This window comes from Pseudonaja textilis, chromosome 18, assembly GCF_049901715.1.
Source record: "Pseudonaja textilis isolate UNSWEBS1 chromosome 18, rPseTex1.2, whole genome shotgun sequence".
NCBI classification, from domain to species: Eukaryota; Metazoa; Chordata; class Lepidosauria; order Squamata; family Elapidae; genus Pseudonaja; species Pseudonaja textilis.
This window is the reverse complement of record NC_142007.1, coordinates 5,941,226-6,002,173: the sequence shown is the minus strand read 5'-3', so window position 1 is coordinate 6,002,173 and position 60,948 is coordinate 5,941,226. Positions and strand designations below refer to the sequence as shown.

Below are 60,948 nucleotides of genomic sequence, written 5' to 3'. Positions count from 1 at the left end.
CCAGAAACGACTAGCATGGATGTGGCAGGGGAATCTTTACCTTTACCCAACGTGACTCGACTATAAAGCCCAGATCATCCCTTGGCTGACTGGAGGAGGCTTCGGGAGGGAAAGGTGTTCCCAGCCTCTATTTGCCGCCACCTGCCCCGTGCACCTGGCACACAGAGCGAGGAAGACAGCAGAGGCTGGCTAGAAAGAAGAAAGGTGAGTTTACCAGATGGTTGGAGCCTCAGGATGCCCACCTAACGGAAGGTTTAGTGCCAGGATTTAGCCTGAGCCCGTGGAAAACTATTTTTAAGCTTCCGCGGGAGAGGAATTGCAGGGCAGTGGATCAAAGGGGCAGGATTTATCACCCTCCGAAGAGAAGCCGAAAGGACAGAGTTCAGACCATCTGGTTTCTTGAGCATCTGCGGCTTACTGCAGCGCCAGAATGCATCAGTGCTGTGTACAAGGAAATGGGCGTTTGCTAAGTTATCTAAACCGGGTGTTCTCAACGCGTGAGCTGTGTGGCTGAAGAGTCTATAAGTTATGCCAGGGTCACGTGATCAAAATTCAAACACTTGGCCACGGACTCATATTTATGACGGGCTGCAGTGTCCCCCAGGGTCATGGGATCCCTTTTGTGACCTTCTGACGAGCAGAGTCGAGGGGGAAAGCCAGATCCACTTAACAACCGAGTTATTAACCTAGCAGCTGCAGTGTTCACTTAACGACGGTAGCAAGAACGGTTGTGAAATGGTGGCAAATTTCATTTAGCAAACTTCTTTCACTTAGCAACAGATATTTGGGGTCTTGGTCTCCCATCGTAAGTTGAGGACTACCTATAAAGACGGTATGGATATTTGTCGATTTCCTCCGAGCCGATATATAAAAATACTCTGTTCCAGTGGTGGTATTCAGCCGGTTCGCTCCAGATGGGGCAAACCGGTAGCAACGATTTGGCGTGGGTTGCCAAACTGGTAGTAAGTTCTGGCTGGCCATGCCCCCGACCTGGTCGCCCTCCCGCCCGATGCTCGCTCACCCCGCCCGCCTGAGGTTTGCCTAAGGCCGCAATGGTGAACCTGTGGCACGCACGCAGAGCCATTTGTACTGGCATGCAAGCCGCAGGCAAACTTACCTCATTGCACATGCGCGCGCCTCACAGCTGATGGTTTTTTTCCGGCTGGTTTGAGGCCTTTTTTTGGCCTCCCAGAGGTTTGGGGAAAGCCTCTGCAAGGCTTTTCAGGACAAATTATAGGCCCGTTTTGTCACTTCCTGTAATACCGGAAATGACAAATGGGCCTATAACTCACCCTGAAAAAATTCCCAAGCCTCTGGGAGGCCAAAAAAGGCCTCAAACCAGCTGGGAAAAAAAAAAACAGCGGTGAGGCACAGTGCAGGTAAGGGCGTTTTGGGGGCGGGGGGTTGCGTGTGCATGCACAGGTGTGGGGAGGGCCACGCATTGCATTCTGGGTGGTGGCATATAAGCGTGTGTGCGCTGACGCATGCGCAATTTTTGACGCAGGAGCCCAGAAAGGTTAGCCAACACTGGCTAAGGTGTTTCTTATTTTTCCCCTCCCAACGATCAGCTGTACATAAGATCAGCTATGCCGGGATTCCCCTTGCTGAGGCCCAGGAAGGCAAAAAACGGCTCAGCCCCCCCCCCCTCCATTTTTTGCCTCATGGGAGCGAAAACACCCTCCCCAGAGGCTCTTCTGAGGCCAGGAAGCTCCCAAAATGGCGCACGGAGGGGTGTCGCGAGCCCCTCCCATGCTCTGTTCCTTTTCTTCCTCAGCCTCATAGGAGCCTTAGGGAAGCGAAAATGCCGCCCCCGCCTTTAGAGGCTCCTCGGAGGCCCAGAAGGACCAAAAAACGGGTGGTGGGGTGGCTGCAACCCCCCCCTCAAAAGCCACGCCCACCCAGTCACATGGCCATGCCCACCAAGCCATGCTCACAGAATCGGTAGTGAAAATGTTTTGAATCCCATCGCTGCTCAATTCATTCGGGGCACCATGTCCAAAGGGGTGGGTGAGGGAAACATGATTTCCATTTGTAATCGAGTTATGATTAGCAAGAGCTGTGCCCAACCGAAGAGAGCTTCTGCGGCAAGGAGCAGTCTACCTTGGGAAAACGCGAAGAAAGCTCTGGAGCAGGGCCCTGAATGCCAGAAACCGTTGAACCACCAGCAAGAACGGAATTGGAGGCGAGAAAGAAATGACGCCAGAGAGAGAGAGAGAGAGACACACACACACACACACACACACCACACGCACACGAGTGAATGTCAAAATCTGTGTTTTCTTTTCCAACAGTCTCAAAAAAAGAACGCGGACACGCAAATTCCACAACCGAGGACGGGTAACTCAGGAACGCGGGAGGGAACAGCCAACTCCAAAATAATTAATAACAATAATAATAATAATAATAATAATAATAATAATAATAATAATAATAATAATAATATAGGGACAGCAAAAAGGCATTGTGCTCTGTTAGTTGCTGAGACAAAGGATGACGAAGGCTAGACAAAACCAGATCCCAGTGTGCAGAAGTGTCTCCCGCCACCCCGCCCCAAACCCGTCTGGCTATTCTCAGCCAGGAGGTTTGCCAAGGGCCTTGTTCCGATCAAGCAAGGCATTTCAAGGTCCTCATTTGGCTAAGAGAGGAGCTGGCAACACGCCCGGCTACCAGCTACGGGAATCCCGAAGGCTCCTCTTGATCTGCAGAAGTTAATTTATGGATCCGGCAAGCAGGGGTGAAGCCTCTTTCTGTGTAAATCACCGCAACAGCCGCCTCGCACACCCAAGGATTCCTGTTAGCTACGGCGGTAAATCACCATCGGTTTATTGCCTTCCCGGGAGAAGCACTTCTCTTTGAAGGAAAAAAAAATCGAGAGGCTGAAAATGTTATATTCAAGGAAGGAAGGAAGGAAGGAAGGAAGGAAGGAAGGAAAAAAACAGGAAATTTAAGAGAAACTCAAGGCTGGACTTGAGACGCAAAGGGGAAAATTTCAATCTGCTTCTCATTTCCAGACTACATTCGAACACCCTTCTCAAGAACAAGAGATGTTTGGCCAGAGAAAGGCCTGGAGTGCTTCCCAGCCAGCCAGCCCTGGCCGTTTCTCATCTCCAAAAACCAAAACAAAACCCCACCATGGTTTGCCAATTCAAAACAGGAGACCGAAAATGCAACGAGCTGGGGAGGGAGCAAAGCAGTGGCAGGCTGTAACCGGTTTAACAACCGGTTCGGTGAGCGCGCGCTTTCCATCCTTCACGTGCCCAGCATTCAAAAACGGCCCCTTTTAAGCTTAAAAGTGAGCACCGGTGAGTAAAACAGCTGAGGCGCAGCAATCCATCGCGCCGCGTGAATCAGCTGAGCTAAAAAAAAATGGAAATATAGGCCAGGAAAGGGCAGGGCCAGCTGATCACCGGAACAACCAGTTCGCTAAAACCGGTGCGAACCGATAGCAGCCACCACTGGAGTAAAGGCTGGGAAAGATTTTCAGAGCGGGGACGGGGCAAACACCTTGAAGAAGCAACCGAAGAAGGCAGCCTCTGATTATTTTCCTTCGGCCAAAGGTGAGCAATTCTGTGCCTGTCCAGATCCACATCCTTTCTCCCACCCCACCCCTAATAAAACCCTACCTGGAAGCAAGCCGAGGGGGAGGTAGGAATTAAAGTGCAAGTGGAAACCGAAGGCGAGGAAGGGGAGAAGGGATGGGGAAGCGGATGGGGATCCTTTGAAAACCAGAGGCAGGATTTCTGGGAGCCGCTGGACCGCGTCTTTCTCCTCTGCCCTGGCTTCTCCCCATGGTGTGCCTGGGAAAAGACCCCAAACGCCAGCTTTGACTTCAACGGGAGACGGAGAATGGCTCCGGAGGGTCTCATTCTGCCGACGGGTGAGTGGTCCACGGGCCGAGAAGCTGCGTCCTCGGCAACTCCCATGGAACAGGGATCCCCTCCCCCAAAAGATCATGCACCCAAGAAGCCTCTTTTTTTGAGAGAGAGAGGGGGAAAATGGGCAGGAGGGTCTCTGGGGGCTATAAGCCGGCCCCGCTGAGGAGGGGCATCTCCAATCCGCTTCTCAGCAGCACCAGATAAAGGCCGAGGCCTCCCGCCCCGGCCAGCAGCACCCCCAGCAGCGCCTTGAAGAAGGAAGTCCGGCTGCGGGTGAACGAAGGCGGCCCCATGATGCTCAGCAGGGCTGTGCTGACCGTCAGGGTGTAGAGGATGGAGAGGCCCGTGTTGAGGGCCACGATCTTCCCGAACTTGGCGAAGGGCGCGATGATGCAGAAGAAGAGAGGAACGGTGGCGATGACGGTGGTGACGGCACTGGAGACAACCGCCACGCCCACGTGCCGCACCGACTCCACTGTCCTCCATTGGCGGCTGGAGCTGGGATCCTGCGGTCAGCAAGAAGATGGGTCAGCTCTGCTTCTCTCCACCATCATCATCACCAGGCCTTTAAGGCCGTTTGTTCCGTTTCAGGTTGACCCCCAAATCCCCACCCTTGAAGAACGAAGAAATCTAAGTTGCACCTGAAAGTTTGTACATGTATGGGGTTGTTGTTTCTTTACGCATGCACACTTTGGCAGGCACCTAGGCCCCTCCCCCCTTGGCAGGTTTCTAACCCACCTCCCCACCTCCTGCACCCAATGCATGCATTGAACCTTCCTGGTCCCACCCAAAAACCAGGATCCGCCTTGGATTCTCAGCTCCGGTCGCTGGAGCAAGTGGCCGATCGAATTTTGGACCCCATCTTTAGCTCCAGCAAGCATTTCAGAAGGTGACGTACACCAAGATAGCTTCTGAAATATTGCTCAGGGTCGGGCTGGGCTTTGAGGAACAGTTCGAGGAGAACGGGGTGCACTTAATATATCTGTCTATCCCTAGTCCAGAGCTGTTGCCCTGCGTGATTATGATGGTGATTATCATGGTGGCGCAGTGGTTAGAGTGTGGTACTGCAGGCTACTTCTGCTGACTGCCTGCAATTGGGCAGTTCGAATCTCACCAGTCTTGAGATTGACTCAGCCTTCCATCCTTCCAAGGTGGGTAAAATGAGGACCCAGATTGTTGGGAGGTAAGAGGCTGACTCTGTCAACCGCTTAGAGAGGTCTGTGAAGCACTGTGAAGTGGTATATCAGTGCTATTGCTATCTTCCTTCCTTCCTTCCCCCCCTTCTAGTGGGTAGAATGTAGTATTGCAGGCTGGCTCTGCCCATTGCCAGCAGTTCAATCCTGACCAACTGGCTCAAGATTAACTCAGCCTTCTGAAGTGGGTCAAATGAGGACCCAGATTTTTGGGGGGCGGGCAAGAGGCTGATTCTGTAAACTGCTTAGAGAGGGCTATAAAGCCCTGCGAAGCGGTATACAAGTCTAAGGGCTGTTGCTATTATCTCCTGGAGGCCGAAGTGGGGAAGAGGAAAAGAAGTGCCCCAGACAAAGCCTCACCTCTGCCAGGTGAGGAGGGAGGCTCTTCCCAGCCAGAAGGAAGCCCTCCACCAGATGCACGCAGTAGTCCACCGAGGAGCCCACCAGGATGGAGAGCGAGACGGCTTCCACGGCCCCAATCTCCCAGCCCAACCAGTACATGACAGTCACCACCAGACAGACCACGCCTGGCAAAAGAGACAGACAGCCATCAAAAGTCACGCTTCTCTTCCCAGGTTCAGGGCTCCGTTCCGGAGCGGAAACCAAAAGTTTCGTCCCTCCCAGACTGACACGGGTTTGTACCAGTGAAAGGAGCGAGGGGGACCGTTTCGGGAGGAGGGGGGGGAACTAAAACAGCGGTTCCCCCAAACTTTGCAGCTTAGTGGGCCCAGCGGGGAGCGGGAGAGGGGAAGATGATGAATGGCACATACATGCCCTTGCGCATCATGCCCCGTGTGCTCCGGCCCACGGTTTGCACGAGTTGAGCTGTGCACATGTGGCCACACTGGCTACACTGACCCAGTTTCAAGTAGGCCGTGGCTTGGTACTATGCCGTGTAGGGTTGGCTGCTTGCTCAGGTGAAATTTTTTTGGGGGGGCGGGGGGCACCCACCTCCCGGGGCCTTCTACGAATTCAGCCGGGACTCTTCCCTGCGTACGCAAGAACAGAGCGCCGGGATGGGTCAAGGCAGGGAAGGGTTTTTTTTTTCCTAGCTTGCTTGTACCTAAAATGGTGAGCAAGACAGGAAGGAGGAGGAGAAGGTGCGTGGTGAAGAGGGCAACAGCGGCAATGCAGATCACCAGGGAAAGGACGAGGCCGAAAAGGGCACTTTGCACACCTGGGACAGAGACGGAGAGGAGAGAAGAGAGAGCAAGAATCACTGTGCGGGATGGTCAATGAGCAGAAAGAGAAATTAAGATTTTTTTTATTTTTAAACGCAAGAGAATGACGAATTTTGTCAACCTGGCTCACCAAATGGAGAAGGAAGCACTACTGTCGTTATATGTTTATTATTAAACTAGCTCGATACCCGTGCTTCACTGTGAAACTCGGTGGTTGGGCTTAGATTTCTACAGCCACGATCAGGAGTAATGGGGTATGGTTACTCCAGCCATGTTGAGAAGAAAATGGAGGTGTCCTCCACCTGTGTGTAAGAGTTTGCCCTTCCTCTGTTAGCAGTGACACCTTGCCAGCTGCATGGAGCCACTGTATGTTAAGAGGCCCAAATACGTCCGTTTAATCAACGCATTTGCTAGTCACGCTAAATCACACTTATTTCTCTCGCTCACCTATGATTTCCATGAAGATCTGCTTCCAATGTTCACAGGTCTGGAAACCTCGGCGTAGCGTGGAGCCTTCCGGAAACTGCCGGAGCAAATCCTGAAGGAAGGTTTCCCATTTGTGATAATCGGAATAGGTCTGGAAGGACGATTTTCCCTTGTAGGTGGTCTGAAGGAAGGAAGGAAGGAAGGAAGGAAGGAAGGAAGGAAGGAAGGAAGGAAGGAAGGAGCGGGACGTTAGAGGAAAAGGACAAGGCAGAATAACAGCGACTCAAGCAGACTATTATATTCCAGACAAGGCAGCGTTTGTTCCTCTTCCTGATGGCCCAACAGAGTCATACAATTCCTCCTCATGTCTAGATTGAAGTTTGCACTCACTGGTTCTGTTCTCCGGAGCAAAAGAGTATCAGAATCGAGCTGGAAGGCACCCTGAAGGTCTTATAGTCCAGCCCCCTGCTTGAGCAGGAGACCCTATAACATCTCAGACCAATGACTGTCTACTCTCTTCTTAAAAACCTCCAGTGCTGGAGCCTCCACAACTTCTGGTGGCAAGCTGTTCCACTGGTTAATTGTTCTAACAGTCAGGAAATTTCTTCTTCATTTCAAGGTTGCTTCTCTCCTTGGTTAGTTTCCATCCATTGCTTCTTGTCCTGCCTTTTCAGGTGCTTTGGAGAATAGCTTGACTCCCTCTTCTTTGGGGCAGCCCCTCAAATATTGGAAGGCTGCTATCATGTCCCCGCTAGTCCTTCTTTTCATGAAACTAGACATACCCAGTTCCTGCCATCGTTCTTCGTACGTTTTAGCCTCCAGTCCCCTAATCACCTTGGTTGCTCTTCTCTGCACTCAGGTCAAAGTCTCAACGTTATTTTATAATACGGTGACCGAAAGTGGACGCAGTCCTGCCTCTCCTGGGCCAAGTGAGTGCGCTCTTCCTGCAAGTGGGAACGACCTTGGTGGGCAGAAGGGAAGCTGCAGACTGGACAATGGTTGGATAAGAGGCAGCTGAGCCCACAGGAGGAAAAGGGGTGTGGGAAGCATCGCCGAAATTTATTCAATTTTTCTTTCCCCTGAATACCCAAATCGCTCTTCAGATTAGATGTGGGATTCAAAACTCACTGCCCAGTTGCTGGGTGGGCGTGGCCATGGTGGGCGTGGCCATACTTTCAGGAGGGCCATTTTTCCCCCCTCCCAGAGCCTCCTGCACTTACCTGCATCGAAAATGGGCCACGTGGAGACTCCGGGGAAGGGAGGGGAGGGGTGAACGGGGCCAGATGGTCGGTTCGAATACCGGTATGGCGAACCAGATGCAAAATTAAACAACCGGTTCGGCCCAACCGGTCTGAACCGGCCGAATCCCACCCCTGTGTGTGACCCTATTGGGAAAAGTATCCAGGACACTAAGCACTTTTACTTTTTTTTTTCCCTGCAGGTTTCTTTAGAAGCCCTGACTCCTAAGGACTAGGATCTTGGTCCGTTTTTCAGTTCTGGAGATGAAAAGGGCGCGACGATCTCAGAAAGCCAGAACTGGAAAAATCAGGTGGGGGGGGGCTCTCACCGACTCAAAGGCCATGGAGATCCACTGGACCTTGCCGTCCTTCACCCCCACCATCCCATGGGAGAGCTGTCCGGGAAGCAGATTGGGCTCAGGGAGGTTCTTACACTCTGGGTGTAGCATCTGAAGGACAGAGGAGACACTGTAACCTAGAAAGGGATAGAAAATGGGGTGGTTTTTTTGCATTCTGCAAATCGGGGTCTGCAAAACTATCTATAGTCATAATGCGTTTATTTTATTTTATTTAGTTGTATGATTTGTACAGCCACCTATCTTGCTGGCCGTCTTGAAGGCCCATTCAGTGTTTCCTGAGGAACCTTTCATGATCTTGAAGGCCCATTTGGTGTTTCCTGAGGAACCTTCCATGGCCTTGAAGGCCCATTTGGTGTTTCCTGAGGAACCTTCCATGGCTTTGAAGGCCCATTTGGTGTTTCCTGAGGAACCTTCCATGGCTTTGAAGGCCCATTCGGTGTTTCCTCAGGAACCTTCCATGGCTTTGAAGGCCCATTCGGTGTTTCCTGAGGAACCTTCCATGGCCTTGAAGGCCCATTCGGTGTTTCCTCAGGAACCTTCCATGGCCTTGAAGGCCCATTTGGTGTTCCTGAGGAACCTTCCATGGCCTTGAAGGCCCATTCGGTGTTTCCTCAGGAACCTTCCATGGCCTTGAAGGCCCATTTGGTGTTTCCTGAGGAACCTTCCATGGCCTTGAAGGCCCATTCAGTGTTTCCTGAGGAACCTTCCATGATCTTGAAGGCCCATTCGGTGTTTCCTGAGGAACCTTCCATGGCCTTGAAGGCCCATTTGGTGTTTCCTCAGGATCTTTCCATGACCTTGAAGGCCCATTCGGTGTTCCTGAGGAACCTTCCATGATCTTGAAGGCCCATTCAGTGTTTCCTGAGGAACCTTCCATGGCCTTGAAGGCCCATTTAGTGTTTCCTGAAGAACCTTCAATGGCCTTGAAGGCCCATTCAGTGTTTCCTCAGGAACTTTCCATGATCTTGAAGGCCATCAGAGGCAATGGTGACATCAGCCCATATGCTCCCTCAAGACTGTCGATAGAGACCTTGGATTCCTGGTCAACACTGGAGAGGCCCACTAGAGAGCGTGGCTCACACAGTCGAAGCCTGAGAAGGGGAAGGGGAGATACCTGAAGGGAGGCACTGAGCTCCTCCTGGCTTGACCAGCTCGGCATTGCTGGCGATAGCCTTACAGATCCGGCACAGGTTGCCGATTTCTTTGAACAGGTCGAAGCTGCTGTCATAGATGACGCTACCCTTTCCAAAGGAGATACAAGCGGCGAAGAGGACATGTAAGCGAGACCCGACCTGGGGAGGCTCCTCCAGCCCCACAGACCCCAGGAAAGGACATGCACCATGTCTCCAATGACGTGGTTGTCGGTGTGCCGGGTACGGTTGACCCCAAGGATCCCAAACACCACGAAAACCATGGCGCCCGTGTCCACCAGCGGACGCACGGCAGGCTTCCCGCAGTTGCCATTCCGGCAAGGGTTGAATCCTGACGTGATGGAGAACCTGGATCTGGAAGAGGCTGGAGAAGGAGAGAGGACAGAGTAAGGAAGTGGTGTAGGTGTTAGGGTGGATGGGGTTGAGACTTTAGTCCAGGGGTCCCCAAACTTGGCAACTTTAAGACGCGTGGACTTCAACTCCCAGAATTCCTCAGCCAGCAAAGCTGAGTTCTAGGAGAGCTCATGCGCTGGCCTCAGCTCCTGCCAACCCAGCAGTTTGAAAGCATGAATGTGCAAGTAGATAAATAGGCATCGCTTCCATGGGAAGGAATTCTGGGAGTTGAAATCCACAAATCTTAAAGTTGCCAAGTGTCAGGATTCCAGCCATCGCCCTAATGAAATCATGATTCTCGAGCCAAACTTCAAAAAACTTCGAAGGATTTATTAGAGGCGACATACTGGCACTGCCCTGTATACGGCCAACTCTGGCATACGTCATTTAGAGTCCCCTGTGACCCTGTTTCCCCCGCTCCCCCACTTGGGTGTGTCATAAACCAGATGCTCCAATTGAGCACATTCACAGGCTGGGTGTCATCAATCATGTTCTCCAATTAAATATATTCATGGGCAAAAGCTCTGGCAGTTTAGTTACACTCTTTTAAAGAGAAGAGTTGGAATGTACTTTCACTTTCCCCCCCATTTTTTATGGCAACTACTAAAACAGGCATAGGAATGTTTTATGAGTCGACACCAAGTTTGGAGGCCTCTGCTTTAGATAGTCAATTGACTTATTTTGAGTTATTGGGAAATTCACGCTCTGGCCCAAAACCTAGAAATTATCTAAATACAGATAGTCCTCCACTTACAACAGTTCGTTTAGCGACCGTTCAAAGTTAAAATGGCGCTGAAAAAAGGGACATTGGACAGGGGGCGAGAAAGAGAAGTGGGAGGGGGTAGCTGGACTCATTTACCAGATTGTTGAGCGCTCTGCTTGCCAAGTTTGAGGCAGTTACTCCAAATTAGGTAAAAGATTGCTTGTTTTTCTTTAGGTAACAACACACAAACCCTTCACCGGTGGTTCTCGACTTACCACGGTTCAATTTGCAAACAAAGTTACGGCAGCACTGGAAAAAAGGGACTTAAAGACCTTTGCAGCATCCCTGCACTCACATGCAATTCACATTCGGATGCTTAACAACTGACTCGTATAACGAACGGCTCACTTAGCAACAGACAGTGTTTGGCTCAACTGTGGTCGTAAGTCGAGGACTACCTGTTGTCAACTCATAAAATATTTCTCTGGTCTTTTCAGAGTTGCCAACAGAAAGTGGAGGGGAGCAGTTTGGAAGTCGAAAGTGCATTCCATAAATGTTTTCAAAGATAGTAACTAGGTGACTGAAGTTTCTGCCATGCAAATATCTCATTGGAGAACATGATTGATGACTCTGGGCTATGGATGTGTCCCAATGGAGAATGTGAATTACGATACAGCCGGGGGGCAGGGAAACCAGGGTCAAGGGTGACAATGAATTACGGTTCTCAGAGTTGGCTACACCCAGGCAGTGCCGGACAGTTTAACTCCCAATAAATCCTGTTGAAGTTTTGGAAGTTTGGCTCGAGACTCATGATTTAATTGGGGGTCACTGCCGGAATCCTGACCCCTGTCTTATTCTCACATACGTGGCAATTCTTCCCTACATGGATCCTCACAACAACCCTGCATGTTGGTCAGACTAAGGAGGCTGCAGAAAGTTCCCTCACAGGGCCTTGAGCCTCCTCCCTCTGCTTCCTCTCCCAGCACCACAACTAGCTGTAAGTGTGCAAGAATGAAGAGAACACACACACACACTCCCCTCGTTTCATGGGTGGCTCACCTCTCTCACTTGGCACGAACAGGTATCCTTTGTTGGGTCCGTCTGGGCTGGAGCTGAGGAGGCAGCCCGGGGGTGCCAGGCAGACTCGGCTGTGGTACGGAGGCTTGTGTGACTGGGCGAAGTACAGCTTCCTGGGGAAGAGCCAGAGCAACAGCACTTACGCTTCACGGAGTTTCACAGCCCTCTCTGAGCGGTTGACAGAGTCAGCCTCTTGCCCCCCAAGCTCATTTGACCAAACTCAGGTGGCTGGAAGGCTGAGTCAACCTTGAGCTGGCCAGGATCAAACTCCTGGCAGTCGGCAGAGTTAGCCTGCAATACTGCATTCTAACCATTGGGAGGGAGGAGGGAGGGAGGGAGGGAGGAAGGAAGGAAGGAAGGAAGGAAGGAAGAGCACTTAGACTTCATAGTGCTTCACAGCCCTCTCTAAGCGGTTTACAGAGCCAGCCTCTTGCCCCCCAACAATCTGGGTCCTCATTTTACCGACCTCGGAAGGACAGAAGGCTAAGTCAACCTTGAGCCAGTTGGTCAGGATCGAACTCATGGCAGTGAGCAGAATTAGCCTGCAGTACTGCTTTCTAACCACTGCGCCATCAGGGAAAGAAGAAACCCACTGGTGTAACATACATACATACATACATACATACATACATACATATATATAAATGTTTTCTGAGGTTCTCGAGGGTATTAGTATGTGGATCTTTGGTTATTCGGGTTTTCTCCCGCGTAAGATTGGAAGTATCTAGGCAACGTTTCAATGAAGTCTCATTCATCATCTTCAGGCTTGTGTCTTCAGCTCTGTGCTTCTCGAAACGTTGCCTAGATACTTCCAATCTTACGCGGGAGAAAACCCGAATAACCAAAGATAGATAGATAGATAGATAGATAGATAGATAGATAGATAGATAGATAGATCTCCCCCTCTCTCCCTCCCTCCCTTTCTCTCTCTCTCTCTCTCTTTCACACACACACACAGAGCTACCCTCAATCGTGTTCTCTCCAAAATTTGAAGAAGGAAAAAAAAAGAAACCTTCCCTCCTAAAATGCAGAACAGCCCCCCAACTCCGTCTCCCTACTCTGCCCAATGATTAATTGCCAAGAACCTTCTGACGACCCGCCTGAGCTCTGTGCCCGGCCGCCTCTGCTCAGTATTACCGTGTGTGCTGTTGCTCCTGGGTGGCCACATAGAAGCTGAAGTCGGATTTCCACCCTCTCTTCGTGTCGCATGATAAGCTGGTCATCATCCACTTCTTGCTGGCCCCTGGCTGGACATGCCCTACTGTGGACATACAAGCGGTCAGCCTCTTGGTGAAGTTACCGTAAGGAACTTTATACACCTAAGCATGGATTAATGAAAACACAACACTTCACTATAGGTCTCTAGAGGCTGGCGGGAAGGGCGAAGGGGGCTAGCAGGGCACAAAAGACAAACTTAAGGGTGGCATGCCCCTCTCTGTTCAGCTCTGCCATGTGGCACAGGGGGTGAGCACGGAACAGGCTGTTGGCATCTGCCGCTCGACCGGCAGCTCAAAGAGCAGCTAGGAAAGACAAGTCCCACTGCCCGCAACCATCATGGAAGGATGAGTAGCCCTGCAATCCAACAGTCATCTAGACCAGGGGTCTAGAGTGACCCAACTCCCGGGTCACGGCCTATTTCCAACCAGGCTATGTGAGCAGCAGACTGGCGCAGCTGCGCACGGGTGGGCAGCTTAACATGCCCGCTCCTCACACAAGTTGAACTCTGTGTGTGTGTGTGTGTGCCAGCCTGTTAGTCGTACAGGTGAGTTCCCCTCCCCCCATGCTGCCAAGCCACAAAGGTTGGGGACCGCTGATCTAGACTCCGTGGAGACTTATCTCGTCGAAGTATCTCAAAAGATGGTGTTCTAGGCGATGCCACCTATGCAAAGGCTGCATGATGCGCTACTGAAGGGAGCTTAGCTGCCCGGTTGCCCCTCTGGGCTGATTTAGGAGTCACCTCTTCACCTGTCGGTGCTTACCTGGAAGGAGGGCACTTCTCCACCTTTTGCGGGCACGGTCTGCCATGGAGACGGCACGGTGGAGTTGAGAGAAAACCTGTAGGTCACCGGCCAGCTGTTGCCCTTGGATCTGAAGATGTAGACTGTTCCCTGGGGGTCTGGAGGAGACAGGACAGTCATCAGAGCGCCTGTTGTGGCGCGTCGGCCACTGGGCCCTCCAGCAACCGAATCAGATGAGGAGGCGGTGTGGGGTCCAGGGCCAGCATTAAGGCAACCTTGGAGCTCCGAGGGGGGAAGAGGGAACGGAACTGGCAGAGAGAGAGAGAGAGAGACAGAGGCGGAGCCTGGGCCATCCGTCAGCCCTCAGATGGAGAGTCAGCAACCCCCAGGTCTGGAGGTGGCTGACAAGGAATAAGAGGAACAGCTGGGTCCAGTGCCTGAAGCACGGATGTGCAGAAGGCAGAGGAGAGGAGAGCAGTGGAAATCTATGGGCCGGTCCTTGGGACAGAAGAGCCGAGAGAGAGAGAGAGAGAGAGAGAGATTCTTTGTCAGGGATGCTGGTGCTCCTAATAAAGGAATAATTGATTTAACTACAGAGGGGTTTGTCATTTTTGGAGGCCAGGTCAGAACATCGCCCCTCCTGCGTCAGACCCAAAGGGAAAAAGCTAATCGGATTGGGCAGCACCTGGATTCAGGGGTGAGTCCGAACACAGGCTGTGCCAACATCCAAGGTGGGTATTGAACTGGTGATATCGGATCCCATCCGATTCGGATACCCTGCGCTGGCTCTGTGCCTGCGTGGAAATGGCCTTTTTTCAGACCAGTTTCCAAAATCGGAATCAAATCAACCCAACTCACTCATTTAATCCAACGAACATGGTTTGCTGGTTTTCGGGTCGAATTTTCCCCGATCGAATCAATGATTCCAGTTAGATTCCTCGAGGCCTAACAGGGTAGCCAGCCATGGAGAGAAAGCCATAAGAAAAGATCTTGAGGGGAAGATGACACTCACCCTGCAGAGTTTTGTCATCTAGGGGGCTCCCTCGGCCGCTTCCTGGCGGGCCCGACCTCTTCTTCTTTTTCTCCAGAGAAGTGTGGATGTTATTCTGCAGATTACGGGGTTTTTCCTGAAACAAGCCTGTCGCACAAGGTTAGTCAGGGACAAAAGAGCATCTCCCATCAAAGGGGGCAGCACCGGGAAGGGGGCATGTTCACACGGAGGACTTCTTCATTCAAGGGACAGCCATATTTGCCACCCGAAGAGCCCCTTAGTGTGCAGGGCCTCAAAAGAGCAAGGACGAGTGATTTGAGAGGTGGAAATTCCCAAAGGATGAGTCTAACCAACGAGAATGGACCCCGAAAATTTTTAAAAACATTGCTTTTAGTTAGTCAAAAAGAGGGCTGGGAAAATATCTACAGACCCCTCACATCCTGGATGTAAATCGTTTTAACTTCTGCCCTCAAAACCAGCAGTCGCCAACCAATGGGCCGCTGGTGGGACGTGAGAAAATTTTGGTGGGCCGCAGAGAAATCTCACCCCCAGAGCACCCCCCAATCCAGGCGGCGCAGAAACACAAGGCTGTGCCGCCCACGTCGCCCGCGGGAACGCTCCCCGCCCACTCACTCCTTACCTGGCAAACTTGCCTGCTAAATTGCTATTTTTCCTTTTTCCGACCATCCTCTGTTCTGCTGTGCCGGGAGATTTAGATTAGGTAGGAAGCAGGAAACGGCTTCCTACCTAATGGATTTCTTGCTTTCTAGCTAGTCTTTAGATCTTCGGCTCTGCTTTTCAGCATAGCCGAACCTCCCTTAGGACTGAAGGTTCTATTTTCAATGCAGACTCACAGCAAGCAAATTTTATGTGACAGGCTCAGATAGCCGATAGATCACTGAATGATTCTGTGAGCAGCTTAATCTGCCTGCCTGCTTTGCCTGATTTGGGGTAAAAGTTGCTCTTTTTTTAATAAAAAAAATCAATATTTACATACATGGCGTGTTGTGAGTTAATTTTGTGAGTTTGCTTGCTAGCAAATTTTAGGAGTTTGCTTGCAAGCAAATTTTATGTGACAGACTGAGCTAGCCGATGGCAAATACATAGATCCTTGAGTCTGACACCCCTGTTCTAAAGCAAGGCTGTCTTAACCTTGGCAACTTTTAAGACCTGCAGACTTCAATTCCCAGCAAAATGCTGGCTGGGGAATTCTGGGAGTTGAAGCCCACAAGTCTTAAAGTTTGCCAAGATTGGACACCCCTGTTTCTAAGGGGAAAGGAAAGGTTCTGTCCTAGATCCGCCCTGGGTGAGAGGATTCCTCCTGCCTTCCAACGTTCCCAGAGATCCAGTTGAGACATCTTGAAGAAACACGGATCCACCTGAACACAACGTGGAAGCCACTGACACACCCATGCCTTTTCCTGCCCCTGGTAAACTCCTGGGCTCCGTCGAACTCACCTGAGCAGGTGACACAAGAGATGCCCTCAGCACTCAAGTTGTACTTGAGGTCCATCAACACCTGGATGTTGGTATCGGGCCTGAAGAGGAGTGGGGCACGGCTAGCTGGGCGAAGGCGGCTGGCGAAGAAGATGGAAAGGATAAGAACCAAGACAAAGAGCCCTGGAACGAGAAACACGGGGCAACCTGTGTGAATTGATACTCAGTGTGATGACCCAGGGCGTGACACAAAAATAAGAAAGTCACAAAATCAGGTAAATTCCCTTTAATGCCTCCAACTTGGCCCCCCAATGTCCAATTATCCTCGGCTGGAGAGCAAACTCTTCCAAAAAATAGGCTACGAAGGGCAGAAATGCAGCCCGAACCCAAAGTAGAGATAAATCAGAAATAAAAAAAAAACCAACACAAACCATGCTGAAGTAATTAACGTGACAGGCCAGGATGATAAATGGCAGACTTCCAAAAGATAACGCAGCACCCACAGATGGGAGGACGCCAAAACCCCAATAAGCCTCGGCCAAGATAATGCAGGCTTTGCTTCCAGCAAGGTGCTGTGTGCAAACGGCCTTCTTGTATCCTGTTCTCCCAGCTGCAACTCATGAAAGGGATCAGGGCCCTTTTCTCTCCCGTAAGCCATGTTGCTCCCTTCTCCATTCCTCCCTGCCCTAGAATGAAAAGGGGGCGGCCCTGGGGCTTCCTCTGAATGCCCAGCCGGACTGTGGCCTTCCTCCATTTCTTCCACAGTCACTGGAGCCACATTCCCACTCCCTGTCAGCTGCTCAATCTCCCCGTCAGAATCCGGGCATGACACTCAGGCTGTTCTTGTGCCAGGCCTTCCTAAGCTTCTTTTTAAATCAAGGAAGGGCCAATAGGTGTGCGGGTGACTTACCAACAATCACCCACTTGTTTTTGACTGCCGACCACAGCGCCCAGCACTGGAGGAGCTTCTGCAGGTGAGTGATCAGGTGTCCTGGGCTGTCGTTGTTGGTAGTGAGATGGTGGTTTTCAGGCAACACAGATAGCAGGGGGACGTCCCCCATTTCTAGAGCGACTGGCCAGAAAAGAGAAGGGAAGGTTGCGTTGAAGTGCATGACACAAACGCTTGCCACAGACCACATTAAAGCTCTCTAGATACCGAACGAAGCAAAGCAGTCCAATTGAGAAATCACCAATATTTATTCCAAAGGATACTTAAGTCACTACTATATGGGTTCATCGGAGCCAACAATGGCCTGAATTCTATTTTTCATAGAAGGGGTGAACCTAGAAGAATTGCTCTGATCTCAAACCCATCTAGATGCTCTTCAAGATCCTGAAAATCCCAACCTGATCCAGACCAATTGCACCACTTCAGCCAAGACCAAAAATCTATCTAGCCTTACTTTGCAAAAGACTCAGGTCTCAGACCTCAGAAGAGCAAAATAATTCTACCATCTTATTCTGGGCAAAGAGATGATTGGGGAGCGCGGGGCATTCAACAATAACTTAATTATTGCACAAGTTATTACACAATAACTTAATTAACCATCGTTTAAACATGAGCCAGCAGCGTGTGGTGGCAGCCAAAAAAAAAAAGCTAACGCAATCCTTGGTTGTACAGAGGCATGGAATCAAAATCCCGCGAAATATTAGCATCGCTTTAGAAATCCTTAGTAAGGCCGCCCCTGGAATACTGCCTCCAATTTTGATCACCATAAGCACAAAAAAGACGTCGAGACTTTGGGGAAAGTGCAAAGAAAAGCAACTAAGGTGATTAAGGGGCTGGAGACTGAAATATATGAAGAACGATTGCAGGAATTGGGTATGGCTCTTTTTTTTTAAGAAAGGGCTGGACAGCTACCTGCCTGAAATGATCTAGGGTCACCTGCTTGAGGAGGGGGCAGGACTAGAAGACCTCCAATGTCCCTTCCAGTTCTACTCTGATTGACTGAACTGAGACACCTCTAGGAAGGAGACACAGATATCTGGCTTGGCTTGGGAACCAAGTGGGTACTTGAAGTGTGCGGGCAGCAAGATTTGCAGCCCGTTTATCCATCACTTACCTGGCTCCTCCTCCACATTCAGCAGGGGGATGTCATCATCCAGGTAAGGCAGGGTGCCCAGGCCTGACCTGCCAGCCACTGCCAAGGAGACAAACAGGCCGTCCGAGCTTTGCAAAGCACTTTCCTTTGTGCATTTTTTACTGCACCTGCAGACCAGGGAGAAAGCAACACCAAATGAACCTGGACGGCGCTCTCTGTCCAGGTGAGACAGCTGCGCCCAGCTTTGTTGGCGGAGCGGAGCGGGTAGACCAGCCGAGCCGCGAAACAGCCACATACCAGGCAAGGATTAAGGATTTTCTACTTGAATTTTTTTACATACTTTCGAACCGCCAGGTTGGCAGAAGCTGGGACAAGGAACGGGAGCTCACTCGGTTACGCGGCAATGTTAGGGATTTGAACTGCCAAATGACCGATCTTTCTGATCAACAATCTCAGCGTCTTGGCCCCTGAGCCACATACAGTTTTGGGTAATGGAGAAAAATTGGGAAGCACTGGCTGGTTTTAACCTGGGCTGCTTTTCCTGCACTTTTCTCCTGGTTTTATATTCATCTTGAAGGAAGAATAGGCGACCAGCGCCTTCTAAAAGAGAACAGCATCTGAGTGAATTCTTTTGGGTGGACCCTGGTAATCTAGCTAAATCAATTCCTTTGGCTCGAGAGGCACAGCTGCTACTGCAGCCCTGCTTCGCAAAGCGGGCTTATTTTTTTCTTTAATTTAAAAGAGATTCGATTGAATCTTACCTGGCCTGGCAGGTGTTTTCCAGCGAGGACCAGTAGAGAGACCAAATCCCCAGGGCAGCGGGCATGGTGAAGAGGACTCCAACCCAACAGCAAGACACAATCAAGGACATGAAGAGACCAAAGTCGTGGACAGCTGGGATCTAGGAAAGAGACAGTGGGGAAGGGAAGAGGCGAATAATCACCTCCAGGAGGTCAAAGAAAGCCCCGCTTTAAGAGGTAAGTCTAGAATTGTTCTAATTGCTACGAAGAAGCTTTGGAAGCCTTTTAGAATGACTTTCAGCTGGGTGGACTTCAGCTCCCAGAATTCCCCAACCAGCCATGATGGCTGGGGAATTCTGGGAGTTGAAGTCCACCCATCTTAAAGTAGCCAAGTTTGGGAAGCATTGCTTCAAGAGAAAGAGGTACATCTGGAATTGTTCTTCTGATTGCTCACCTGGGAAAAGATGTTGGCGGCATATGCCGCGGCCGTGGTTAAGGAGGTGAAGAAGGTGGCCTTGCCAGCCGTCTGGATGGTGTAGATCATCCGAAGGTTGAGGTCCTTCAGGTGGGTGGCCTGCCGATAGGTGTTGATGAAGACAAAAACGTCGTCCACCCCTGGGAAACGGCACAGAGAAGGACACCGTTAGGAGGCCAGGTTTTGTGGGGATGGAGAACGGCTCCTGACCCGGTTGGATCGTCTCGTACCGATGCCCACGATGACAAAGGCCGCCACGCCATTCAAGATTCCCAGGTACTGGATTCCGAAGACAATGTGGTACAGGAAAAGGGCCACCAGGCAGCTGATCCCAATGCTAGCGATGCCAAAAAACGACAGGAAGACTGGAGGAGGAGGAGGAAAAGGGAGGAAGAAAGAACAGAACAGATCATCAGAGTTGGAAGGGACCTTGTAGGTCATCTAGTCCAACCTCCTGCCCAAGCGGGAGATCCTGCACCATTTCTGACAGATGGGAGTCCAATCTTTTATCGAAAGCTTCAGGGGTGAAGCTCCCACAACTTCCGATGGCAACTTCTGTTCCACGGGTTGATTGTTCTCACTTGTTCAGAAAATGTCTCCTTATTTCCAGGTTGAATCTCTCCTTGTTCAGTTTCCATCCATCCCACTTAAATCTTGGAAGGCTGCTATCCTGTCTCCCCTGGTCCTTCTCTTCCCTAGACTAGTCAGGACCAGTTCCTGCAACCATGTTTTAGCCTCCAGTCCCCTAATCATCCTGGTTGTTCTTCTCTGCACTCTTTCTAGAGCCTCTTCTTTATAGTGTGGTGACCGAAACTGGAGCGGTACGCTAGGTGTGATCTTACTAAGGCCTTATAAAGTGGTCCCAGGTGCGGGGGTGGTTGGTGTCCCAGGAGCTGTTCCAGGAGTGTCCCAGGAGAGGCTGTTCCTCTTACCTGAACACGATGCCAGCAGGTAGACCAACACCGCAATGCAGGAGCTGCTGATGAAGGCCAGCAACATGTCGTTCTTGAAAATCTTCCTCACTTCGTAATCAAACAGATCCGTCCCGCCATACAGAACCTCCACTTTGCTGCAGAAAAAAAAAAAGCACGGGAGGTTGGCCCGACACGTTTAACTCGGTTAAACTTGAAATATAGGCAGTCCCCGGACTTACAGTGGTTCGTTTAGTGACTGTTCAAAGTTGCAACAGGACTGATGACCCCTTTTTCACACTTAGTGACTGTTCGAAGTTGCAACAGGACTGATGACCCCCCTTTTTCACACTTACGACTGTTGCGGCGTCTGCCACGGGTCACGTGATTTACATTCGGGGGTTCGGCAAACCGACTTATGACCGTAGCCGTGTCCCGCGGTCCCCCTTTGCGACCTTTTGACAAACAGAATCCATCGGGAAGCCAGATTGGCTTAACAGCCGCGCTAAACTGATTTAACAATGAAAGGGATTCACTTAACAAACGTGGCGAGAAAAGTCGTCCAACGGGACGAAACTTGCTTAACAAATTTCTCACTTGGCGACCTACGTTGTGGGCTCAATTGCGGTAGTAAGTCGAGAAGTTACCTGTCATTCTTTTACTAGGTTGCATAACAGGCTGAAGGCTCAGTAGCCAAACCCTGATTTGTGTGATGACCCAGGGTGGGATACAAAAGCAACAGAGTCACACAAACAGGTGGAAATCGCTTTAATTCCTTCAACTTGGCTTCAAAGATCCAATTATCATTGACTGGAGGAAAAAAAACTCCCCCACAAACAGTTGTGAAAAGGAAGAAATTCCGTTCAAACTCAAAATACATATAAGTTATAAATAGAAAAAAAAACAAAACACAAGCCACACTGAAGCGATTAATGAGACAAGGCAGGAAAAGGGCTTGAAGACGTCCACAGATATCAAAATACACACACGGGGAAGGACGCCAGAACTCAGATAAAAACTGAGAGACTAGAGTTATTTCACGCTTTGCTTCCAGCACTGGGCCATGCACAGTTTGTCCTTTTTATCAGTCCTCACAGCTGCAGCCCATGAAGGGGATCAGGGCCCTTTCCTCCCCCGTAGACCATGCCATTCACGTTGCTCCCTTATCCGTTCTTCCCTGCGTGGCCTAGGATGAAGAGGGGATGGGCCTGGGTCTTCCTCTGAATGCCCAGCCGGTCTGTGCCCTTCCCCAGTTTCTTCCACAACCTCTGGAGCCACCTCCCCTACTCCCTCTCGGCTGTTCCTCCTCTCCCTCGGAGTCAGATTCTAACAGGGGCGTGACATCTCCCCCTAAAAATATGGGCTGAAACCCCGGGGTTTCAGGGTGGGTGGGGTTTACAAACTAGAGGCCCCTGAATTTGCAGGAGAAGCTGTGATTTCTGTAATAAATAAAGCCCGGGGGGAGGGGGGCTTGAAACCCCGGCGTGCGAAATAAAGGGCAACAGACTAAGCCACAGCTCACTGCTCCCAAACCACAGGAGTTAAATCCTTCCCGAAAAAGCAAAGGACTGTATGGCAACGGCACACGGTGCATGTCTTCCCCCTTCCCCAACCTGCCACGTAAGCCCTTGGCCGCCGTTCTCCGGGGAATCCTAAACTCCCGATTATTTGAAAGAAGAAAAGAAACGAGGGATAATCGCTCGGTATGTTTAGGAAACGCAGCAGGCCATGTCCAAAGCCGCATGAAATAGCCCAGCTCCTTAGGAGGGGGAAGAGGGAGGGTCTCAGAAAGTTAATTAAATGAGGGAAGCAATTAAGCCCTCGCAGCAGGGGAGGTGGGCTGAGGAGGGGGTGTTCCTGCGAGGTCTCTGTCTCTCTCTCTTTCTCTCTCTCTCTGCCCTCCCCTCTGCTTCCATCGCTCCTTTGAGAGGCTCACTGAGTGAGAGAGAGAGAGGGAGAGGAAGAGGGAGCGAGGGAGGAGGAAAAGAGAGAGGGAGGGAGAGGGTGAGAGGGAGAGGGAGGGGAAAGGGAGAGGAAGGGTGGGAGAGAGGGAGGGGGGAAAGGGAGAGGGAGGGAGAGGGAGGAGAGGGGGGGAAGAAGAGGGAGGGAGAGGGAGAGAGGGGGAACAGAGAGGGAGAGCAAGAGGGAGCGAGAGAGGGGGAAAAGAGAGAGGGAGGGAGAGGAGAGAGGGAGGGGAAAGGGAGAGGAAGGGAGAGAGAGGGATCGAGAGAGGGGAGGGGGAAGGAAAGAGAGGGAGGGAGAGGGAGTAGGAAAGAGGGGAAAGGGAGAGGGAGCGAGAGGGAGGGAGCCACCGACCTCAGCTCCCAAAGGCCGGAAACCCCACCTGGTCCTGAGAGGCTAACTTTCTACAGGAGAAGAGCCACAAAATGTCTCATCCATCCCCGCAGAGGGGAAGGATCCACTTCGACCCTTTGGACTGGAAACCCAGACGGGGACACGGAGCAGGGCAGCGGCTCTGTTGCTCACCTGGTGGACTCCTTGGCCAGTAAGGCCACGTAGGTGACCACAAAGTTTTGGAACTTCCGGCATTGTTCTTCCCAGCGGTCATCCATGGAATAGTAGCTGGGCAGGGGAGCGCCGAAGAGGACTTCACTCCGCAAGAGAGAGCTCTTCCTGTTCTCGGCCGAGAGACCCTCATCCACGTACCAGTAGAACTCTGGGTGGGTCATGGCCAACTCGAGAGACCCTGCGGGAAGCAACCGAGGAACAGAACGACAAGAGTTGGAAGGGACCTTGGAGGTCATCTAGTTCAGGAGTCGCCAACCTTTTGGACCTCAGGGACCGCCAAACTCATAATTTTAAATCCCACGGACCACTCATATGAATTTGGACTGACGCTGGCTTGCTGATGTTTTCCCAGGGTCTCTGCAGAAAGCAGCAGAGACCCTGGGAAAATCCCCCCAAAAAAGTCTGCAGGGAAAATTCCCCACCCCGTTTTCCTACTGATCGATCGTTTTTTATTTGGGATCGCAGGATACCGTCTCCAGTTCCATTCTCAGGGGGAGAGAAAGAGAGAGAGAGAGAGAGACTTTTGGCTTCATGCAAGGAAAGCAGCAGAAGCAGCAGAAGTCTTTCTTTTTCTCCCCCAAATGCTGCCAGAAATGAGTCTTTGCCGGCACAACTTCTTGGAGCAGGAGGCCTTGCAGGGTCCCCAAGGGTCATTTGGGGGCAATAGGCTGACATTGTAAACCATTCAGATAGTGCTGTAAAGCACTTTGAAGTGGTATATAAGTCTAAGTGCCGTTGCTATTTTCCTTCCTTCCTTCCTTCCTTCCTCCCTCCCTCCCTCCCTCCCTTCCTGTTAGAATGCAGTATTGCAGACTAACTCTGCCAACTGCCAGGAATTCAATCCTGACTGGCTCAAGGTTGACTCAGCCTTCCACCTTTTCAAAGTCTGTAAAGTGAGGACCCAGATTATTGGGGCAAGAAGCTGACATTTTAAACCATTCAGACAGTGCTGTAAAGCACTCTGAAGTGGTAGATAAGTCTAAGCGCTATTGCTATTTTCCTTCCTTCCTTCCTTCCTTCCTTCCTTCCTTCCTTCCTTCCTTCCTTCCTTCCTTCCTTCCTCCCTCCCTCCCTCCCTCCCTCCCTCCCTCCCTCCCTCCCCTCCCTTCCTGTTAGAATGCAGTATTGCAGACTAACTCTGCCCACTGCCAGGAGTTCGATCCTGACCGGCTCAAGGTTGACTCAGCCTTCTACCTTTCCGAAGTCGGTAAAATGAGAACCCAGATTGTTGGGGCAACAGGCGGACATTGTAAACCATTCAGACAGCGCGGTAAAGCACCGTGAAGCCTAAGCGCTATAGCTACTCCTTGTCCTAGTCCGTCCACCCAACCGTCAGAGCTCACCTTGGATGTCGGCAAGCTCTTGCCCGAGCCCGTACGTAGTATATTTTTCCACCCCCTCTCGGTGGGGAAGAAATAGGTCATGAGGGAGCTAGGAGGGGAACAGTAGGAGTAGGACCCCAAAGGGAGGTCTTTGAGGACCTCATGAGGCTTCCAGCAAAACTCTTGGAAGTGAGGATGGTCCATAATTTTCCGCTCCACCTCGTGGATCGTCAGCAGGCGCTCGGACGTGAAGATGTTCTTCTCGGCATCTCCCCGAGCGAGGAAGATGAGCTCGATGCGCCAGTGGGCGTGAGTCTGGGTGTTGGCGCTCACCGTGGCGCTCGGATACTCCCACCGAGGGAGGGGACTTCGGGGCTGGTGGGAGGAGCTGTGGTTGGATGGGCCGGCCTGATTCCGGCCCGCGTCCCTTCGCCGCCTCCGGGAGAGGTTTGGGGCGTCCGGCCGCGAGGTGTTGCGCTGGAGGTGCTGCAGTTTCTCAAAAATCAGCCTCCGCAAGGTCTCCGAGCTGAAGTCGGCCAGGTCACGGCGGCTGCGTCCCCACAGGCCGAACTGGGACTTGAGGGCCAGGGTGAGGGCGTCGAAGCGCTGCGAGGACTCGTGGTTGCGGATCTCAAAGGCGTTGTATGAGATGTCGATGTCCAGAGCAGGGTAGTGGAGGAACATGGTCAGGGCCAAGCCGGCCGGAATGGCGCATCCCAAGAAGAGGACGAGGCTGGCAGAATAAGGGTTGGTGAAAACCCAGCCCACCACAGCCCAAAAATCCGAGGAGGGGAGCGTCACAAAAGCGGCCCGGTGCCTGGGGTTCCACTGGCATTTCCCGCAGAGGCGGGACCCCCCAGTTTTCATGCCAGGGCCACCAGCCCCTTCCTCGTCTTCATTGGCACACGCATCTTGCAATAAAGCGTCGTCCTCCATGTCCATTCCTGGAAAGAAAAGAAGGGAATCAAGAAATCCGAACAGAATTTAGGAGGCAAATGGCCAGGCTGATAACTTCACACAAAGGAACCACTAAGAAACGGATTGGCCTTCCTGACACCAGCCAGGAATCACAAAATGGAGGGGTCCTTGGTGCTCTTGGAGGTTGGCTGTTTTCTGGCAGGCATTTCATTATCCAACTAGGTAACGTCATCAGTGCTAGTACTAAAGAGGGAGGACGGAAGGGAGGAATAAAAGAAGGAAGGAAGATAGAAGAACAGAGACAAAGAGAGTCAGGGAGGGAGGGAAGGAAAGAAAAAGAAAGAAAGAAAAAAATGAGGAAAGGAGGAAGGAAGGCAGGAAGACAAAGGCAGAGGAACAGAGACAAAGAGAGTCAGGGAGGGAGGAGAAAAAGAAGGGAGGGAAGGAAAGAAAAAGAAAGAAAGAAAAAAATGAGGAAAGGAGGAAGGAAGGCAGGTAGGAAAGAAGGCAGGCAAACAGGCACACAAGCTAGATTTTTATTATTTATCTTTCTTTAGATGTTCTAATGTTGGAGAAGGAGAAAGAAAAGAAAGCAAGGAAAAAGAAAGAAAGAAAGAGAGAGAGAGAAAGAAAGAAAGAAAGAAAGAAAGAAAGAAAGAAAGAAAGAAGAAAGAAAGAAAGAAAGAAAGAAGGAAGGAAGGAAGGAAGGAAGGAAGGAAGGAAGGACCTCAATCCATCTTCGTTGAGCGTCCTTCCTGCCTCTTCCGCTACTTGAACAAAGAGGTTGGACTATAAGACCCCCAAAGTCCCTTCCAACTCGGATATTCCTTGTTCTAAACTGACTCATCTAAAGGCATCTTTGAGTGGATCCCGTCTGGCCACGTTTTCCCAAAATGCAAGGTTTCTTTTCATTTCTGGCACAAGACGTAACCCTGAGAACTTCTGCTTCGTACTATTCGTTCATTCCAGATTTTTTTTAATGTGAGACGCTCCTCGTATTTCGTAGGCCTGCCTGCCTCCCTCGTTCAATAGACTAACGTACAGGTTTTATATTGATATCTCCTATGGTGGGCCAACTGAATCCATCAAAAAGATTCTGCCTCCTGAATCACCTCATTAAGAGCCTTTTTTTTTTCCTGAAGGGGGAAAAATAATCATCAATCGAGAGAAAATGGAGACAAGAGAGACGTGCCAAGAGCGACATGTTGTGTATAAATATAACCCTTTCTTACAATCATCCAACGTTTTCTTCTTTATTAAAAGCTTTCAAGATCTTTCCTGGCAAACCTCCCAGGATTAAAAGAGGCTTCACATCTGAAGTTGATGATGTTTCTAAGACGCCAAAAAGCATCCAGAAGGAGGGTTTTTTTCCCAACACGGACATCGCGCAAGGCAGAGAGAACGAACGGTGTATTTTCAGCCTTTCCACGGGGTGGGCTGGGTGGGAAATCTCTCGTTTGGCCCCGCAGGATTCTAACTTTTGCATCGTTTCGCGGCCGGCCTCCAGGGATCAAAAACTAACAGACCCCAAAGTTGGGAGCCGCCGAGAACGACAACAAATCGAATTTTCTTTTGCATATCTGGGGTATTGGCTAGTCTAGAGAAAAAAAGGGCGACTAGGAATGACATGATAGCAGCGTGTTCCAATATGTGAGGGGCTGCTACAAAGAAGAGGGGGGAGTCAATTTAATTCCCAAAACATCACAAGACAAGAAACAATGGGTGGAAATTAATCAAGGAGAATCAACCTGTCTCTGGCTTTTGAGCAGGGACGGTTAGACTAGAAGACTTCCAAAGTCCCTGCCAGCTCTATTCCAATTGATTAATACATCAAAAAAGAGTAAATTTCATCGTTAAAGTGGAATCTCTTCTCCTGGCCTTAATTCCACCAGATATATACCCTTAAACACACTTTCCATTAGCCTCACAGCTGGCGGCCGGGGATGATGGGATTTAATGCCCAATCTTCTCTGGAAGACCCACAAATATCTATCTATCTATCTATCTATCTATCTATCTATCTATCTATCTATCTATCCAACTCTCTATCTATTTATCTATCTAACATCTATCTATCTATCTATCTATCTATCTATCTATCTATCTAACATCTATCTATCTATCTATCATCTATCTATCTATCTATCTATCTATCTATCTATCTATCTATCATCTATCTATTTATCTATCTATCTATCTATCTATCTATCTATCTATCTATCTAACATCTATCTATCTATCTATCTACCTATCTATCTACTTATCTAACATCTATCTATCTATCTATCTATCTATCTATCTATCTATCTATCTATCATCTACCTATCTACTTACTTACTTATTTATTTGAATTATATTGCCGCTTATTCATCCATGGCGATTCAAGGCGGCTTACACAATGTAAAATCATATTTAAAACAAAAAATAAAAACAAGAACAATAAGAACTAACAAAAAGAATCAAATAAATCAGTCAAGAACAAAATTTGGGAAAACAAAAAGCAAAAATATGATGTTCTTTTGTTTGCCTTCTCAGAAATAAACTCAATTCCACAGGACGCACGCATCATGCCCAGGAAAAGAGAAAGAGAAAAATTACAGCTGAAATATTTCAGATCTTAACCATTCATGACGGCATGCTCTGGTATGAACCCTTGAAATCAAGCTCCCTGGGTTTAGCTATATCTATGCATGTTTTTGTGTGCCTTATGTGTCTCCAACTTAACAGAATAACAGAGATGGAAGGTACCTTAAAGGTCTTCCAGTCCAACCTCCCGCCCCCAGAGACCCCTATACTCGTGATGGAGAACCTATGGCACGCAGAGCCATTTGTGTGGGCACACAAGCCCCAAGCAAGCCTATCTCAGTGTGCATGCGTGCACACCTCCCAGCTGATTTTGGGGCCTTTTTCGGCCTGCCAGAAGCTTGAGGGATGCCTCTGCAAGCTTTGCAGGATGAAAAAAATAGGCCCGTTTTATCACTTCCTGTATTTCCAGAAATACCAGAAGTGACTAAAGGGGCCCATTTTTCGGCCTGCAAAGCCTGCAGAGGCATCCCTCAAGCCTCTGGCAGGCCAAAAAAGGCCTCAAACAGGCCGAAAATCAGCAAAGAGGCGCAGTGCAGATAAGGGTGGGGGAATCGCGCACATTGCACATATAGGGGGGCTGCGAGCATTGCCTTCTGGGTGCTGGCACACGAGAGCGCATTGCACAATTTTTGGCACAGAAGCCCCAAAAGGTTACCCACCAGTGCCCTATACCATTTCATACGAGTAGCTGTCCAGTCTCTTTTTAAAAGCCTCCAGTGAGAGAGCATTTGTTTTCTGCTTGAAATTCAGCTAGCGTTCGGTCATTTTTACGTGCTTTCTTTTGGGGCACAGGGGAAACGTTTGCTGGAAACAAGAGAGAGAGAGAGAGAAGGGACAGGGGGAAAAAAATATTCAGGAGACCTGCCAGGTCCCCTCCTTGAAAAGAGGAACTGTTTCTGTTTGCGTCACCCGTCGTAAATTGCCAGCAAAGGCTGGAAAGGTTTCATCAAGCATGCCCAATGGACTGCAAAGCCATAAATATCTGGGGTTTCCCAAAATACTACTGATAAGAATGAGGCGAAAGAAAAATTAGCTTTCTTTCTGCGTTCCAGAGCTCACTCGTTTTCCAGGGATGCATAAGAGGCTGGTGCAAAACACACAAAAGTGGTGCAAAGCACAACCAACGCCAACCCTTCTCTAAATTATAAAGTCAGCTGCTTGTCCGACTGGGCAAGATCAGCCTGGAGATTTCACCGCCAAGAGCCTCCACCCCACCCCTTCCCAGCACGCGGTTCCCTTCTACCTCAAATCTCGTTTCCACCCTTGCGCTGGCAACCCTTCTCCCTCGCATCCGAAGCTGCAGGTGAGCCAGCTGGCCTCTTCCCTCCCAGGCTCTCAAACTGCAGGCTGGCTGGAGACAGCCTTGAATGGGTTGAGGAAGGAGGAGGAGGAGAAGAGGAGGGGGGAGGAGGAGGAGGAGGAGAAGAAGAGGAGAGGAGGAGGAGAAGGAGGAGGAGGAGGAGGAGGAGAGGAGGAGAAGAAGAGGAAGAAGAAGAAGAGGAAGAAGGAAGAAGAAGAAGAAGAAGAAGAAGAAGAAGAAGAAGAAGAAGAAGAAGAAGAAGAAGAAGAAGAAGAAGAAGAAGAAGAAGAAGAAGAAGAAGTAGAAGTAGTAGTACTAGTAGTAGTAGTAGTGGTGGTATTGCAAACCACCCCCTCCAACAAAATGAACACATTCTGCATTCGGTCCGATCCTGGTGCCGGGAGGCATTTAATTTAGCGAGCTTGTCCTGGCTGTCGAAGGCGGAACACGTGATGCTTCCAGGATGAAATACGCCAAGGTTTCTAGGGCCCACTCAGTCCAGGGGGAAGTCGATCTTGTCCCCATCCTGGGGATTTACAACCCCAGGTTATTCATTCTCCTGGCCGGAGAATTAGCCACAGGGACAAGGTGACTGAGGCCTCCAAAGACAGCCAACTCCGCTATCCAAAACCTTGAAGGAAGGGAGGGGAAGAAATAGGGAGCCAAGCCATTTGTCCGAGAAGGCAGGTTGCTGGCGAAAGCAAAAAGCTGAGCGTGTGAAGACGATTTGCTTAACTTTGAAGAATTCGGAAGACAAAGCGGCTGCAGGCCTCGGAAATGGAGTACACCCCCCGCCACCCTCCGCCTCGAGAGAATGAGGCCTCGGTCCACACTTCCAGCAAAAAACCTGCAGGTTGCGTGCTGAACATCACTCTGATCCAAGCAACGTCTGCCGCTCGGACCACTACACCCTACTGTCTTTGGTCACCACAACATTTAAAAGATGTTGAGACTCCGGAAAGAGGGCAGAGGAGAGCGATAAAGTTGATTAGCAGGCTGGAGGCGAAAACGTACGAAGACCGGTTGCAGGAATTGGGTTTAATTCTAATTTAATTTCATTTAGTTTAATTTAAATCTAGCTTAATGAAAAGAAGGACCAGGGGTGACATGATAGCAGCCTTCCAATATCTGAAGGGCTGCCCCAAAGAAGAGGGAGTCAAGCTATTCTCCAAAGCAGGGTTTCTCCAACTTGGGCCACTTTAAGCCTGGAGGACTTCAACTCCCAGAAGTCCCCAGCCAGCTTTACTATCTGGGGACTTCTGGGAGTTGAAGTCCTCCGAGCTTAAAGTGGCCCAGGTTGGAGAACCCTGCTCCAAAGCACGTGGAGACAGGACAAGAGGGAACAGTAAATGTGGAAGCCCCATCACTGGAGGCTTTTAAGAAGAGACTGGGCAGGCGTTTGTCTGGAACAGTAAGGTTTCCTCCCTTGAGCAGGGGGGCGGACTAGAAGACCTCCAAGGTCCCTTCCAACTCTGTCATTCTGTCTTTGCATGCGTTCACCTTGTGAAGTAAAGGACTGCCCACCCCGGCTAAAGCCACCTCTCTCTCCTTGCAGACAGTCGAGGGGGAAACGGATTGGCAATGACAGCATGACGAAAAACGGTTTTTGTGGGCGTCATAATTTCAGGACCAAAACCAGAAACCAATCTGAGAATAATAATAATAATCTTCTTCTTCTTCTTCTTCTTCTTCTTCTTCTTCTTCTTCTTCTTCTTCTTCTTCTTCTTCTTCTTCTCCTTCTTCTCCTCCTCTTCCTTTTCCTTCCTTCTCCTTCCTTCTCCTCCTCCTCTTCTTCCTTCTTCTTCTTCTTCTTCTTCTTCTTCTTCTTCTTCTTCTTCTTCTTCTTCTTCTTCTTCTTCTTCTCTTCTTCTTCTTCTTCTTCTTCTTCTTCTTCCTCCTCCTCCTCCTCCTCCTTTCTCCTTCCTTCTCCTCCCTCTTCCTTCTTCTCCTCTTCCTCCTCTTCCATTTCCTCTTCTCCCCTTCTTCTTCTTCCTCTTCTTCTTCTTCTTCTTCTTCTTCCTGTTCCTCTTCCTCTCCTTCTCCTCCTCCTCCTCCTCCTTTTCCTTCCTTCTCCTTCCTTCTTCTCCTCCTCCTCCTCTTCCATTTCCTCTCCTCCCCCTCTTCTTCTTCTTCCTCTTCTTCCTCTTCCTCTTCTTCTCACAACCTACGCCAGATTTTTCCAAACGCGTTGGACTACAACTTCCATCTGCCTTTGCTAATATGGCACACCAGATAGGAAAGGCTGCATCAAGCCTTAGAAACATTTTTTTAAAAAATAACACCGGGGACTGGCGTAAATAGGCAGTGCAGTACAAAAAGGTAGGTTTTTGGTGTAAGAGCAAAAACCCCACCCACCTCCACCCCAAAAAACCAAAAAAAACCCTGTAAGGTCAGAGGGGAAAAAAAAGGAAGGGGAGGAAAATAGAGATCAGGCAAGGAATATCCAGCAGTTCCCGTGGAAAAAAATAAGGAGAGGTTTTTGTGCCATTAAGGAAAAAAAACAGATGCAACGAACCGGAACAAGATAGCTGGGGGAAGATGCTTTTATAATCTTGTGGGGTTTTTTTTGTAATCAAAGAGAGAAAACGAGTCAGGCAGAGAGGTGTGAGATGCAGAGAGGCAGGAATCCAGGAGGGAATACGTGTTCCCATCCAGTCAGAAGTCCCACAATCCATCCAGTAGCTCATCTAGGAGGAGGAAAATAAAATAAAATAAAATAACATAAAAGAAGCAACAAACCAATGTCCGCCTGGGATGCTTATTGCGGGATATTGGTGGCCGGCACCCGGCTTAAAAATAGGCGTCTTTGAAAAGGCGTTTGTCTTCGGAAGAGGCTCGTAACCTTTGCCGTGTGCTGCAAAGCCTCCAAGGGCAGAGGCAGTCTACCAGTGAACACACGCTTAGGGCTTGATCCGGAGGGGCCGTTTCAATTCCGGAGTCAGGCTGAGCGTGGCAGTCTGGTTCCCCTTCCCCTTCAGCCATGCAACACACACACACACACACACGGCAATTTCTTGGACATTTCTTGGACAATTTCTTCCTCCACAATAGCCACAAATTGACTCAGCCGTCATTGCTTTAAGCCTCCTTAGGATTTTTCAGGCTGATTCGAATAACAGCTTCATTAGCTGGTTTTAAACTTCTGCAGTGCCCGAGAGCGGGTGGGGGAAAAAAAAATCAGTCTCTCTCATCCCCAAAGAGGAGAAAATTATTTATCGGCTCGGGGAAGCAACGATGTTCTTCGACAAAGCCTTGTGTACAAAAACAGGACAGAAGAAACTCAACAAATCCTGCTACCCCTGCCTGAATTTCCCCCTTCCCTTTGGAAGGATCTTGTGGCTGAAAAAAATACAAGTTAAATAGAAGCCTCCCTGATGTTCTTCGCTCGCTCCAATCTTAAATCCAAGGGGATGGTGAAACTGGCCGGAGGGGAACACAGGTTAGATTTTAAGGGTGGGATTTCCCTTAAGGGTGGGGGGGATTCCCCAAGCCGGTCGGTTGTTCTGTTCTACCCTTGGCTGATTGAACACAAGCTAAAGGCAGCGCTGGCCCAGGGTGGACCTGAAAGGCAGCTTACCAACAAGACCAGAGGAGTGATTTATTGCTGCACAGATAAGCCTTGGAAGCTACAGCCTCCTTACCCAAAAAAATAAAAGAAGGGTTTTTTTTGGCCCTTGGTTTAAGCCATTTGCGGAGGCTTTTCCCAGGCTAGATCTGGGTGCTCACACTGTCTAAATGCCAGGTTCCCCTTAAGAGGCTGCTAGTGTGAGGGCGAGTGGATGAGTGTTTAGCAAATTTAGCTAATGGAGAGCCCTCGACAAAAAAAAATCCAATCAGCTCCCAGTGGCCTAATAAAGCTGTGGCTTTAATAGGGATTGCAAAGAGAAGGGCAAACAGGTTCCAGATGAGAGGCAGGCCTGCGGGAGGAGGAGGAGGGGGAAGAGGAGAAGAGAGGAGCAGGCAGGAAGAAAATGAGGAGGAAGAGGAGGGGAAGGGGGAAGAGAAGGAGGAGAAAGAAGAGGAGGAGGAGGAAGAGGAGAAAGACAAGGAGACGACGGGGAGGAGGAGATGTGGAGAAGCAGGAGGAGGAAGAGGAGGAGGAAGAGGACAAGGAGGAGACGAGGAGGAGGAAGGGAAAGAAGAAGAGGAGGAGGAGGAAGAGGAGAAAGACAAGGAGAGGATGGGGAGGAGGAGATGTGGAGGAGCAGGAGGAAGAGGGTGAGGAAGAAGAGGAGGAAGAGACAAGGAGGAGGAGGAAGAGCAGGAGCAGGAAGGTGCTGGCATCAGCAGATCTCGCAAACTTTACCAAATAGTGCAGAAAAAAATGTCCGGTGTTAGGAAAAACAAAAAACAGAACCAAAGAGCCAGGCAGGATGTGAGAAATCCTCCACTTCTCCTCTAAATGGGAATTCATTCGCTTGAATCCCCTCCAAATGGCACACAGAATTAAAAAGAAAACCCTCCTTTCTGAGCCCCTTTGGGACACTTAAAAACAGGAGAAGAAACTTGGGAGAGAAAAGAGAATTTAGACCTGAAAAATCAAAGCACAACCGGAAAGAAAGAAAAGAGAGACCCGAGGCCAGAGGCGTGATGCTGCTACGAGATTTGCTCATACGATCTTTGGGTAAGCGGCGCCATCTTTGGAAGAGCGTATCTGGGGCCTAGGATAGCTAGGCTATAAATCAAGGCTTACAAGGAGTGGTTTGAAAGAGTGAGGCAGTGTCGAGTTTAAATTGGGGAAGAGAACCTTCGTATTTTAAAGAGAGAAGCCAGTTGCCTTCCGTTTCTTTTCCGTCAAAGCTTAGCAGGGCCGTCCTGTCAGATTGTTCCTGAGATACTAAGCCAAAGCTTATCTAATCATAGCTTGCCTGAATACACAGCAGGTGGCTGGATTTGCTCACGGTGCCGATTCACACGACGGCTCAATGTTAAATCTGGCCATGATCGTGAAGTGAGCTCTGTCACTTTTAGACCCGGCGATCTTTCATTCCTCCTTTCTCCCCTTCTAGTTTTCCTCTGCTGACGGGCCTTTCGACCACAAAGGCAACGGACAGCCTTACCTTCCTTTGACCCAAAGGTGTTTGTTTTTTTTCCTTTCGCTTCTCCTCCTTCCTCAGTTCTGACTGGATGGTGGGGAATGGAAGGATTTATATTCCTTGCAGACATAAATCTTGCATATAAATCCTCCCATTCCTCACTATCTGGTCAGAGCTGAAGAAGCTTCTTGGATGAGGAACAAAATGTCTTAAAAAGAAAAGAAAAAAACAGAAAATCCAACTGCCTCCTGAAAAAAGCGTCTTTGGGACAACTACAACCTGGATGACTTAAGAATCTCTGCAGACTTTTAGCTGTACAATTTGGGATGAAACTCCCTTGGAACGGTGTGGGAGAAGGAATGGATTTCAAGAGGGGAAAAAAATTGCAGACTACAGGAACCAGAAGCCCCACCCGGGTGACTCTGAGGAGACAGATAAACCTCCAAGTGGCCTCAACGACCCTTTAAAAAGGACGCAAATGACCAGCTCTGTCCGCAAGGAATATCAGTCCTTCCATTTCCCCACCATCCAGTCAGAGTGGGAGAAGCTTCTTGGATGAAAAGCGAAATGTCTTCAAAAGAAAAAAAAGAAAAAAACAGAAAGTCCAGTTGCCTCTTTTTTTAAAAAAGGGTCAGCTAAAAAGACACTCCTTTGATCTTTTTAGCTGTCAAAAAAAGGGAGCGTGGGAAAACGAGGCATTCTTGAAATGCCTAGATAATCAACTTGGCAGCCTAAAGTTGTCGGAGCATAAGAAGGTGATTGGAGAGCGTGATGGATGACTCTTGGAGACGGATGTGTCCTATTGGAGAAGTCCCATCCAGGGTCAAAGACCAGGGTCAAAGGGGGAAATGTCTGATGTGATTTAGTACCGGCTGCACCCAGCCAAGCAGCCAACCTGGCAATTTCTATTAAACCAATTTACTTTTTCTGAGATGCGCTAAGCGACGTTTGCTTTGAACGAGGAGGGATTGTTGGAACCCTGACAAAAAAAGCACCCTTTGGAACAAGTACAACCCGGAGAATGGAGAATCTCCGCAGACTTAACCATCCTCAGGTTTCTGCAAGCCCGGGTATGGCGGGTGGGAAGAGAAGATTTTCAAATGCATTCGGTAAACAAACACCTTGTCGTACACTTAACGCCCACGCATCGTTTTTAACCACCATTCCACAGCCGAGAATTGACTTCACAACTCTTTGTCGCTTCGTCTCAGAGTGGGAATGAGGCATTTGCCTGCCAGGGACTCCTACGTGCCTTATCCTAGCTGCTTTTAAGGGGAAAGCAGATGCCAGGCCGGGGAGGCTGAGAATAAGGAAGGGATCGATCCTAACTAAGCCAAATCCCTTTAACTTTATAACGACACATTTCGTCCCTTGGGGTGATCTGCGGCACCCTGGAAACAAGGGTTTGAAAAACACCCTTATTTGAAAAGCCGCTGCTGCTGTGTTTGCAGCCAAAGCCTTCGGAAAAGGAGTCACCATTGTAGGGCCAGAAACGTTTCTACCTGCTGTTTATCGATAAGACTCCTACACACCTGGCTCCAAGGCTACAACAGCGAGGATCTTCCCTATGCTGGGCTGTATTGAGGAAATAGCACAAGGGACTTTGCTTGCTCCCTTTAGACAGAATTGAGGGCCGTAAAGGCAGCTGAGGTGAGTGATGCGAACTGACTTCAGGTAACCCAAGAGAAGGGGAACCACACCTGGATAAAGCAGAAAAGGCTTTGGCGTGGCTGCAGGGCTCCTTCGCGGAAGCCACTTCTTGTTTTAACAGAGTTGGAAGGGATCTTGTAGGTTATCTAGTCCAACCCACCCCTCTAGCCATGCAGGAGACCCTACACCATTTCTGACAGATGGCAGTCTCTCAAAAGCCTCCAAGGATGAAGCTGCCACAACTTCCGAAGGCAACTTCTGTTCCATGGGTTGATTGTTCTCCCAGGAAATTCTTCCTTGTTTCGACTTTGAATTATTTGTGGGGCTGAATCTGTCTTGTCTCATTTCCTCTGCGGAGTTTGGATCAAATTAAAAATTAAAGGAAGTCAAGAGTGGCAGATATTTTCCTCTCGTCTCTTCCCCTCTCCTTTTTCCTTTCCTTCCTTTCCTTTCCTTTCCTTTCCTTTCCTTTCCTTTCCTTTCCTTTCCTTTCCTTCCCTTCCCTTCCCTTCCTCCTTTCCTTTCCCAAACCTGAATTGTAGAATTCTAAAACACATTTTCTATCAGGAGGACCTCCAGTTTGGTACAGTCCACCCCCAAGTCAAGAGTCTTCAAGATTTCCCATGACATCTTCCAAAGCCGCCACTAAAAGCCCAGGATGCAGCCTTCAAATCAGCGCCATTCTCTTTTCGCCTCCTTCTGCCTCCTCCAGCAGCCAAACTTAGTTCCAAGTGTTACCACAATTACCACCTGCTACACAGGTCTCGGTCTCTCCACCCCCCCTTTTTCTGCCCCCCCACTCACACACACAGAGAGAGTAATGCCAGGATTTCACTGGACAACAGGGAAATCCTAAAGCCCTAAAACTGATCCTTGAGCTCTTATGCAAGGAAAAAGCATCCCTACTTTTCTCTGCTTGGCTAATTCCTTCTATCCAACTTCTGCCCTAAGATCTCCAGCTAGAGACTCAAGGATCTTGGCCAACCGCCTTGGTGATCCCGATGTCCAAATCCACCCTTGTCTGCTGGATGAAGCTGCTGCAAACTGGGAAGGTCCGAATTAGCCAGCCCCACCACGGAAGCCGAACAAAGAGGCGACAATCCCAGGTCATCCCACAACCCCACTTCACCTGGCTGGGCTTCCTTCCGCAGAATCTTTGCGTCGGGGATGCATGCAACCCTAATGCATTAAGAAGAGACCGGGACACGGGCACTGGTGTGAAGTGGTACAGGCGCTCCCTGCTTGAGCAAGGGGTTGGGCTAGATGACCTCCAGGGTTCCTTCCAGCCTCTGTTCCGACGGGAACAAGTTAGGAGGCCCCTTCCCTTGAAGCGTTCCAGGGTGAGAATTTGAATCGAGGGGCGCGAAGAAGGGCTCAAGGGTTGCTCTTCACGGTAAAGGCAGCCCCTTCCTCTTTCTTCAACCATTTCTCATTCCTTTTACCACCCCTTGTAAAAAAATACACAGGCGTCGGAGTCTGACCACGAAGACTTTTGGAATGGGAACTCTGCTGAACTGGGAGAATCGCTGGGCACCGTCTGAGCCTGGCAACCCTCACTTCCTCGGCGAAAATTGGCTAACCCTTTGGTTTGGAGCGGTGTAGAGATTCCTCCTTGAACCAGGGTGGCGGGGGTTGGACTATAAGACCTCCAAAGGTCCCTCCCGACTCTGTTCTTCTATAATATTCTTTTTTTAATAAATAAATAAATTTTATTGATTTTACAATTAAAACAAACCGACAACACATACACCAATGGGGAAAAAAAGAGAGAAAAAAAAGGGAGAAGAAAATAGAAAGAAAACATAGAAAACAATGAAAAACATTCTCATCTTCAACAGTTTGTACGACCTCTTTTTTTTTTTTAATCCTTAATTTATGCCATATACAGGCACCTAATCCTTACATATATCTGTGTATCACTACTATGGATTTATCCTATCCTCTTTGCCTTACAGCGTGAAGTCTATCTTTGGTCTATCCATTTGTACCAGCAGTTCCAGCTGTTGTAGTATATTGAGGTGTCTTTATTTTTAATGCCAAAGTTAATTTGTCCATTTCTGCCCAATTTTGAATTTCGTGCATATACACGAAGGTCAAAATGGATTTCTCCCGAGCAGACAAATTAGGAACAACTTAAGAATAGTAATATTCTAAAAAAATACCATTGATCCTGCTGGGACGGTCTCTCCAAAAGTGGTGCTTTGCCAGACACACACACACACACACACATAAAACCACTTTGAGGAATTCAGGAGCTACCACAAAGACCACAACTACCACCAAGTTGAGCTCTTTTATGCCCGCCACTCCTCCACCCCCACAACCAGTTTGAAGAGCACTTTCTCTTGGCTAGCAGCAAAAAAAAAGGAAGCATCAACGGTCTTCAGCCTGCATCTCCAAAACAGAGACCCCCATCCCACCCACCCACCCCAAAAAACCCCCTCCAGTCTGGCTCCTCTAGATAACCAAGCCTCTCTCCCACCCACCCACCCCCAAAAACCCCTAGGGGAAGACCTCTCACGCACGCACAGTGGTAACCAGGATACCCTCAACCTCTCCAAACCAACATTCACCCCCTGGGCACCATCAGGGGTCTCTCCCCGCTGCCGCCAACAAGGCAGCCCTTCTTCCAACAGTGCGCCATGCTTGGCAGCTGGCACCGAAAAGGCGCCCGCCACCTTCTCCCGCGTCTGCAAAAAGCAGCTCGGCGGGCAAGAGCGGCTACCTCTCCGGGAGAAAGTCGGTCGGAGGAAGCGGCTCCTCTTGCCGGGCAGGTGGCTGGCGGCGATCTTCCCCTTCCCCGGAGACACACCGCTGAAGCAGCGCTTGCCGAGCGTGCCAAGTCCCATCCGCGCCTCTGCCCGCCCTTTATACTCCGCCTGGGCAGCTTGGTGCTTGCGAAAGCCAGGCTGCTACCATCACTTGGTGGGGGGTGGGGGGGAAAACGGGGTAAGGAGAAGCAGCAGCAGCAATTTGGGGGGTTTTTGCCTCCCCTCCCCGCGCCCCCCCTCGCTTCTTCCCTACCTTGGACAGCGCCGGCACTCGCTTTGGGCGCGGATGTATGCAGGCTCCCCCTGCTCTTTCCCCCTTGGCAGGGAGGCAGGATGGTACAATCCGGTGCTGTACAGTATCGGAGGGGCGAGGGGAGGGCGAGACCACGCCAAGGGAAGGGGGGGGCAAAAAGGAGTTTTTAAAAAGGAGGGGGGGGGGGAGGGAGAGCAGCGAGACGGGAAAACCGGCTCTCCTTTTGCAACCGGGCGCCCGCCGGGTTGGGAGGACTCCGCTTCCCATCAGAGCCAACTATTTTGGAGAGTTGTAGTCCTGGAGGGTGCCCGGCAGGCTGGGACGGGAAAGATGCTTTGCCCCCCCTACCCCGCACCCCCAAGGCCAGAGTTGAGTTTGGAGGGGAGGAAGACCGGCCGTGGTCAAAACTTGCCCCAATTCCCCATCAGGTGTATTTGGAGAGAAACGGGAGGATCGTTTTTCCTCCCACCCCTTGCTTGTGGTGGGGGAAGACCCCCCCCACTCCCCAAACGGGTCCGGAAGGCAGGATTTCCCCCTCCCCTCTGCCCCAGCCCCCCCGGGGGATCCCTCCATTGGGATCCACTTCCCTCGGGATCGAAGGGAGCACTGAGCAAGGATAGCAACGCAGGCTGCCCACCCACCCTTGGGAGAACTCCACCCAACGTCCTCCTCCAGTAAGAGGGGAGGGGGAAATGCAGGGATTTGGGCTGCCCCGTTGCAACCACAAATTACCCCCCGATAGAGCAGGTCTCCCCCCACAATCCAGGGAATCCAGTCAGCCTGAAGGTGGGGGGGAATCACAGCTTCCCAAGCAGATATGCCAGGCCAGTAACCACACGCTCGGATGCATTGATATGGAGGGGAGGGGTTTGCGTAGAAAATATCTGGGTATTGCAACAGGGGCTGGGGAGACGGGAGCCACGATGTCCCCTAAACCCTCCCTCTCTCCCCCCCCATCCCACCCCAATCCAGCTTGGCTTGTGAGCAAAATTAGGGGCCTCTTTTGAATCACGTGCATGACAAGGCATTTCCTCCCAGATCGGCACCGCATCTCACCTGCGGGCGCTGGAGAAGGCAGGGCGGGGCATCCCAAGGGAGTTGAGACAGGTGGGACAGCACAGTATGTGGAGATCGGGGCCAAAAGGTAGCAGAGAGAGGTTATAAAGCAGCCAAGAGGAGATTAATAATAATAATAATAATAATAATAATAATAATAATAATAATAATAATAATAATAATAATAATAATAGTACAGCCCAGGGTCCTTGGTGCTGTAGGAGCTTGGTTGTTTTCTTGTAGAGGTTTCGTGATTCAAACTAGGTAACACAACCAGGGCTAGCACTGAGGGTGTTACCTAGTTGGGGCCATGAAACGTCTGCAAGGGAAACAGCCAAGCTCCTACAGCACCAAGGATGCCTCCTGTCAACCCTGAGCTACAAATAAAACAGCTGGCATAAATTCTATCCCCACTCACCCAGGATCCGGCAGTTCTCAGGACCGCAGGTTGTCCGTTTTTGAATTAGGGACAGAAGAAAGATCGGGGAAGAGGACACAGGCTAGCCAAGGAGGCACAGAGGGGGCTTCTCCCAATAACTCCAGAGTCCAGCCGCCCTCGGCACTCGACAGAGGGTGGCTCTGCGGGACGAAAAAAACAACAACGGTTCACAGCTTATAGTAGCCGCGATGGGGGAAGCATCTCCCTTCTGGTGGTCTCGTTCCTGCTGAAATGACCTCCCTGCAATTACACCCTCTTGGCCTGGTCCTTGGGCTACCCAGGACTAAGTGCTACTCATTCAGAGGTAGACTGTGGCTACAGCTGGAAGCTTCCTGCAACCCGGGACTCCAAAAGCCAAGGCAGAGCTTCTAAGCCAACGGGCGCAGGATTGTTTTGGGTCGGCTGGAGACAAAACATGAGGAGATGGGGCAGCCCCTGGTTGGCAGGATGATTGATCAGAGACATAATATTTGGGGGTGGGGGGGTGGGCAGCCCCTGGCTGGCAGAAGTTCCCAGCTGCAAAAAGGCAGTTTCAATCTAACGGCAATAGCACCTGATCCCTCGCATTTCCTGCACTTGTTTCTAATTCTCCTTCCGCTGCTTGGAACGCAAATCTTACTGCAAAAGGGGAGAAACAGGGTTTTTCTGCACCGTGTCTCATTCCCCCGCCCCACAAAAAAACCCCGATTGCCTTCTCTTAACGATCCCTGGTGCACATTAAACACACACACACACACACACAAACACGTGGGCATTATTGTCCCCGGTGATCAAAGATCCTTCCGAAAAGCATCAGCAGCCAAACCTATGCTGGATGGAGAAGAAAAAATAAATAAGCAAACCGGGAAAGCATTGAGTGGGATAATTTCAGCCAAGTTAGCCGAGCCACCCAGCCGGGAAGGAAAACAGCGATCAATTCTAAGAACAAGGCTAACAAACCAGAAATAAATCAACAGCCTTCCTAGGTTGGAGAAAGCAACCTCAGCCCTGCCCGACTTGGGCCTGGAAAACGCTGCTCCCATTTGCCCAAATCAGAATAGAGCTGGAAGAGGCCTTGGAGGTCTTCTAGTCCAACCCCCTGCTCTGGCAGGAGGACCTAGCCTAGACTGGCTGTCCAGTCTTTCCTTAAAAACTTCCAGGGATGAAGCACCCACACCTTCTGAAGGCGAACTGTTCCACTGGTTTAATTGTCCTAGGAAATCTCTGGTTTAGTTTCTCCTTGTTTGGTTTCCAATATGTAACCCTTTTCAATCTCAAAACCAAAACCAAAAAATTCCCGGTGACTCTTAGACCCTTACCCAACTTCCCTGGGGCTGGGCAAGGGGTCCAGCTTTTATTTTGAGGACATTAGCAAGAGATCTTCTGTTGACGCTGAAGCTCGAAGCTGTAGATTTGTCCTGGAAATGATGTTTGTTTCTGGGTTGTTGTTTTTTATAATCTGAGAAAGAAATAAGGTGTCCTTTTCATCCTGCCAGCCACCGCGAGACAGATAAGTTTATACTCCCAAGACAAACCGTTACAGACCAAGTCGGTACCATCACCAGAGGGCAAGGGAGAGGAAAGGCACTCCAAAGTTATCGCTGGGGGAGATCAGGGGACGGGATAAACGCAAGGGAAACGACAAATGCACAGGACATTAAGAATCCCAGCTGAGATGGCATTTTTTTTTCACCCTCTCCCTGCAATTAAATAAGCTTAATAGCTTTCGGGGAGCCGTTTCTGGAAAGGGTTGTGGTTTTGCACTGTAAAGGAAGGCTGGGGGATGCTTGGCAGAACCGGGGGCTCGCAAGGAGGAGTCGCACAATGCGACAAAGCACAATCTCCCTCTTTCTAGCTGTTGCATTGGGAGTCCAGCTCCCGACTGTGCTTTGGCTCTGCAAGGGCTCAGCAGTATTCCCATCATCGGGACGAAGCCATGAATGAATGGTTTTTTTTGGCTCGGTGCATCTTCCTAGCCATAAGGGGCGCGGCGGCTCAGCGGCGAAGACGCTGAGCTTGTCGATCAGAAAGGTCAGCAGTTCGGCGGTTCGAATCCCTAGGCGGAGTGAGCTCCCGTTACTGGTCCCAGCTTCTGCCAATCTAGCGGCTTGAAAGCACATTTAAAAAAAAAAATGCAAGTAGAAAAATAGGTACCACTTTGGAGGGAAGGTTTAACAGCGTTTCGTGCTCCTTCGGCATTTAGTCATGCTGGCCACATGACCCTGGAGGCGTCTTCGGACAGCGCTGGCTCTTCGGCTTTGTGATGGAGATGAGCACCGCTCCCTAGAGTCGGTAACGACTAGCACGAATGTGAGACAGGAATGTTCACCTTATCCTCCCAGCTACAGGGGTGAGAGAAGGAAGGAGTTTCCCTCCTGGGGAAGACTGCAGGGACAGCTGTAAAAGGCGAAGAGGAGGGGTGCTTCCCAACACGGGAGGTGCCTGGGTCAAGCAAACCAGGGCAGCCATTGTATATATATAGAGAGTGTATATATACACTCTATGCTCGTTTGTTCTAAGTAGAGCTTCTGGTTTCCTGTTACAGTTGTATGGTTGAGCAGTAAAGCACATGGTGACAGTACTTTGTTCGGTGTGGTGCTACATATATGAACAGACTTTCTAACACTGCCTCTCTGAGCTGAAGCTTCCTGCAGCTTCTTTGCGATGCCACTCCAAGTGAAAGAGAAGAAGGCAGGGCTTCTATGTGGAAACCTGTAAAATATCTCCACAGGCCAACTTCATCAAATGTGGGATTGACCTTGTTCAGAAACCCAAATATAATTCCCCAACATTTCTAAGTTGCCCATCCGTATCTTTGCTTGCACAATGCTCAACTCAGAGGAAGACTATGCTTCCAGTATTCCTTTTAACAAGAACCATGAGGACTAGGGTCTTAGCCTTTACACCCCAGTTAAAGAGGATTGAGCTAGGTAAGATTAGGTGAAAGTTTGATGTATTTAATTACCCTTGCCAAGTATTTTTGTACTTGATTTTCTCTCCAAATGTGCTGGACCCCCAATTCCCAGAATTCTCTGTTTGAAATACTGATTAGGAAATTCAGAGACCTGAAGTCCAGCCAGGGCACCAGGCTGGAGAACGGAGGGTTCTACCCGCAATTCAGCATCTCTCCACAAGGGGGGCATCTGCACTTCTAAATCCAAGCATCCAAGGCTCCCGTTAAATTTGCCTGGAGCTCAAGGTTCTAGCCCTCATTTCTACTTCTATTTCTGCCACCGCTCAAAAAGACGAAGGTGTGACTGCTGCAGAACTGTGAAGAACAGAAAATTAAAAGGTGAACATTCAGCCCCCTTTGATTTCCTCAGACCTTCCAAGTACAGTTTTTCTCTCTAAAACTAGGAGGGGGCGGGGAGAGGAATTAAATTAGGCTGCAGGTGGAAGGAGGTAAAAACAACAACAGCATCTCCTGCTGGTGTTCAACGTCCTTCTATACAGCAGCTGGGCCTTTCAGCAGCCCAGGAAGTCTCCTGACAGATGCTCACCTGCAGGGAACTGTCAATCAAAGCGGGATTGGAGTCTTCTTACCGGTTTCTAAAACCCACTGGGAATGCCAGGAGTGAAGGAATGTGAGGTGGGAGGGTGGAACGTTCCCTTCCCATCAATTTCGGATTCCTTCCGGGTTCCGCAAAGGGCACCATCCTTCTGCTCTGCTTTCGCTGCTCCACGTCGCGACCTCCTTCGCGCTGATCCACCAGCGGCCTTCCTTAGACTCGAACCCTTGTTCACCCCAGGTTTGCAAGCTCCCTTTTGACATCCTCACTCCCTGCCCTCAGCCCCACTTCGGCCGGCGCAGGGTCTTTTTCCTGAACGGAGGAGGCACCACGGACGGCCTCGCGCCGCCTCTCAGACGTGAGGCTTTGATGCCACCTCCACCCACGCTTTTCTCTCTCCGCTGTTGGCGTATTTCACACTGTTTCATCCAGTTTGCCGATTGGCAGGTGGGTTTCTTCCTTTCTCCCCCCACCCCCCAGCTGATCCCAATCCTTAATCCGGATTAGGGCAGTGCAGGGTTGTTGTTTTTTTCGATGCAATCCCCCACCCTCCATGCGAACTTTCCTTCGAGACAAACCTGCAAAATTTTGGACTGCTGTTTCCTCCGGAGATTTGTCCGGTCTTCTGTTCCCCTCTGGATTTTTCCAACGGGAAGACTTCTGTGGCGTGTGCCTCGCTCTTGGCAGCAGACGAAGACGGTGCCCGGTTCATTTGGAGGGTTACCTTTCCTTGCTTTTCTAATGAGCTGTGGAGAGCAATATGGAATTAAGACGATCCAAGTTATTAATTGTCTACAACAATTAAGTCTGGAAGCCTAGGCCCCCCGAGCCCCTTTGGACTACCTAGAGAAGCCAATTAGAGCATCATCCATATTCATGGGCCTTAATCCACAGGCTGCCAGCTTTCAGCTCCGTCCGTCCTTCCCACTCCGCTTGGCGGCCCAAGGAGGTGAAACACTCCCTCCCTTGCCCGCCCCCCCACTTTTTTGGTTTTTTTTTTTTTTTTTGCATGTGTTGCCTTAGGTGAACATAAAAGCAAATATTTGATGCAGCCTTGATTAGTGCAAATCAGGTCCGCTCCTGGCTGAATCTGCTAACAACATCTGAAAGAGATTGTTGACGTGGCTGTGTTGAAACCTTCCTTGACCCTGTGGGATCCCTGCTGGCTGAGTCTTCACAGGGCCAAATACATATATATATATATATATTTTTCCCCCGCAGTTCCCAGGTGCTGTAATATTTAACCTCTTCCATGCCTGAGATCTGCAACTGCTCGTGCTAATCGTCTTCAACTTGGGTGCTGTGTGCAAGGGGCAAGGAAGGGCAACGAACAGAGGTGATATTCAGCTGGTTCTGACCGGTTCTCCAGAACCGGTAGTGGAAATTTTAAGTAGTTTGGAGAACCGGTCAATACCACCCCTGACTGGCCCCGCCAATCCCATCTCTTCTCTTCCTCCCATCAAATCCCAGCTGATCGGCTGAGTCTCCTTTGGTTGCCCTGCCCAGGAGAATGGAGCTGGAAAGCAGGTTAGGGGGGGTGGGGAAGGAAGGGGGATTTTGCAGTATATCCTTCCCCTGCCACGCCCACCAAGCCACACCACGACCACCAAGCCACACCCACAGAACCAGTTGTAAAAAAAATTTTGAATCCCACTACTGGCGAGGAAGGAGGCACAACGCTGCACAACACAACAACGATTAGAGCTTCTCACAACCATAATTCACAAAATTCAGGCTTAGGGGGAAAAAGACAGTTGGTTAACTCACCTGGTACTGCACTTCTGGTGGGCTTGTTCTTTGAAATATTCAGGTGAAAGACACACACACACACACACACAGAGATTTGCCGTTGAGATGCAGACCCTTAAAATATCCCCTACCCCACCCCAGAAAGGAATATTCTACATCTGGGGAGGGGAGGGGAATTATGTTTGATGTTCTGTGACTGAATAAATGAATTCCCTTACACACACACACACACACACACACACACACACACACACACAGCCCCTGACAGACTGCTGGAATTTTGGTACTGTCCATCATCCGCAAAGGATCCTGGGAAAATCCTCTGAGGCTGAACAAGAGATGGAAAGAACAATCACCTCCTTCTAATTTTCTCAGCCAGTTTCAAACAATGAGATGGTTTTTAAAATTTATTTATTTATTTTTTAAACGAGAGCCACAAGGCAGTCTTGGAAAGCTCGGCAGCCCAGCTGCTTTTTTACCCAAAGGTTTCGTTTCTCTGAGGCTCAGGTAGAATTACGTATGGATGCGTGCAAGTATTAACGGTGTGTATGTCTGTATATTTATATTTGCTCATCACGACTCTTAATTCTGTGCCAAGGCTTTGCAATTAAAACAGAAAGGAGAAATGTGCAGGGTGGCCGATGGGGAGAAGCGCTAATCAGAGCTAAATGAGGAGATTGTCTCAAAAGCTGTGGCTCGTAGCCGTTCATATTTCTTGATTAACAAAATCTGTTAATTACCAGAACCGTGATTCCCCCCCCGCCCCACAAAAATTGTTTCAATTTCCCCTTCAGATTGCTACTGATGGCCGTTCTACAAGGCCTGCCTGGCTAATTTTCTCGATTTTTGACAGCCAAGTTGGAAGGGGCAGATTTTGTGTGTGTGTGTGTGGCTAAAACAGCTTCATCTGAGCACAAGAGGGAGTTATCCATCACTCTGGAGAGGGTTGGGTGGTCAAAAAACAAACCGCAGCCTTGCAAAAATATATAGAGGAAAAAGATAAGTCACAGCGGGGAATTGGCAATGTTTCATATAAGATGTTTCGGTGCCTTCTTGAGAATCCCGTTGGCCCTCAAATGATCTTTCTAACCTCAGCGGCCTGACGCAATTCCCACATGCTGGCAGTCCCCGGAAATTTTACTTTTCGTGCATTATCACCCAAAGATGAAAACTCGGCCGGCAAATTCTCCTCCTGTATAAGGTCACAGGGGGGGTTGAAGATTGTATGATGCTTCATATTCTGAACTCTATTCCCTCTTTTCCCGCTCCAATCTGACATCTGCTGGTCCTTCAACAGATAATCAGAGTTGGAAGGGATCTTGTAGGTCATCTAGTCCAACCCCCCACCCAAGCGGGAGAACCTATACCATTTCTGACAGAGGGCAGTCCAGTCTCTCCTTGAAAGCTTCCAGGGATGAAACTCCCACAACTTCCAAAGGCAACTTCTGTTCCATTGGTTGATGGTTCTCACTGTCAGAAAATTCCTCCTTATTTCCAGGTTGAATCTCTCCTTGTTCAGTTTCCATCCATTATTCCTTGTCTGGCCTTTGGGGGCTTTGGAGAATAGCTTGACCCCTTCCTCCTCTCCTGTCTCCCCTGGTCCTTCTCTTTACTAGACCAGCCATGCCCGGTTCCTGTAACCATTCTTCATATGTTTGTTTTTTTTCTCTTCCCTCCTTGGATGTCTCAGCTCTCATTTCATAATCATCCCTCAACTGCTTTAATATGGTGTTTTTATTTTATTTTTATTTTTTTTAAAAGAGGTGAACTACAGTTGCCTTGGGAACGGTAGTTCTGAGCATATCATTTTTTTAAAAAAAAACTAGTTGGGGAAGAATGCATGTGTGGATACTTCTGTGTGCTTTCAAAGCAACTGTCAGCCTGGGAAGCCATGTCGCTTGTGGAGCTAAAGGTACACGCTAGTCGCACCTACATGCTAGTTGCACCTACGTGCTAGTTGTTTTCCAGCTCTAGGGGATGGTGCTCATCTCCATTACAAAGCCGAAGAGCCAGCGCTGTCCGAAGACGTCTCCGGGGTCATGTGGCCGGCTTGACTAAACGCCAAAGGCGCACGGAACGTCGCTGTTCCCTTCCCACCAAAGGGGTCCCTATTTTTCTACTTGCATTTTTTTTTACATGCTTTCGAACTTCCAGGTTAGCAGAAGCTGGGACAAGGAATGGGAGCTCACTCCCTTACGTGGCGCTAGGGATTCGAACCGCCGAACTGCCGATCTTTCTGATCGACAAGCTCAGCGTTTTAGCCACTGAGCCACCGCGTCCCTTGGAGGTTCTAGACTGCCACATTTAGTGCCTGGGAATTTGGGAGTTTTTTTTTTTTTTTTAAAGAGCTGCGGATGAATATCCACAACAACATTCTTTCTAGAAGAGTCAAGGACATGTTACCCTACACCTGGAGGGGAGTGACTGGGGATAGTCTCCAGATGGGACGAAGACCTGATCGGACCGTTGAGATGGACTGGTGGATGGATCTTTGATTTCTCTTTTGAGGAAGGGGAAACCCGGAACTCTCAGATTCGGCTTTTCCCAGACGTGCCAATATGACATCTTTAATAAATGAAACTTTGAGAAGATGATTGTCTCAGAGTTGTCTGTTTTGGACATTGTTACTTGGACCGTTGACCTCAACATATCAAAACTGACTTCCTGGGGGGGAAAGCGGCAGCAGCAGCAAAAAGGGAGAACTGGAAGAGAGGGAGGCGGTTCGTCCTTCCCTGCAAAGCCTTTGCTCCAGAGGTTGGGCGAGACTGGCCCATTGGTGGCCTTTCCTACCTTGGTGTGTTTCATGGGAAGGGCTGCACCACAGCGGAAGAGCCTCGCCTGGGCTTCCTGTATTTAACACTGTTCCATTCAAAAACATTTTTGCCGGAATAGAAATAGAAATAATAGAAATAGAATAGAAATAGAATAGAAATAGAATAGAAATAGAATAGAAATAGAATAGAAATAGAATAGAAATAGAAATAGAATAGAAGTAGAAATAGAAATAATAAAATTAATAGAAATAGAATAGAAATGGAATAGAAATGGAATAGAAATAGAATAGAAATAGAATAGAAATAGAATAGAAATAGAATAGAAATAGAAATAAAAGAATTAATAGAAAAAATAGAAATAGAATAGAAATAGAATAGAGATAGAAATAGAACTAGGACAGAAATAGAAATAGAATAGAAATAGAAATAATAGAATAGAAATAAAATAGAATAGAAATAAAAATAGAATAGAAATAAAAATAGAATAGAAATAAAAATAGAATAGAAATAGAAATAAAAGAATTAATAGAAAAAATAGAAATAGAATAGAAATAGAACAGAAATAGAAATAGAAGAGAAATAGAAATAGAAAAAAAATAGAAATAGAATAAGGAATAGAATAAGGGATGGAATGGAATATAGAACAGAATGGAATGGAATATGAATGGAATATGGAATCGAATCGGATGGAAGGGAATATGGAACGGAATGGAACATGGAATGGAATCAGCAGTGGGATCCCACCTGTTCCTTTGCTGGTTCAGTGATGGCGCGCACACCTAACGTGCCCACGCGGCTTTCCCCGCCCCAGCTGAGGCCTGCAGGGCCAATCAGCTGAGAGGCTATAGAAGGGAGAAGCGCAAGGGCAGGTGGGAGGGCCAATCCTGCACTTTCTCTTCTTCCCCCTCTCAGCTGGTTCTGCGGACCCGGGAGCAATTTTTGCTACTGATTCGGGCCGGAGCGAGCTAAACCAGTAGCAGTTACCCCACCACTGAATGGAAAGGACGATGGAACGAAACGGGAGGGAATAGGAAACCAGTCCGCCCAATAGAAAACCGAACCAGATACAGACCAAGGTTTCCCAACCTTGGCTATTTGAAGGGGTGTGGACTTCCAACTCCCAGAATTCCCTAGCCGGCATGGGGCACGCCCAGAGGGGAATTCTGGGAGTGGAAACCCACCCCTCTTCAAATCGCCAAGGTTGGGAAATGCCAATATAGACAATTGTATTAAGACTGTGTGTTCCTCCCCCCTCCTGCAGTGTTTCACTGAGGAATGGAAACATCATATGCATATCGTTGAAATACGACACAACATAATTGTCCTGCTGTGCATGGTTTGAGCCTTTATTTCAGATCAGGGGGAGTGGGGGTGGGTGGGCAGTGTTTTATTCGTGCATCTAACAACAAGGGGACTGGATTCCAAAGGAACGAAGTAAGTGAAATTGGCAGCCCCCGGGGAAAGGCACGGATTTTATGCTGAAATCCAAAGATTCCCAATGCCCCAGGTCTAATTCAAATATTCCCCATTAACACTTCTGCAAAAACACAACTGTTTCCCTTCAACGATGCCAAATCACATTTCGCTTGCTAATATCTCTCCCTCCCCGGTCTAATCTTGGTGGGTTTGGGGTACCCTCCCCACGCCCCCCAACCCATGCACCAGCAGGCAGCCTTGTGTAAAACTGCCCTGTAAGCTGGCTTTATTATAAACAAGTAACAAACCATAAAGCAAGAACAAACGGGAAAGGGAGAGGGAAGGAGAGGGTGAAATATCCAGAAATGTAGAAATCAAATAGAAAAAAAAAGATCCGCCCCGTGATGGAGACCCATTAATTTCTTTGTGTTTGTTCTGGGATTTTTAACAACCGCCTGCTCTGTTGTGCTTTTATCTGACTCCCTCAGCTGTAAAATTTGCCTTCTCTCTTGTCTCCTGAGCTTCGGAGATTTGCTAGGGAACCAGGGATAAAGCCACGGGCTCGACAAACAGAGATAGCGGCCCCAAGCATCATACATCACCCTCCGGGGGTGGGGAAACGCAGACCTGCCCAAGGGTGAAATTACATTGTATTCTGTTTGGATAATTGGATGTCATCTCACACCCAACTTGTTAGAAGATGAGGCTTCCCATCCTTGGCAGCTGCAGGGGAGGGAGTCCTCCCCTCGGTCCAAGGATGGACCTCTTGCACGTTTTTGGAGAGGGGATCCGGTCCTTCTGTTAGCCAGGAGGGACCGTGGCTGACTTGCAAAGGGGTCGCAGAAGAACCTCGGCTTGTGGAGGGGACAATTTAGGACTTTGGGGTCAAACCTTGACCCTCACCTCGGCTTTGGTGTGTGTTGGGGGTCCCGACTGCCTGGTCAGCAGGAAGTCAGCCATCACACGCTCCGGTGATAAGCAAGGAAAGAAAAGGCTCGCTTTCCCAAAGCGAGACGTGGCTCCGTCGGTGGAGAGGAAGCCCATCCATTGACCTGACAGCCCCGTTTGATTAATGGTTCGCCCTCTTTGCCGATCAATTCATTAATTATCCTGCAATATAGGCGGGGTGGACGCCGGCCCCTGATTTAAGCACAGCCTGTGATTTATCAAAGGAAGGGTGAAGGAAGGATGATTGGGAAAGAGAAGGAAGCAGTCGAGCTGCAGGGAATAAATACCGAATATTCATCTCCAATCAGTGTAAATTCTCATGAGGATCAAACTGAACTTCTACGCAGCCTCTTCAAGACGTCAAACCAAGCTGGTCCCACACCTGGGTATGCCAGAAACTATAGGGCAGGTTTCCCCTACTTGTAGGGTAACAACCCTCAATCTGGCCAGTATAATCAGAGCCAGGGAGTCTTGTCTTGGGTATCTAGTTACCTCTAGAAGGGATGCCTAAAATATGCTCTACATGGGACCGCTATGTGTTACTACCACTTTATAAGGCCTTGTTAGGCCAAACTTGGAATACTGCATCCAGTTTTGGTCAACACAATGTAAAAAAAGATGTCGAGAGAGAAAGAGAGCAGAGAAGGGCAAGAAAGAGGATTAGGGGGCTAAAACATATAAAGAACAGCTGCTGGAACTGGGGATGTCTAGTTTCACGAAAAGAAGGATAACAGGTGACATGATAGCAGTCTTCCAATATATGAGGGGCAATATAGTGCGTTACAGCCCTCTCTAGGCGGTTTACAGAGTCAGCCTCTTGCCCCCAACACTCAGGGTCCTCATTTGACCCACCTCGGAAGGACGGAAGGCTGATTTCAACCTTGAGCCCGGTGAGATTCAAACTCCCAAATTGCAGGCAGTCAGCAGAAGTAGCTTGCAGGACTGCATTCTAATCGTTGCGCCACCATGGCACAAAGCACCTGAGAAGGCAAGACAAGAAGCGACGGATGGAAACTAACCAAGGAGAGAAGCAACCTAGAACTAAGGAGAAACTTTCTGACAGTGAGAACAATTAATCAGTGGAACTCAATTTGCCCCAGAAGTTGTGAATGCTCCAACACTGGAAGTTTTAAAGAAGAGATCGTATAGGGTATAGGGTTTTCCTGCCTAAGCAGGGGGTTGGACTAGAAGACCTCCAAGGTCCCTTCCTAACTCTTGTCATTCTAATTCCAGTATCTGGAAGCTTCAGATGGTGTAGAAAGTAGCTGCGGGAGAAAGTTATAGGCATCCCGAGGAGGGCGCAGGTGATCCTTTGGTTTCACGAGCTGCATCGGTTGCCAGTTTGCTTCCAGGTGCAATTCAAGATGTTGGATTTGACCTTGAAAAGCCTTCATGCATAGGGCTGGGTTATCTGAGGGGTAACATCTTCCCTGCCTCATCAGGTCCAGCAGAACAGGTATGGCTCCATGTACTGATGTCAGCTGTCGGTTGTTCTCTCGCTATCTTTGGTTTTTCTGTTTTCTGGGGTGGTTGTCGCTTTTTTTTTTTTTTTAAATTATCCTTGAGTGTTTTATGGTTTTTATGTGTTGTAGGAGGCCCAGAGTGATGTCGTGGGCTACATAAATCTGCTAAGTAAATAAATAAATATCGGGAAGGTCTCATCTCCTAGAATTGGCCGGGAAGAGCCTGATCTTTAAATTCTTCCAGGAAAGCTTTAGAAGACATATTGGTAATTTGTGGCCTCTTTCCTCAGAATGCTGGCACTCTCTTCTGCCAAGTCAATTCCTGATGGGAAGCCAAGATCTTTAATCTAGGTCTCTGGATTCTTAAGGGTTTGTCGGAAGAAAAGCGGCGTGCTTCAGAACCAGGGGCTTGGAAACCAGACAGCAGGATCAGCTTAAGAGAATAAAACACATTCGCCTTTTTTAAAGACTCTCTCTCCATCTTAGACAAAAGCTGAATTGGGGTCAGACATGACATCTGAACTAGCAAAATGGGCTGGCAAAACTACAAAAACCCACCCCAAACCAACCCCAAGTTGCAAAAACTACCCCAAGATTTGAGTTTGGGCCACCATGATATTAAAAAAAAAAAAAAAGGATATTGAGACTCCAGAAAAGAGTGCAGAGAAGAGCAAGAAAGATGATTAAGGAGCTGGAGGCTGAAACATACGAAGAACGTTTGCAGGAATTGGGTATGTCTCGTCTAGTGAAAAGAAGGACTATTGGTGACATAATAGCATCTTCCAGTTTTTGAGGGGCTGCCCCAAAGAAGAGGGTGGGGTCAAGCTATTCTCCAAAGCACCAAAAGGCAGGACAAGAAGCAACGGGCGGAAACTAATCAAGGGAGAGAAGCAATCTAAAACTAAGGAGGAATTTCCTGACGGTGAGAACGAACCATTAATCTGTGGAACAACTTGCCTCCAGAAACTGTGAGCGGTTCAAACATTGGAAGTTTTCCAGAAAATGTTGGACAACCATTTGCCTACAGGGTTTCCTGGTTGGGCAGGGGGTTAGACTAGAAGACCTCCAAGGTCCCTTCCAACTCACCTGAAAGATACTTCCAGAATGAGTCCCGTAGGAAGCATCAGGTACCCTTTTCAAACTTCCTGAGTCGGGTTTTCCGCAAATGCTCTGGAAACCTCCACTCTGTCTGCGGGGGAAATAGGCTAGCGGGGCGGGGAGTGGAGGGGATTTTGCGGTAACCTTCCCCTGTCACGCCCACCAAGCCGCACCCACCAAGCTACACCACGCCCACCAAGCCACGCCCACAGAACCGGTAGTCAACCATTTTGAATCCCACCACTGCTTTGCTTGTCGGAAGGTCACAAAACATGACCCAGGAATACTACAACCATCGTAAATACGAGTCAGTGACCAAGCGTATGAATGTTGATTCTGTGACCACAGAGATGCTCGCAACGGTTGTGTCTGAAAACCCTCCCAAAGTCACTTTTTTTCAGTGCGGTCTCTAAACGGTCGAACGGTCTCTAAATGAATGTTCTACATCAAGGATATATATCACTCAGAAGACTTAGGGGAGGCCCTGGATTCTAGATATAATTTAATTTAATTAAAGAAGGATAGATATATAAAGTCCTCAAAATGAGAAAGACTCAAGATGACGGAGTGAAATATTGCAAAATGTTTTAACATCCCCTCTTTGGAGACACCCCAGCACGACGACGGAGAAATATCAATATCCAGGTGACCCTTCCTTTAAAAATCTCGAATCTTCGCAATATGCGTGATAGCATTTCTATATCTGGAGGTGCGTTTCCACCGATGAAGTGACACAACAGTAAAGCATGGATCCTGAGAAGGGATATAGAAGGATAATTCGCAGCAAAGAGAATTACTAGAAGCTTCCTCCGAACTGGAGCCTTCCTTCCACCCTTGTTTTCAAGCCAAAAACAAAGTTCCGAAAGGCAGACCAAACGTTGGTTGTTGTTTTTTTTCACACACAGCCCTCCCCACGTGCAGCAAACGCCAGGAAGCATTTAATCATCGGTTTTTCTTTAGAAAAACCCGCCGTTAGAAGCCCGGTGAAGTGTGATTATCTTTCAGAATCAGTTGAAAGAGAGCTCACTTCCAGCCGCGCGCGGTTCGTTTCCCGGGCCCAGCCTTTCCGCCGTGAAAAGAAGCTCTGGGGGGTGAATGAAATAAGAACCGGGAGTGCTCACAGAAGCAAAGAGAAAGCTTTTGTAATCTCTTTCTCTCTCTCTCTTTTGTGCTCCAGCGACTCCTTTGCTGGCTATAATTAAATCTCCCAGGTTCAGGGACTGAAACTGGCACAGCATCCTTAAGGGCCGAGGACGAATCAAGAAATTGCGAGAGATTCTCCAGCTTCACAACGTTGTCGGTTGCGAGGCTGCTACCTGCGCCTGCTCTCTCCCCCACCCACCCCCAACACACCTGGCGAGGCAGAACGTGGAGGGGCATACGGGGGCGGGCTGCTAGGGGGTTGCAGGGGTTTGGGAGAAGCCCCAAATCCCACTCCTGGATGGCCCTGCCCACCTTACCCCACCAGGAGTCCCCACACGGCCTTGTTTTGGATGCAGGTAAGGACAAGGTGTGCAGGGAGGCTCGGGGAGAGTGGAAAACGGGCCTTGCGAAAGTTTGAGAAGCCTGCGAATGAGCCAGTTTCCGGCTTCCAAAGAGCCTCCGGAGCCCGGGATGGCCATTTTTCCTCTCCCGGAGGCCCGACAAAAGCCTCAGGAGCCTGGGGAGGGCAAAAACATGCCCCCCCCTCCGTAGTGCAGGAGGCTGACTAGGCCACACCCACCTAGCAACCGGGCAGAGAACCCATTGCTAAAAAATATTTTTGAAGCCCACCCCTGGGGGCATATCATGATATGGATTTTTGTAACTTGTTCACTAACATACATCCTTGACTTACAGCGGTTTACTCAATGACCGTTCTAAGTTGCAAAAACAAGTGACATAGGGCCGTTTTTTTCCACAACCTTTGCAACATACCCTGTGGTCACGTGATCAAAATCCAGATGCCCGGGGACTGGTTCATACTTATGACCATTGCAGCATCCTGAGAGAGTCACGTGATTCCTTTTTGCAGCCTTCCGACAACCGAAATCAATGGGGGGTGGGAGCCAGATTCCTCTTAATAACGGTGTTCCTAACTGAAGAACTGCAGTGATTCGCTTAACAACCGGGGAAAGAACGGTCGTAAAATGGAGCAAAACTCACCTAACCAATGTCTCGCTTAACAGCAGAAATTTTGGCCTCCATTGTTAGTCGTGAGTCGGAAACTACCTGTAGTTACTTTATGTTTTGATTTGACTTATTTTCTCACACTGTAAAAATTAGGTTGAGGCTCAGCACCAACTAGAAAGTAGGAAAACGTTTTATCCTGTTGTGGTACGGATGGATGGATAGCTTCTAACATCCCTAAACTGAAAAGACAAACTGGCTGGAAGTGTTTTAATGCACGTGTGATATTATGGGATGCAAACGTGTAACATGTTCGACTGTAAGGAACTGGTGTCCTATGCGAAGGGGAAGTTACTTTTATCCTGTCCAATCAACTTTCCTCTTTCATTTTCTTCGTTGTGTTCACTATAAAAAGGAATGAAAGATGGGAGATGCCACTTTATTAGGGTTCCCCAATGAACTGCTTTTAAATGATCTTCCGACTCTGTTGCTTATTGGGACAGTAAACTGAGATCTAATCTAATCTAATCTAATCTAATCTAATCTAATCTAATCTAATCTAGCGTTCCTCTCTCCGTGTTGATAGCCAGATCTGGCCGATTTAGCTATCAACATGGAGAGAGGAACGCTAGATTTTTCAAAAATAAGATGATCATTTGGGATATCCCAAAGCACAACTGGGATTAAATTTTATTCACAACTCTCCTGGTTCTTAAAATGTTGGGGTGTGTTTTTCAACATGTCTTGAGGACACCGAGGTGGAGAAAGGCTAGTTTGCTATGTGAGGTGACAAAACTTAACCCCAATGTCCAAATGGCAACAGAGATTCCCCAGAGGCAGCGCCCCCCAAAACAACCATGCGCGTGTAAGCATATTGGAAAGAGATCTATTATTTAAACATATCGAAGGGTGAAATGCATTAAAATGAAGGCGGCACCATATAAAAACAGCCTTCTTCATAGCCCCGTAAAGTCACACAGTGAGGGCTGCCGTTAAAAGCATAAACGTGACTACCTCTTTCGATTTCAAAGCAACATCATGCAAACAGGCAAAGCTTTAGCTGGGGTCAAGCAAGGCCAAGGTTTTATTGGGCAGAATTGCACAGGCAAGGTCTGTTTCTCTAGCAAGCTATCAAAGTCCTGGTGTTTGTTATCCCTTCGGAAAAAGCTAAAAAAAATGTATATGTCCTTCTAACCTGTAAAATCCTTGGGGGCAGACAGGGAAAATGTCCCAGTTGCCCATGACTTATAAATAAATAAATAAAAACAGACCAAGTGCCTTGGCTGGTTCCCTGGCTTGCTCCCCGAGAGTTGAGCTACATTATCCAGCTTCTGGATTTATTGGGTTTATTAGGTGGCGTTTTGGGGCCGAGGTGACCATTTTCACTCTTGATTTGTTCAATATTCTGTTCGCATCTTTCCCGCATTCGGGCTGCATGGCAACGTCTCCACAATTACAACATCAGAGGCAGGTGAACTTAAAAAGTAGTAGCTTGCCTACACGAGATGAGCAAAAAAGCAGATGGGAGTAAGAGGGGAAAAAAAAAAAATCTGATATTTGATCCACGAAACATCCCAGGGAGCTGGAAAGGATTTTTCCAGTGGAAGCAGGCCTGGGTTTAGATGATCAAAAGAATCTCTCTTTGTCAGCTACCTTTTGCAAGCACAGAAAATACTCGCCGGGCTCAAAGAGAGGTTTGGGCTTTGAGTGTTTTTATTTTCTTTCTTTCCTGGATGAATGTGTCTTTGTTTTTTATCATCTCTCTTGGAATTAAAGACGGGTGGGGGGAAAAACAGTTACGGCTGGCTTATGGCGCCCCGTCCACCCTGAAGACACCGTCCCTTCTATCAGTGACATATTAGCTGTCAACCCTTTGATCGATGGCTACAGTGCTCCAAGGGAATGAATTACGGCCAGGCTATAAAAGAAGGCAAAGAGAGAAGGAATTGCTGCTGGAGCTACGAAATTAACTCTTCTTCTGGAGAATGCGCAGAGTGAATGCAAAATATCGGGCTGCCTGTCCACCACCCTCTCTCTCCCCCACTTCCATTTCTGAAATGAAACGAAGAGCAAGGCAAGCTGTGATATTGGAGGGGGGAGAGGCGGGGTGGGGGGGGGAAGAGGGGAAGAGGCGGCATCTCGTCACCCTGCCCAACTGTCACTTTCTCAGCTTATGGCAATGTGTGAACTCAGCTAAAGAGGAAGAAAGAAAGAAAGAAAGAAAGAAAGTAAGAAAAAGATCAGAGACTTTGCGTGGGCTGTAGCGGCTGTCAGAAACGCTGAAAAGACTTACTCTGCCGCGTTTATCCTGCTGGGCTCAACGGCGGAGACCGCCTTGTCCTGCTGGGCTCTTTGAGACGGTCCCGGGTGTGGAGATGTTGGGTGTCACCCAAGGGCCAGGCCTGACGAAGGAAAAGGAAACCTGCCCCAGCATCAAAGGCTGTTTTTTCGATCAGAGTAGAGCTGGAAGGGACCTCGGGAGGTTTCCTAGCCGAACCCCCTCTCGCTCAAGGAGATGCCACGCCAGGCAAAGGATGGATAAGAACAACCGAATAACAGAGTTGGAAGGGACCTTGGAGGTCTTCTAGTCCAACTTTCTGCTCAAGCAGGAGGCGGTTCTGTTCTGTTCTACCCTCCCCTACTATACTCTCCCCTATTTTCTCTTCTCACTCCCCTCCCCTCCCCTCCCCTGTATTCTATTCTATTCTATCCTATCCTCTTTTCCTTTCTTCTTTCCTCCTCCTCCTTCTATTTTATTCTATTCTGTTCTATTCCTATTCTATTCTTTAATTTAATTTAATTATTTTATTCTATTCTATTCCATTCTCCTTCCTTCTTCCCTCCTCCTCCTATCCTATTCTCCTTCCTTCTTCTATCCTATTCTCCTTCCTTCTTCCCTCCTCCTCCTCCTTCTCCTATCCTATCCTATCCTCTTTTCCTTCCTTTTCCCCTCCCTCCTTCTATTTTATTCTATTCTATTCTGTTCTATTCCTATTCTATTATTTTATTTTATTTTATCATTTTATTCTATTCTATTCCATGCTCCTTCCTTCTTCCCTCCTCCTCCTCCTCCTCCTCCTTCTATCCTATCCTATCCGCTTCTCCTTCCTTCCTTCTCCTCCTCCTCCCCTATTCTGTTCTATTCTTATTCCTATTCTATCCTACCCTACCTTTTCTTCCTCTCTCTCTCCTCTCCTCACTTCCCTTCCACTCCTCTCCGCTCTCCACTCCACTCCATTCCAGAGAAATGCCTTCCCAGTCTCTTCTTAAAAGCCTCCAGTGACGAAGCACCCACAACTTCTGAAGGCAAGCCATTCCACTGGTTAATTGTCTCCACTGTTAAGAAGTTTCCTCCTTAGTTTCTAAGTTGATTCTCTCCTTGATTGGGTTTGAATTCAAGCCTTCCTCCTCCGTTCTGGCTCGGTTTGGATCCCCTCACCCATACCCACCCCAGCACAGACATTGGTGACTGTGAACAGCTGGTCTCCAGATTTGCTGGTGGGTGGAGATGCCTTTGCCCAAAGACCAAAGGCCCACCAGGAACCAACCCACGTTGGTGCTATCCGTGGTGCTGAAAATGGAACGGTCTCTACCTCCTCCCCGTGAAACTTCCAATGAGGCGTTAAACGGATGAAAGGCCTCGGGTAATATATAAGGAGCCGGTGAAATGGGATTTACCATTTCAAGGCCCAGGTATGCGCAAGACAGAACATCTATTCCCATCTTCTCCGACATGGCGTTTAAGATGAAACGACGTTCCCGGGGTCTGCAGACTGCTAAAATCAAGGGAACGGTGGGAAACAGTGTTTTTCCAGGACAGACGTAAATTTGAGAGACGGGGGGGAATGAAATGCAAAATTAATATCCTTTTGACAGACTTGCCCGTGCCTTAGTTCACTGTAATCAGAGCCTCCAGGACCCAATGGATGGCAACACATGTCTGTCTTTCAACTCGGTTCTCATCGGAGGCAAACGTGTCAGCTGTAAATTGGTCTCTATCAGCCCCCGGGAAGAATACGGAGCGCTGGAGTAAATGGAACGGCAGGATTGATATTGGAGTTTTTTTTCATACTTAGGAGGGTGTGGGGGGACATTCAAATGCGATAGACAAGGAAGGAGGGAAGACCCTGTGTCGAGCCTCTGAAGTGGGCAGCGCAGAGAATCACTGGTGCCCATGTTTAAATTAATAAAGAAAAGACAGCCGAAGGATTGTGCGGTGGGGCCATTGTCTAATCCAAGATTCTTGATTAATGAATTTCCTAGGGTTTAAGTAACCAATTATTCAGTGAAAATGAATGTATTCTCTATCTTGTATTTCAGCAATTTCCCTGTCTTCCTCCTCATCTGTCTCTCTCTCTCTTTTTTTTAAAGAGAAAAGCCAGATAATGCGGGATAAATATATATATATATTTATATATATACCGGAATCTAACATTTAATAATATCTACTAGCTCCTGGCTGAGGAATAATGGCCAAGCTATAATTAATCCGGCTTATCGATGTTTTCATTTCTCTGGCTGCTCATTCTGTGAGAAGCAGGCAAAAAAAACCCCCTGGGATTCCTTAAAAAATGTAACTAAAAACCACGATAAGGATGGATTAGTTATATTAATTAGTGATCCAACAGGTTTGATTAATTTTAGCCCATCATTGCCACTATCTGCTCATATCAAGGGAGGCCGAAAAGGGCAGATTCTGCTGGCTGAATTCATTTTATCCCCTTAATTGTTGATTATTTTCCAGCGCACAAACACAAAGGCACAGCATTGTTCTTGCGCAAAGAATTTTTTTTTATTTTTATTTTTTTTGTTCAATTGCACAAACCGAGAGAGCTGCAAACAAGCTGCATTTGCTGTTTTGTTTTTTTTTGGGGGGGGGGGTAATGTTTTTTTCTTTTAGTTTCCTTTCTGTCTCCCACTGAATAAGAAAGCACTTTTGGCAAATGAAATAAACCTAAAACTCTGCAGAAGACAGCAAAGGAAGGCGACTGGCCAGAGCAGTTCTCTCAGGAGGTGGAGGGAAGGAGGGAGCGAGACCAGATCTTTCAGCCCAGATTTGCCAAGAAAAGGGCAACCGGAGAGATAAGGCTAGGGTGCAAACTGCGAATTAAACATTTCTATATGTTGGTGTTGAAAAATGTTTTTTTTTAAAGCAGAAGGCATAACGGGAAGAGATAAATTACACCCCTGCAAAACAACGTAGGTGATATTTTGATGCCAAGCCCATGACTTCCATCCTGTGTTTGGGAAAAAAAATAATCTTTCTGTCTGGAAGGGAAGCAAAGCCACCACAGGTTTTGCGTGCAGAAATTCTCAAGTTCGTTCCTGTGAGCTACTAAGCAAAAATGGTTCGACCTTTCGTGAAAACAGCAATTAGAAAAAAATAAAATAAATTCTCCATTTCTATCCTAAAACTATAGTCTTCTACAGACCTACTAGGAATACTCAAAAGGATTCTGTCCAACTACCGTATTTCCCCATGTATAAGCACCCCCTTTGTATAAGCCACCCCCGCAATTTTTGGACTGTGAAGTTTTGAAAAAAATATTTTATTAGAGAAACAAGTTATGAAGAAAGAAAATTTACAAAGAAACAAAATTGACGTCTAGATCTACAACTTCGGTCATGACGCCGGCGGTGCGGAGACGCTAGCAATCTACGCATCGGAACGAGTAGGAACGAAGCATTCAGGCCGATGCCTAGCGTATGCATTTCTATCGCGTCACGCGCACTCGTAATCGTATCATCACGTACAATTTTTACAAAAAGTATAGCATACTGCTGGAAAACCAGTTTATTCCTACTTTATTATTTTATGCATTTTCACGTATAAAAGTGTACCTGCTTTGTATATGCCACCCCTACTTTTGGGCTTGAAAATTTTGGAAAAAAG

At 48.8% G+C, this 60,948-nt stretch overlaps 1 protein-coding gene across 1 annotated transcript; it reads right to left on the bottom strand.

Annotated features, from left to right (window-relative positions):
* Positions 1 to 2,257: 2,257 nt before the first annotated feature.
* Positions 2,258 to 38,417, bottom strand: DISP3 (dispatched RND transporter family member 3). The gene is given in 22 exon segments (XM_087915129.1): positions 2,258 to 4,381; positions 5,429 to 5,595; positions 6,132 to 6,245; positions 6,697 to 6,856; positions 8,243 to 8,388; positions 9,387 to 9,513; positions 9,612 to 9,787; positions 11,579 to 11,709; positions 12,734 to 12,915; positions 13,576 to 13,712; positions 14,567 to 14,692; positions 16,004 to 16,165; positions 16,893 to 17,054; positions 18,046 to 18,191; positions 18,786 to 18,925; positions 19,219 to 19,379; positions 19,470 to 19,604; positions 20,172 to 20,308; positions 22,638 to 22,857; positions 24,023 to 24,067; positions 24,070 to 24,945; positions 38,217 to 38,417. Coding segments are annotated over 22 exon segments (4,137 nt in total). The 5' UTR covers positions 38,341 to 38,417; the 3' UTR covers positions 2,258 to 4,018.
* Positions 38,418 to 60,948: the final 22,531 nt, after the last annotated feature.